Source organism: Carcharodon carcharias, chromosome 13 (genome assembly GCF_017639515.1).
Source record: "Carcharodon carcharias isolate sCarCar2 chromosome 13, sCarCar2.pri, whole genome shotgun sequence".
NCBI lineage: Eukaryota > Metazoa > Chordata > Chondrichthyes > Lamniformes > Lamnidae > Carcharodon > Carcharodon carcharias.
The window spans coordinates 24,863,037-24,935,125 of NC_054479.1; the positions used below are offsets into that span (position 1 = coordinate 24,863,037).

General features: G+C 43.4%; 1 protein-coding gene across 1 annotated transcript; it reads left to right on the plus strand.

Moving 5' to 3' along the window:
- Nucleotides 1-20,491: 20,491 nt before the first annotated feature.
- LOC121285770 (transcriptional activator MN1-like) lies at nucleotides 20,492-49,984 on the plus strand. The gene is made up of 3 exons (XM_041202564.1): nucleotides 20,492-20,869; nucleotides 20,996-24,323; nucleotides 48,371-49,984. The coding sequence occupies exons 1-3, from the start codon at nucleotides 20,609-20,611 to the stop codon at nucleotides 48,550-48,552; spliced, it is 3,771 nt and encodes a 1,256-aa protein (XP_041058498.1). The 5' UTR covers nucleotides 20,492-20,608; the 3' UTR covers nucleotides 48,553-49,984.
- Nucleotides 49,985-72,089: the final 22,105 nt, after the last annotated feature.

Genomic DNA, 72,089 nt, shown 5'->3' on the forward strand with positions numbered 1-72,089 from the left:
ATTGGGTATCTTTGATGTGGGGTTATGCAAAGAAGTTTGTTTGTTTTTTTAAGAGATTAAGCACTTGGGGGAATCTAAAGACTTTGAATGGGCTTTCATGAATGGGAGCTTTCTCAAATATATTGAAGGCTGTAATAGATAATTAGACCTTTATTTTATCTCATCTCAACATGGTTCTTGAGATCTGCCAATGGGACATTAGGTGAGTTGGCATGGGGGCTGTAAGGATCAAGGGTGGTGGGTGAGTTGGCATGAGTTGGCATTGAGTTTGCATGGGGACGAAAGGGGCCCATTGGGTTATGTGGGAGCATGAGTTGGCATGGGGCTTGGGAAGTGGATGGATGGGTGATGGGGTGTGATGGGCAATGGCTAGAGGGCCTAGAATTTAATTAAACAATTGGGATAAAGTCCTAGAGAAAGGTGGACTGGCTAAAAGGCCTGCCTTGTCACTCGGCTGCCCCTGTGGCTGCCTCCCATCTGTTTCCAGGGACGGTGGGCCTGACTCTATCCTGTCCTGCCCCGTGCCTGATGGAGCCCATTCTACCAAGATGGTTTTGCCGAGTTCGGAATTTCTTGACTCGAGCTATCTGCCTCAGTAGTGAAAGTCTGGCCCTACAACTCTATGTTGCCTCTGGTTTCTTTTGTTAATCACTTTCAACCTGTGTCCTTTGGTTGTCAACCCTCCTGCATCTGGAAACAGTTTTCCTCAACTATTTGATCAAAGCTCTTCATGATTTTGAATGTTTCTATCAAATCTTCCCTTAGCCTTCTCTGCTTAAAGGAGATCCACCCCAGTTTCTCTAGTCTCTCTATGTAATTGAAGTATTTCATCCCTTGCACCATTCTAGTAAATCTCCGCTGCACCTTCTCTAAGCCCTTGACATTCTTCCTAAAGTGTGTTATTGAGAATTAGGCCCCAGTGGGGGCCTAACTAGTGTTTTTATAAAAGTTTAGCATAACATCCTTGCTATTGTACTCTATGCCTCTATTTATAAAGACAATGATCCCTTTTGCCCTTTTTAACAGCCTTTGCTTACTGTTGTTGTACACTGAAAAATCTGACATTGGATAATAAACAAAATTACTTTCTGTTTCCTCAGCCTTCCGGGGCTTGGCACTGATATAATGATTCCAATTCAATACAACACCCTGAACTGTCAAGTCTTCAAAATCATGGTATCAGCCCCACTGCTAACCACAGACAATTCTGCTTACCTCAGTGCGACAGTCAGGAGTATACTGATGATGTTAAGGTTAGTTACAATTAGATTACCCTCTTGCTATATGTTGATATTTGCACTGTTTAGGTTATGCAAAACTGCTCCAGGTGTCACTGGCTCTTGTTTTACCTTCAAGCAATTTGGTGACAATCCATTAAAGAGGGCAGAGATCCCCAGCAGAAGAGAGTGAGCAGGGCAGGAGAAATTTGAGATATATGATCCCAATTCTGGTGTAATTGTATGGGCTTCCTGTTTGTTTGCAGGTTAAAGGCTTTATTCTGTATAATAATACAGAATTGTTGCTTATTTAACAGAGTGGGAGTTACTTGCTGTGCAGTTACATGGAGTTGCTGTTTTCGCCTAGAAAAGGTTTACTCACTTGTTATGACACCGCAGTTGATAAAGGCTGAGTTATTTAAAATCCCAGAGGGAAATTTTAAACAAGTGTCATAACCTATGTTTTCAATTGGTTTGTTTTAAGTTCCAGCTCTACATTCAGGAATAAGACCCCCAGTTCTTGAGAGGCTTTTATATCAAATGAAATGAAACATTTATTAGTTTACAACAAATTAAACACATACACATGGCTACAACTTACTACTACTATAACTTTTTAACAAATTCCCAAATTAATTTCCATTAAGGCAACAGTAACCAATGTACTTAAACAAACACCAGGCAAAGCATTTTTCACCTTACAAATTCAAAATGAGATTCCTTTCAATTTGGTTCCTTTGCAGACAATTGTAGGCTTATAGCTACTTAGATATTACACACACAAACTCCTTTCTGTTATGCCCAGCCTTTCGCCTTGAATGTAAATTCTCATTGTATCACCAGGCCCTTTGAACCCCTTTCATAGTACCAATTTTATTAGTAATTTAACATTACTTGGTGTCTCCTAGCTAGGTGTAAGATTTCACTCCCACTCTCGAATGTTCTATTCAACTAAATGCAAACGTACCCTCTACCTTACTGTTTACATTTCAAAGCTACTATACATCAAAGCATCCAGACTAACTGGCTTTAATCCAATTAACACACACACAGACTAAACCTCTATTTTAAAAAAAATAATTTCCAATAACATTATATACATTAATATCTCTTCAGTGACATCACTATGCAACAATAGAATTCTGGTTTATTCAACTAGATAGACAAAGCTTTAATCACCATCTCACTTGCAACATTCCTCTTTATTTAAGGATTACTCACTCTGTAACAGTGTAGAGCTGGGGGTGGAATTTTACAGTCCCTCCCGCCAGCGGGATCTTGCAGTCCCGCTTGAGTCAATGAACTTTTGAATGGCTCGCTGCATTTTACAGCCCCGCGCCCACTGCAACTGGGCCATAAAATTCTGCCCAGCCTGGTTTATTAAACAAGCTAAGGGTTACTCATTGTTTAACTACCAATTTCTTTCTTCAAGCAAAGTCTATTCACTGTGCAACTGTACTGATTATTATTCATTAAGCAAAACAAATTTATATGTAAGTTTAGCTCAGTTGGTGGCAATTTGCACTGGGAGATTCCTTCGGGGTTGTACCTATTGACTGCTGTAGCTCCAGTGGACAATCAACAGACCTCGGTTTTGGGTTTTGGTAGATTCCTTGCTGAAGAACAGACTGTAATTTGTTCAGATAAAGATATGGTAGACAATTATTTTTGAATAGTGAGTGTCAGTCAAGAAAATCCAAACAAACCATGAGAAGTGGTGAAAAGGTATATAAATGGCAGGCTCTGTTTTACAAGCTGAGTTCAATGAATTAAACAGATTGGAATCTTCTCAGGAAAAGATAACATATCTGATTATAAGAAAGAAAAGTACTGGTTATATAGAAAAGCCATTTATAGAAGAACAGCTTAGCATTAGAGAGTGAGACTGAGTAGTTAGATAATATACTTTCTATTGTGCGCATATGACTGTAATAATCATTATTGCATTATTTGCTTGTTTATTATCAATTTAACAGATTTGCTTAATAATTTTAACATAAGGCAAAGCCTGATGTGATGCTCCACCATTTTCAAAGGCTGGGAGAGAGACTAATGGAGGCATTGGATAAAATCTGCGTTTCCTGACAACGTTGTGATGCTCCGAGCATGAGCAATTTGAGCGTGTTGCTCTGTGATGTCATTTGGAGTGCCTGAGTTGGTAATGGCCAGGACCAAAGATGGCGCTGCTGAAATCATCACAGCTGAGTGGTAGCATCCTTTTAATGGGCACTCGGAAAGACATGTGAAACTCTATTAATTTGTACTAATCCATTGTGGGTTATTTAAATTATAACACACATAAAGGAAAGATCCAGGTTTAAGGCATTAGACTACACTCTCTCTGTCATGGATACCAGGATGCTGGAATGAATTACATATGCTTGTAACCAGAATTCATATAGCTAGTTAGCTTGAAAAAAGTGCGTTTTTGCAAAGAATAATTGCAGAGATGCCTGTGGAACAAGGAATGATAGTAAATCGTTGAGTTTCACTGTGAAAACTGTACACTGTCTGCCATCCATAAAGCCTGGAAAAACCATATGGTGGCATGCACTTTATCACAATATCCAAAACATAAGCAAACATTAATTTGTTTGCCCAGGGAGAGAAGGGAGGGGATAGGGGTTTGGAGGAACAGATGTGGACCCCATAAATACTGCTTAACACATGCTATGGATGCCTCGTGCCTACTGATACATTCCCCAGGAACCGCTGGATTTTGAAATACGTGCATGCATGATCCTCCTGACATCACCACACCATGCAGCCCTTAATTGCTTATGTGCAGGCTGCATAGGCTGATACTGGCAGTCTGGGCGCAGTGGAATGACATCAGTAGGTTTCCATGCACCAACCGCCATCTTGTGTTGGCAAGCGACACGGTGCAGGATTAATAACAGTGGCTTAAAAACAATAATTTACCAGGCAGGGTTTTCTGCTCATTATGACTTACGATGGCTTAACTAGACCTCAAGGCTGGAATGTACATAATTGGATACATGAAGAATTGAGGTTTGCCCATGAACGGCAACTAAGATATGAGAGCCAAAATAATTTACAATAAGAATGGGGGAAAATGAAATTTTATACAAGCAGGAACTCCACAATTAGTTAATTCTGAATAAATAGATCACAAAATCACAGAATTGTTACAGTGCAGAAGGAGGCTATTCAGCCCTTTGTGTCTGCACCATCTCTTCGATTGAACAATTCACTTAGTGCCATTCTCCCACCTTCTCTCCTTAAACCTTCTTGCTTTCTTCCTTTTCAGATAACAGCTTAATACCTTTTTGAATGCCTCAATTGAATCTGCCTCCGCCACACGCTCAGGCAATGCATTCCAGAGCTTAACCCTCTAGTTCTCAATCCTTTCATGAGTGGGAACAGTTTCTCCCTATCTACTATGTCCAGGCCTTACATGATTTTGGATATCTCTATCAAATCTCCTCTCAAACTTTGTCTCCCCAAGAAAAATAGTTCCAACTTCTCCAATCTACATTCATACCAGAGATTCATCATCCCTGGAACCACTCTCGTGAATCTTTTCTGCATTCTATTCAATGCCTTCACATCCTTCCTAAAGTGCGGCATCAGAACTGGATGCAATACTCTAGCTGAATGTCTTTTATCATTAGATTATCCTCTCATTTCCATAGTTCTCTAGGTACTATGCAACATAGTTCAGTATTGAGGTGAGACCTTTGGCTCTTCTTTCTGGGTTGTATTTGCATTCATCCATCAGTAAAAAGCATTATTCCACTTTATTGGCTATATCCAGATTCAAGTAACTTATCCCGGTAAATGGCTGGTTTTTAACTGAGTCCAAAACAAGATTGAGCCCTGATGTTTTGTTGTTGACTTCAATGAGAAGCAAAACTGGGTGGCCTTTATCATTGGCTACTTCCTGTTTTATGTCCTTAGCAAAGTTAAACGTTTTTCCCAAAGTGTCTATATCATTGGAAGTGGAAAATTATGGATCGGCATTTTAAAACTGCATTGTGCGGGAACTAGTTTTCTTTTAGCTATTTGTGAACAGTCAATCAGAAATCTTACTATCCAGGCCATAATCAATTGGTCACTGTAACTAGTCCATAATTGGATGTGCTCTACTCAAGCTGAGCCATTGACAAAGTTGTCATCACACCAACACTATTCTGTGGGGTTGTTCAATACATTTTCATGTTTGCAGAAAATCCAGTCATGAGGACAGAAAATGTAGAGTATAAAGGAAACTAGGGGGAGAAAGTCAAATGATAGCAGAAAATAAGTTGGCGGAGGAGAGATGATGGAGGGCAAGGAGGGCAGAGATTTGTTCACATCAATGACCTGGCAGACAGTTCTGGTAGAGCCTGGTAATGGGCATAGAGGTGGGGGGGTGGGGGATGATGTTAGAAATGGAAATCATAATCACAAGTGGACTGCAAAGATGGAAACAGGATATGAAATGCAAAGTTGCAACTAATGCACAGTAAACCATCTGCTTCACATAGCCTTATAAACCAAACTGTGATACCAACAGGCATAGCAATTGTCAAAATAGTTTCCTTCATTATGGGTGTTTTAACATCTATACCTAAGGCATGTTCATTAAATAACATTTAAATCATTTAACATTTTGAATTCCAGATCTTTGTTCATATCTTCAGGGATTTTTTTTTAAGTTAACAAAGGAGGTTTTGTTGTTAGCCAAGGTCTCAGCCGTGCATTTTAAATGAGGTGGAAACCTGATCCTCTGAGGTCGCCTCTCATGCACAAGAACTGTCTGCAATGCACGTTAAAAGAACAATTTTGTCCAGAGCTGGGTCTGCGATCACATGATACTTAAACAGCATTAATTATAAATGACAGAGCAGAGTTAATGGGATCCATTACCATGTATAAAGAGGCTGCTAGCTTTTTATTAGGAGTTGATATATCAGAACAGCATAGTTTAATTTTTAAATATAAGAAAACAGAGAAAGAAGAGGTCCCTTGATGGCCCCGTTTCTGAAACAATGAGAAATTGACCTATATAGTCCAGGAGGGTTCCAGGTTCAACTCACTATCTGTGTTGAACTAGTGGATCTCCACTGGGATAGTAGTAACGGCTACGATTGACCTCAATGTTCCTTGGCTAAGGAAGAGAAAATATCATTCAAAGTTCTTGCTCCTGATTGTGACATGCAGAGATTTTTTTATGTCAGCTCTTCATGCCCCTTTTAAAAGAATTAAAATGAAAGATGTACTTTTTCACCCATATACAATGTGGAGGGCCACAGATGATGCTTTGTCTATGGAAATACATCGAGTGGCTTTATTGAGAAACCAATTAAGTCAAAGTTGTTCTGGTAGCTGGAACAGTTTATTTGAAATGTTAATATATGCAGATTGACAGACAATGGAGTAGAACAACTCTATTCATTTTGAATACTGAACCATTAGAGTAATCCATTATAGAGGCAAAATTCCATCCAGGGGCATTGTATATTGAAGATGGCAAATATCCAGGCATTAATACCTTACCTCGCAACATTTAAGATGTGTTAAACTCCCAGCTTGTTTGTTTACTTGAAAACAAATGGCTGAAACATAAGGATGTCCATTGACACAAGTCAGAGATCAGGCTCTAACTCTGGTCAAGATTTTGAACGACTAAACTGGAATTCAAGTTACCTATGTACATCTTGTCCTAAAAGTATACAAAGAGATTAACCCCATAGCTGTTTCGTCCAAAAGATCTGAATCTTAACAAATCCTGTAAGAACCAACGTTTCAGAAATTTTGATGTTAACCCCTTGAAATCTGATTCTAGATTCAATGTTTTTTTAAATATGGTGATGCTTAGTATCTTGCAAAATATCTTTTGCTTTCATTTAACCAGTAAATAAATCTAAGTGGTTTTATCCTGAATGCACTGGTACGATGATAGTTTCCGTCTTCAAAAATGAGGAGGCAGGGGAGCTTGGTGGACTTCCCATGCTTTAACTAGTGAGCAATTGGGGGTTAATTGTAGAAATTCAGTGCGGTATTCTATAAAAATCCCATAAATGGACATACATGTCCGACCCAATGAGACTCGGTGCTACGAAAACAACCAACTAGCCACGAACACAGGACGAACGTCTTGGGGGGAATAATCTGAACTGTGATTTTGATTATGCTGTGAATCTTGATGGAAATTCAATTCAGATGAGGGCAAGGTTATATGGTGCATCTCATAATGGATATCCTGCTGACACTTGTTGCCCAGGCTCACAAATGGAGAATGGCCACTTAGGCAAAAGGATTGGAGGTGGCTTCAACCCATAGAGTTGCAATCCAGTATGGGTCATGACTTTCAGGAAAAGTGGGAATGAAACAAGGAACAAAATGGTAGAAAACAAAAAAAAAAAATGTAGAGAGCTAGAATTCATGCTGACTGTTACTACCTTACTTGACTTTTTAACAGTAACATGCTGATAGCAATATAAGGTGACAAGCAGAAGTACCTAATGCTAAACAATATCCATTCAAAGCCATATCAGAGCTTACTGCCACCATTCATCTCACAATGGCCTCAAACCACTTTTATCATAACGTAAACCCAGCAGATCTCCGATAAAGATGTTGGTGTGTCAGTCATTGATGTGACAGTCGGTTACACAATGCTGAACAGTACTGTCAGCGAAAACACATTATTTAGCATCAGAATAGTTTAAATACATCATGATGTCAAATCAAAATGATGCATGCTAGTAATTGGATGGTGGACATTTGCGCAAGGTGGGCATTGCTAGAAACTAAATAGAAGGAAACAAAGAAGATGGTGATACAAAGCATGATTGATAAAGTAGTTGCATTGGGTAAGTCTAGGTACAGCAATTACTTGCTTGTAGCCTTTCACATTATGTTGAAAATACTGGGGGAGATGACATAGTACAGATACGAAACAATTTTCTATAATTCTTTGGAAATAAGAAATATACAGATCGGAGAGTTACAAAAACCCTCTGTTCAAGAAAGGAGAAAGGTCTTTGCTTCAAGAGTTCTTGAATGTCACATTTTTGATTCAATAATAATAATTTTGAAAATGGACATTTCCTTGGGCATTACACTAATTTCTGCCATTTGGAGGGTGAGGAAGAGAATGAATCATTTTTATTCAATCATGGGATGTAGGCAATGCTGGCTGGGCCAGCATTTATTGCCGATCCATAATTACCCTTGAGAAAGTGGTGGTGAGCTGCCTTCTTGAACCACTGCAGTTCACATGGTTAAAGTACACCTACTATGTTATTAGGGAGGGAGTTCCAGGATTTTGACCCAAAAACAGTGAAGGAACAGTGATATATTTCCAAGTCGGGATGGTGAGTGGCTTGGTGGGGAACTTCCACATGGTGGTGTTCCCATGTGTCTGCTGCCCTTGTCCTCTTGGATGGTAGCAACTGTGGGTTAGGAAGGTGCTGTTTAAGAAGCCTTGGTGAGTTTCTGCAGTGCATCTTGTAGATGGTACACACTGCTGCCACTGTGCATCGGTGGTGGAGGGAATGAATGTTTGTGGATGGGGTGCCAATGAAGTGGACTGCTTTGTCCTGGATGGTGTTGAGCTTCTTCGAGTGTTGTGGGAGCTGCACTCATCCACGCAAGCGGAGAGTATCTCATCACACTCCTGACTGGTGCCTTGTAGGTGATGTACAGGCTTTGGGATTCAGGAAGTGAGTTACTTGCCGCAGGATTCAGAGCCTCGGACCTGCTTTTGGAGCCATAGTATTTATATAGCTAGTCCAGTTCAGTTTCTGGTCAATGGTAATCCCCAGGATGTTGATAGTGGGGAATTCAGTGAGGGTAATGCTATTGAATATCAAAGGGCGATGGTTAGATTCTCCCTTGTTTGAGATGGCTGTTGCCTGGCACTTGTGTGGCACGGATGTTACTTGTCACTTGTCAGCCCAAGCTGGGATATTGTCCAGGTCTTGCTGCATTTGAACATGGACTGCTTCAGTATCTGAGGAGTTGCGAATGGTGCTGAACATTGTGCAATCATCAGTGAACATTCCCTCTTCTGACCTTATGATGGAAGGAAGGTCATTGATGAAGCAGCTGAAGATGGTTGGGCCTAGGGCACTACCTGAGGAACTCATGCAATGATGTCCTGGAAATGAGATGACTGACCTCCAAACAACCACAACCATCTTCCTTTGTGCTAGGTATGACTCTAACCAATGGAGAGTTTTCCTCCTGATTCCCATTGACTTCAGTTTTGCAAGGGCTCCTTGATGCCACCCTCTGTCAAATGCTGCCTTGATGTCAAGGGCAGTCACTCTCACTTCATCTCAGGAGTTCAGCTCATTTGTCTATGTTTGAACCAAGGCTGTAATGAGATCAGGAGCTGAGTAGTCCTGGCGGAACCCAAACTAAGCGTTAGTGAGTAGGTTATTACTAAGCAAATGCCACTTGATAGCATTGTTGATGATCCCTTCATTACGTTACTGATGATCGAGAGTAGACTGATGGGGCGGTAATTGGCCGGGTTAGATTTGTCCTGCTTCTTGTGTACAGGACATACCTCGGCAATTTTCTACATTGCCGGTTAGATTCCAGTGTTGTAGCTGTACTGGAACAGCTTGGCTAGGGGCATGGCATGTATTCGGGCACAAGTCTTCAGTATTATTGCCAGAATATTGGCAGTGCCTATAGCCTTTACAGTATCCGGTGCCTTCAGCCATTTCTTGTTTTCACATGGAGTGAATTGAATTGGCTGAAAACTGGCATCTGTGATGCTGGGGACCTCTGGAGGAGGCTGAGATGGATCATTCACTTGGCACTTCTGGCTGAAGATTGTAGCAAATGCTTCAGCCTTATCTTTTGCACTGATGTGCTGGGCTCCCCCATTATTGAGGATGGGGATATATGTGGAGCCTCCCCTCCAGTGAGTTGTTTAATTGTCCACCACCATTCATGATGGGACGTGGCAGGACTGAAGTCTATAGTCAGATCAGAATGAACCTGAAGTGGACTGCCTGCATCTGCTCCTACCAAAGACCATAAGATATAGGAGCAGAAATTAGGCCATTCGGCCCATCGAGTCTGCTCCACCATTCAATCATGGCTGATAAGTTTCTCAACCCCATTCTCCTGTTTTCTCCCCGTAACCTTTGATCCCCTTACCAATCAAGAACCTATCTATCTCGGTCTTAAATACACTCAATGACCTGGCCTCCACAGCCTTCTGTGGCAATGAATTCAATAGATTCACCACTCTCTGGCTAAACAAGTTTCTCCTCATCTCTGTTCTAAAAGATCTTCCCTTTACTCTGAGGCTGTGCCCTTGGGTCCTAGTCTCTCTTACTAATGGAAACATCTTCCCCAGGTCCACTCTATCCGGGCCTTTCAGTATTCTGTAAGTTTCAGTCAGACCCCCCCTCATCCTTCTAAACTCCATCGAGTATAGACCCAGAGTCCTCAAACATTCCTCATATATTGAGCCTTTCATTCCTGGGATCATACTCGTGAACCCCCTCGGGACCCTCTCAAGGGTCAACACATCCTTCCTGAGATACGGGGCCCAAAATTGCTCACAATATTCTAAATGTGGTCTGACCAGAGCCTTATAAAGCCTCAGCAGCACATCCCTGCTTTTATATTCGAGTCCTCTCGAAATAAATGCCAACATTGCATTTGCCTTCCTAACTACCGACTCAACCTGCAAGTTGAACTTAAGACATATAACCACTTTGAATGCCAAAAGAAGCTTGCCTTTCAGGCTCTGTTTCACTAGTGAAATGGTGATAAAGGTGTCTCAAAATCTGATTTTCAGCCAATCTCCACCGCAGAGATGGCACTCTCAATCATGGTTATGACCAGCACACCCCTGGACTCCTATGGAGATGGCTCATTCCAAATATCAGCAATACCAATCCGTTTGCATCTCACAGATGTACCAGGCAGACGACTAATGCAATTTTTCACTTTCATGAGCGGTTTCTGTCATTTTCACAGGATAGCTGGATTCTCCAAAGCTTAATTAGTGGAATAATGTGAAGAATTATGTGCTGCTCAGGCAGCAATCATGGTATCTTCATATTAAGGCAATGCATAGTGCTAGGATTATTGAAATGAGAAGATTGGCTTCTAGGTGATTGAGGCACCATCTGCATCTCCATATCTTGACACTATTGAGATAGCTACAACCAGTAGCTCAGTGAAGATATAATGCGGGCATCAGGAGCAATATCAAATATGTTTCTGAGGCCTGAACAGGCTACAATACCATCTGGCTCGGGTCTTTAAGATCATCAAAGTCTTTTGTATGCTCAGCAACTTTGTCATCCAAAGAAGCATCAGAATGAAGCAAGTTGGAGGAAGAAAGCCTCGTTTCAGCTGTGAAACAATGCAAGATGTATACATGCTTACTTCCAGCTCCATAACATTGCCCGACTCCACTCCTGCCTCAGGTTATCTGCTGCTGAAAACTTTAACCACTCCTTTCTTATTTCTAGGCTTGAATATTGCAGGGCTCTCTTTGCCAGCCTCGCATCTTCCATGCTACATAAGCTCGAGCTCAACCAAAACTCTGCTGCCTGTATCCTAACTCACTCTAAGTCCAGATCCCCCATTGCCCTGCGCTTGCTATTCTACGTTAGTTCATGGCCTGACAATGCTATGATGTTAAAATTTTCCTTGTTTCCAAATCCCTTCATCCCTATTTCTGTGAAGTCCTCCAGCCCTACAACCCTCTTAGATATCTGCACTCCCCCAATTCTGCCCTTTTGTGAATCTGCAGTTTTAATTGCTGTACCAATGGCAGCTGCTAATGCATAAACTCTGGAATTCCCTCCCTAAACCTCTCCACTTCCCTCCACCTCATTCTCCTCCTTTAAGATGTGTCTCAAAACGTAAACTCTTTAACCAAGGTTTTGGGCATCTATCCTTATGTCTCCTTAAGTCGTTTGGTGTCAATTTTTATTTCATGACGTTCCTATGACAATGTTGCCTTGGGATGTTTTATTATACTAAAGGTCAGAAGAGATTCCACCAGAATCACTTTTTCAGGCAGTAAGTGCTCCATTCACCCAATGTAGCAGTAGTTTTCTGCATATGTATGATACAATGACCAACACATGAGGCATTTTTTCTTTGTAGAGATTTGGATGACTACATATGGTGAATCTACCCAGTGGTCCTTCTAGGTTTTCCCCAAAGTGATTGAGGTGACCCTCTAGTTACTTGTGCTGGATAATTAGAAGACCCCACAACTGACTCGATTGCATGTGCTACGGTGGCTGTCTGTTCTTCACTTTCTGGCACATCTACTGCAGATCACCTGACGAGGTAAGATTGAGATGCAACAGCCATTCTGTGTCCATTCTAATCAGGTTTCTATTTCTGGACAGCTCCTCACTCCTCTGCGAGCAGACCTCAAGGCAGCAATGAAGGCAGTGAAACCCTGCAATAATTCTTTCTGCATTGAATTGCCCAGCTTCTTGAAATCACACAAGATAGCCTTTGGAGACTGGAATGCAATGTCAGTATTGCACTCTGAGCATTCAGGAGAGATACCATAACTGGGCTCAAGATTTCAGTCACTTGGAGCTTGACTACAGATGGTCCTGGAATTGCCAAATGTTCCATGGTGGGCTACAGTCTTGATAAGCTGTTATCCTCAACTGCACAATGAACTCTTTTACAGTTGCCCTCAAATCTTGTATGGTTCTGGACAAATTCTCTAATGCCTGCAGAAAATATTGTGCTCAGATAACATTTTTCCTTTCAAACCAAGTACTGTGAACTAGATCCTAAGGCTCTGCAGCTGATGAAGCTCATGCTTCAGCTACCAAGTTTTAGTTTCTCTTTCGCTGTCACCGCCTCCCACTGGCCAGGCATGCCCTATGTGATACTCATCTCAAGCTGACTACTTCCCAGGCTGGAGGTACTTGTGTGGTGCTTTCCATGGGCGGAGTCAGTATGCTGAATGTGGTGTGGCTCCGGCTTCATGGATAGCAGTCAAACTTGGGGCAGCTTCTTTAGAAACACACACAGGAACAGAATAAATATTAGAATGGTGACTCCTGAATCAGAGTTTAAAAACGAAGATATGTCATGCTGGTACGTAGCCTCAGTTTAAGAGTCAATCATTTGATGGGTAGGATGATGCATGCACTTGTTCCCTGCGCAGGATTTTGATATGGTGACATTTCCCAGTTTGGGATATTACTTCATGTGGTTCTCTCTCTTTCATTGAGGTTCATACTCAAGGTCATTTTGATCATCCTTAACTCTCTTTTATCCCATAGCTCAGGGCTTCCGGTCACCATTGAACTACACTTTAAGCTTTCCATCAGTTCATCGATCTACAAATGAACCTGATGAAAGGTCATAGACCTGAACAGTTAACTCTGTTTCTCTCTCTGCACATGCTGCTAGACCTGCTGACTATTTCCAGCATTTTCTGTTTTTATTTCAGATTTCCAGTTTCTGCAGTGTTTTGTGTTTTCTGTATAAGTGAACCCATTGCCTATAGTTTCTTTGATTCTGGATTTATTGGTTTATGTTAAGTTAGCTGATATCAGCCAGGGCAGCAGTTACATTACATTTGGCCTGAGTGAACCTGGGCTAAGGATGGGACTAACCAGCTTTTCCTTAATTGTTTTCTATTCATACCTGATTGAAGTTGAGGAAAGGATCAGTCTTGGCTATAATGCCGAGCTCAGGATCAGCCAGGCTGCTGACATGCATTATCAAGGCTCACTTGGGTGAGGACCAGAAGAAAAATATGAAAGTAAATTCCAGGCAGCCATCAGCAACTTCAGGAAAACAAGGGGAGGAAAAAGGAGGGGGTGGGGGGTGGAATTAATCCCAGCAATTTGCTAATGAATTTGGATTTGAGCCTCAGAGCTCAGGGGATTGAAATCCAACACAATACTTATGCCCCTATATTTTTCTATTCCTATGTTTAGCACCTCCACAAAAACTCTGTTTCAAATAGAAAAAATCCAGGATTAACTCTGGAGGTCAGGTGAGCAGGGCCATTGATTTAGTGACCTAGTTATTCAAATTCCATTTTTATTACATAAGATTTTGCAATTTTTACCAGTGATTTTGCTGATTTGAATGCTGTGATTCTGTTCATTTATCCATGAAAATCATAATCCAGTGGGCTTGCTGATGAGTAATCTGGAAGTGGACTGGCTGGAGCAATGAATGGCATCTGCTTAAGAGAGGCGGAATGACGTCAGACACCTGGCACTACATGAGACTTACACAAAGCTCTGGCTCATGTCTTGAATTCCTTGCGCTGTTGGGATTTTGTTTTACTGCCTGATGATTTTTGAGGAACTGTTCTGGATGGCTTCAATTTATTGCTATTTTCCCAGTTGTTCTTTCCAGGGAAAGAAGTGAGCAGCAGTGAAACTGTATGAAACTCAGTGTCTATGACTTCCCAGGCATTCTGCAGCAATATAAGGTGTTGGTGTTAATGCTGCCAGTTCTCTGTGATAAATGTGAGAGACAACGCATTCACGAGGATGGCAGGGTGAGTGATGTGTGTGGTCCCCTCTCACAAGGACAGTAGTGATTCAATGTCACCACTGCAAACTCTCTGTTTTAAGGATTCATTGTCTGTTGTTTTACTTTGTTTCTTTTAAAATACAGACACATTGTGGAGATGACACAGTGGGATCTGGGTGGTGGTGGGGGGTGGGTTGTAATTTATTCATTATTACTGGGATCTGAGCATTCAGGAGTATAACTCACTGCAGGGAATCTAAAAATCATAACTTAATATTATAATTCAATAATAGCACACTGAGTTACTTACCTTTCTGTTGAGACTGTAACTTTCTCTAGCCATCTGGAAGTAAGGAAGAGTGAAAATAGCAAAGTTTCAGTCAAATGTCTCACTTGATAACTCAATGAGTGTATCCAATGAGTTACTGAGTCTCACAGGCCAAGAAAACTCCAGGTTTCATTCTCACTCCCTCCTGAGTTAGCTGACCTCAGCCAGGAGAGTAAAGGATTGCCCTCAATGATCTTTGGCTAGGGAGGGAGAAAAAAAAAGTAGCCAGGGTTCCAATCCCTGGTTACTATTCCATGACTCCAGCTGGCAAGGACAGAAGTTGGCTCAAATATGGTGCATCCCATTGTTGAATAGCCTCTAGACTTATATTGACAAGGAATTAGAATAGCATCTACCATATATGGAACTCTACCCACAACCATTAGCTCCTTTATTTTGTGGATGGAGGAACATTTTGTGTCTGTGACTGAAATAGATGTTAGTCACATCTGTAGCATTGGTAAATTTGAGAAATCATTACACAGGGAAATAAGGTACAGAATCGCACACCTAGCCACTGATAAGAGCTGTTTTTGAATGGCAGATAAACCATTCTATGCATCATTTTTCACTGTGTGACATTCCATCAATGATGAATAAACATTGCCTATGCTATGCTGTATAGGTAAGAGTAGTTTGCAATTGAAATCTCCCAAATAATTACAAGTGAAGAAAGTAATTTATCCATCCAAAGACACCATATTTCCCATCCTAAATGTTGTTTAACTGATTCCAGGTTTGCCTCCACTATTCCATCCCGACACCTATTCTACACATTGATTAAGCTGTGTGAAGGAGAATTTATGATACCAGTCCTGACATGACAGTTTTCCTATCCCATCTCTTTAGCCCTGAAGAAGCCATATGGACTTGAAGTGTTAACTCTGTTTCTCTCTCCACAGATGCTGCCAGACCTGCTGAGTTTTTCCAGCGTTTTCTGTTTTTATTTCAGATTTTCAACATAAGCAGTATTTTGCCTTCATATTATATATATCTTACTAGTTTGAAACTATGATATGAGTTCTCCTGTCATTTAATTTAATGTAATATTCTGGGTTAACTTTCTATACACCCTCAACAAAACTGAACAACTCCCAGATGCCTCCTTTCTAGATAGAAAAGTCTAAGTTTCTCCAATCTTTCGCTGATATTAGGAATCAGTCTCGTGGCTTCCTTGGCAGTGCTTCTGGCACTTAATGTCTTTCCTATTTCTTGATATCCAGAACTTGATGCCATTTAACTTTTGATCATCGGCTGCTCTGATTTATATTCCATTGCATTGATGATACAGTTCAAAATCTATTGGTTTTGCTGAATGTTACTCTGGTTGGACATGTTTAGCATTGAGTAGCAAATCTGCCAACTTTCTAACAGATTCGTCCTTAGCTAGTTCAACACATTTGCATAGCTGGTATAATGCATTTTCCTTTCTCTGTCTAGCACTTTGCATTTAAGGCAGTAACTTTAAAATGTAATCTTCCATTAAGCTTCCCATGTACTTCTTATCCAACTCATTCTGAAGCCTCTGATCTGACTGCTGATTCCATTGCCCCAGCTATTTTTCTATCATCTGCAAATCTGACCATTTGCCATTGAGGTTCTAAATGCAGCAACAGAGGTTCAGTACTAAATTCCGCTCTGACATAACTTGAATTACCTCGAATTACCCTGCCACCACCCCGCCCAACACACAGTTTGAGTTTATGACTAATGGGGAGGATATGATGTGCTGGCTGCTTTCGACCCGGGTTCTAATTGTACAAGTGACCCTCAAATATACTTTGAATAACTGGTTCCATGATTTTACATGCAATGGAAGTATTTACTGTGTAATAGTTAATGCTGTTTTATCAGGGGTTTTGTGAATTTAGGCACCACGTTAACCTGTTTACAGTCTACTGGTCTCTGTGACCTCGGCCCGTGTTCAGTGATAGTCCCATAATGAATGTCAATGCCTCACAAATCTCCTCCCTATAGTTTCTCGGCACTCTGCGATAAATAAGATCTATCCCTGCAAAAATGTTTATTTTGCGTCCATTCAGCCTAGTTTGTTAACCAAATAGTGATGTATCCATGAGGGCCCGACAGAAGGGGGAAAGGTTTTTTTAAATCAGGCACATACAGATCAGTCCGTCAGGTAGTTGAGCTGTTAATATTCCCTGCCCAGCAAGAGGGTAATATCTCTTTAAAAAATCCCTAGGTGTACGTCCGCGCCAAGAATTAAGCAAAGGTGCAAGGAACTCCTAGAATGACACTTTCAACTCGTGGAAATAAAGATGATGAAACATCAACTTATTTTCAACTGCGTTTTTTTTCTCTCTTTTTATTTGCCTTCACGAATTTCCATAGAAAAATAGTGTTTGAACAAACTACATCCGCACTCTTTCCCCGAATTTTTCCAACCAACGCCACAAGATGGCAATGTCCACGTGTGCAAGCCTCAGCATCCTTGTCCAATCCACAAAGAACAAGCGCTTTGTGTGTGTGTGTGTGTGTGTGTGAGAGAGAGGGAGAGATTGGGGTGGAGGGGGAAGAGGGAGGGAGGTAGAGAAAACGGCGTCTGGACTCAGGAACGCATGTATTATGTTCTATAATTGTTTCCCGGCTAAAGATACACAGAAATATACATATTTATGTGCATTACATTTCATGAGCAACATCCCTGACCATGTTCTAGGCACATTAATAGAGACAGGAGGACTTCAGGTAATTGCCGCAAAGCACAAATTAGAATGAATGAGGAATTAAGAACTTTGATCGAGAGGTAGGGATTGTAGTTAAACTTCTCAGACTCGGGGGGTGGGGGGTTGCTTTGCGATTAAAAAATGTACAAAATCTCACTTTAGTGTAGTGCAGTGCGATTGGTATCGGAGTTTACTTGTGGTACACATACACCCAATCTGACTGTTTATTTTTGCATTGCCTTGACAATATATTTACCTACAAATATTATTTCGTGAAATATATTTCTTCGACTTCAGCCTCAAGAATATTTAAGCCATTCTACGCGTTATTAAACTTTAAGCACTAAATATATATGAGGGGAAAAATATGATTCATTCCTGTCTCCTTCGGAAAGATTTCATTCTGTTCTCTTCCTCTCTCCGAGATCACAATGCAAATTCGTTCAAATCTCTCCCAGCCTGTCACATCCTAACTAATAATTTCAGTGTCGAAGTTCATTTCGACGCTGTTACTCAATACCTAAAAACATCACCACGCGGATAGCTCACATGAAAACTAATTACACAGAATCAATATTTAATCACCAGCTCCAGCTCCTTGGATTCCATAACAGCCAGAGCACAGATTCTTTTTTTTTTTAAATTACTGCAATACATTAATCCCCCTCTGCCTCCCGCGCTCGGACAGTTCGAGACGTTTTCACTCCCATTTTCTAAACTTTTAGAAAAATCGCTTTTGTTTTCTAGTTGAGGTGGAGCTGGCTTGGAATTGATACGTATTAATTGTGTGTGTTTATTTAAAAAAAAGACCCCAACGCAGAACAGACCTGGGAGCATTTAAAATCATGACTATTATTATATTAATAGCTGGAATTATTCAATTGGAGCCGATTATTTGCGCCTTGATGTCGGTGTGTGTGTGTGTGCGTGCGTTCCGGATTCCCAGTGAAGCTTCTCTTTCTGTGTGTGTGTGTGTGTCTCTGGGGAGGATTCGGGTTCTCGGTGAGAAAGAGGAGCTCTTTTCTTGTGTCTAATTGCAGGATGAATTTGAACCCCCGCCACTCCGAGCTCAGATCACATAAAGGCTTAAACATTTTAACTAGAGATTATTGGCATAAATATTTCACCAAGTGGAGAGGAGATATTAAATTGCACTATTTATTTTAGCATCACAACAGAATTACATTCGTTAGCCCCCGAAGACTAATTGGGTTGTTTAAGGAGGCTTGGCCGGTGCTCCAGTCGCTTAGCCGTGAATTTAAACCTTTGGGTTTTTTTTTATTTGTTTTGCTTCATGAACAGCCATCAGGATTAAGCCTGGAAAAGACCGGGGAAGGTTTGGGATAACATGAACTAAAAGGCGACAGTAAAGACAGTAAATACACTGCCCAGATAGCCATCTCCCTCCCTCTCAGAGAATACCTTCCTTTTTAATTCCTCGGTGAAAGTTTACAATATTGATGCATTCCGACATGATTTAATTCGCCGCTTTACAACTCCACGGGAAACGCCACATGCAGAACAAAACATAATTTCTGGGGTTGTTTTTTTTTCGCTATGTGGTGCGGTTACAGATGAACTGTTAACAACAGCGGAATATCCGCTACGCGCTGAGCTGCAAGGATCAATCCTTTGCTTTCTCCAAGTAATCTTTAACTTCCTTCGCAAACACATTTCGAAAAATAGTGTTAACTTGACGGGGAGTGAACCCCGGCGTGAATACAGTTGGCAAATCATTGTCTAAATGCAGTTAATTTATAAATGCATAGAGATAAACCCTTGCTTATCAATTAGAGCCGCGGTCAGAGGGGTCTAGATCCTGCATGCACTTTGCAAAGTCCCCCACCTCTCTCTCTCTTCCTTTTTTGTGTTTGCCTCTTTGTCTCTCTTTTTAAGGGGGGGGGGAATACCTCAGTCCACCTTAACTCCAAGCCCCGCCCACTGGCCAGCAGCATGCGCAGCAATGATTGGTAGAGGAATAATGGCTGAAATTGATTGCAGATACCAGTATGCAAACTTGTTGCTGGTTTTCCGGGGGATGAGATCAGACTGTGTTCCTCAAGCTAGCACTAGTGATCGAGAGAGAAAGAGAGAGAGAGAGAGAGACGGGCAGACAGCGAGAGAGAGAGAGAGAGAGAACAGAGGCAGTGCTAACCTCAGACTCACTCACATGTGCTGGATTAAGATTTTGAAAAAAAAGGGGAACGAGAATCGCAACAGAAGTATTCCAGCCAGGATTGTTTGCTCCGGCGATCTCCTGTCGGTGGATGGATGCAAGTTTGGAGCCAGTGTAAGCGGTTAGCGGGTGCAGTGTCCTAGCGCCTCCTTCCAGCTCCCACCACCACCACCCCACTCCCCCACCCCCAAACCAACCCCCACCACCACCTCCCCCCCACCCCCCCGCAATCCCACGCCACAAAACCCCCCAATCCATCGCCTTTCGCTGGGCAGAAGTAACTCAAACCCCCTTTCCTGATCATAACAGCGCTGGGAGATTTCAATTCTCCCACGAAGGGGGAGAGGAGGAGGGGGGTGGGTGGGTGGGGGTGGTGGGGGGTTCAGAGAGGAAATTAAGAATAGATAATAAAACCCGAGAATATTTTTTTTTTAAAAAAGCCAGCCGAACAAAATAATAATAATGAAGATCTGAAGACTTGAATTGACATTGTAGAGAGTGTGGAATCACAATGTGATCTTGGCAGGGTGAGTTTCTCTGCAAAATCCTTATTGTCTTTGAACATTTTTCTTTAAAAAAATATAATTTTTTGGACTTTAACTACTGAAGCAGTCGGATTTTTTTTCCTCTCTCATCGTTTAATTTAAAAAAAAAATTCTCTCTTGTGTCTGCGATTGAGAAGATCGGCTCCAGGGGGTTCCGGCTGTCATGCCGTATTGATCGGGGGCTTTGGGAAGTTATGTTCGGGCTGGATCAATTCAGCAGGTCCGGTGGCCAAGGAGGGGAGAGAAACTTCGGTCAGGTCGCCCTGGGTATGTCGGGTATGTCGGGCCACTATAAAAGCCCAAGCTTCCCCGGCGGGAGCGGCAGTGCCATGGAGGAGCAAGCTATCAACCCCCTGGCAGAGCCCCCAATGCTGGGGATGGGCATGAGCCCGGCTCTGGGCGGCGAGCAGTATGCCTTCCATCCCCGGGGGCACTCGGAGCTGCACGGGGCCGGGGCCATGCAACAGCAGCAGCAGCAGCAACAGCAACAGCAGCCGGCGCCTGCCCAGCCGCAACCCCAGCCTCAGCCTCAGCCGCCGCCGCCGCCTCCTCCTCCTCCTCCCCCTCAACCCCAGCCCCAGCCCCAGCCCCCGCCGGCCCACGGCTACTTCCCCAACGGCCACCACCACCACCCGCACCCGCACCCCCACCCGCACGCCCACCACCACTTCAGCGGCAGCTTCTGCGGAACCGACCCCGGCCCTTCCTGCCTCCACGGTGGACGTCTCCTGGGGACCCCCGGCTACAGCAGCAACCCCTTGAGCGGCCAGCAGCAAGCTTTTGGAGAAAGTTACGACCCGATGGCCGAGAGTCAAGGAGGGGGAGGAGGAGGGGGAGGGGGAGGCGAAGCCTTTGCACAGCAGCAGCCACCCCCGGGGAGATCAGGTAACCTCACGGACTACCACCAACACCACACACCGTCATCGAACCACACACCTTGCCTCCCCCTGGACCAGTCTCCCAATCGAGCTGCCTCTTTCCATGGGCTTCCATCCTCTTCCTCATCCGATGCACACGGACTAGAGCAGAGACGCCTGCAGAACCAGCCAGCAGTGGACTCAATGGAATACAACTACCAGAATGACCCTCCCTCAGGGCCCTTTGACATGCCAGTGTTTTCCCCCTCGGAGTCCAGCGCCCAGCTCCCTCACTATGGCACCAGCAGACACGTGCCCAGCAGTAACTTCCCCACCAACCCGGCCATGCCCAGGGCACCGGGCATGGTGAACCTGGGCAAAGTCCACCCTCAGCAACAGCACGGCGTGTTTTACGAAAGGTTTGGGAATGCTCGGAAGATGTCGGTGGGCATGGAGCCTGGGGTCGCTGCCAGGAATCCTTTAATGCAGCAACAGGCGGGTTTGCTGGCTCGACAAAACTCTTGCCCCCCAGCGATACCTAGGCAACAACAAGCAGAGGCCGGGGCTCCTAACTCCAGTCTGCAGGACAATGGGACAATGCTGCAGAGTCAGCATGCTCCTTTTGAATACCCAATTCAAAGATTAGAGAACAGGAATATGCACCCTTACAGCGAGCCCATGTTCAACATTCAACAGCAGCCCAATCAGAGACTACAGCATTTTGATGCTCCCTATCTCAATGTAGCAAAGCGGCCGAGGTTTGACTTTCCAAATAACCACAATGTGGACAGTTGTGCTACTTGGAGTAGCAACAGTATGCACAATGCAAGTTTGGAAAACCATTTATCACCCTCTGCGTACCCTGGCCTTCCCAATGAGTTTTCACCACCTGGTCCGGAGGGTTTCCCCCCAGGTCCCCCTCTGCAGCATCCGGGGACAGATCAACAGTCCCTGCAACAGCGCCAAAACATGCTGATGATGTTTAAGCAAATGGTATCAAGGAACCAGCGGCACAGAATGAGGCAACCTGATCTCCAGCACCTAGGGCACCATGGAGATGTCAACCAAAACAACATAGTGCACAGCAACCAAGTGGGAAATATGTCGCAGCCAAACTTTGAGAGGGAAAGTGGTGGGAGAATGCCCAGTTTTGATCCTCAGAATCCACAGATAGGCCAAGAAAATGCCTGGTTTCCTGGCCACCACCCACCAGGCGATATGCTTCAGAGGAGGATGGGTGGATCTGCCGTGCCACCTGATGGGAGCCCCCATGAATCAGTCCAGATGAACTTACAGCAGAATGGGTCAAGTATGCTGTTTAGGCCAAGTGGGAATGGACTAGGTATGCAAGAGCCACTGAGAATGCCAGGTGATGGACATGTACAGGGTTTGCACTCTCCTGGGATGCACTCTCAATTTGGCAATAATATGGGCAATGTCACACAGATGCAGTCTCCTAGTGGGGGCATGGGCCTCCCCAACACTGCAACTGATAGAAGACCCGGACCTGATTTCCCAGGTCCCCAAATGGGCGGACAACCGGGCTTTCCATTTGGGGGACCAAACCGACCGGCAAACCCACACAACCCCCCCCCTGGAGTACCTCCGTCTCCTGGTAACTACCCACCCCAGTCTGAATTTCAGCCCAACCAGCGTCCCTCAATGAGTAAGATAGGGTCGCTTTCACTGGGCTCCTTCAGCAAGCCTGGCTCAAAGGACAATACCATTTATGGACAGAGCTGCCTGGCTGCCCTCTCTACGGCCTGTCAGAATATGATCGCAAGCCTAGGGGCTCCAAACCTCAATGTCACATTTAACAAAAAGAACCAGAATGAAGGAAAACGCAAACTGAGTCAAACTGAGCAGGACAACAGCAATGGTGGGCCAAACAATGGAGCTGGAGGTAGTGGTGGGAGTGTTGGTGGTGTCTCCTCTGGCAGCACTGGCAATGGGCCAGAATACTTCCAGAGCAACACTCCTCAAAATAACCCAATGGGGGTCCCTGGCAACGGGAGCGGCAAGCTGACCACATCTGCAGCCCAGAACACCACTCAGGGGCCCAACCAGCCATCCCAACCGGAATGCAACCTCTCCCCAAACTATGCCTTGGAGGCTATCCCAAGTGAAAGCAAAGGACAGACGGGGAGAGGGAGAGGGAGGAGAAAAAGGGACAGTGGCCATGTCAGCCCAGGGAATTTTTTTGACAAATATTCGGCTGAGAATGTGAATCCCGGGGTCAGCCCAGGGCAACAGGGTCAGTCTACACATGCTGGAGATCGAGGTGGGACTCCGCACGATAAATCCCTCACCTCTCCATCGTGGGCAAAAGGGAATGACCTCCTACTCCCTGACCAACCTGACCTCATGTCTTCCCTAGACAGTGGGATTCAAAGTGTGACAAAATCAGATGGCAGCTCGCCTCAAGTTGACTTTTCGGACGATGTCGGCAACAACTATGGGAACGAAGACGAGGTGTCTTCAAGTTCAGACAACAACATATCCAAGCCCAGCCGGTTAGTGACCAGTTCTCCTAAACTGCAGCGAGCTGACCATGGGCTGATGAGCAGCCAGAAACCGATGGGCCACGGCCTGCTCAATGCACACCCTAACAGCAACACTACCTCCAACACGGGGCCTGTCACTGACAGCTTTGGGCTCAGCAGCACCGGCGGTGGGCACCCGGGCACGCCGGGCATGGAGCAGGTTCGCACTCCAACCAGCACGTCGACACAGGATGAGATTCACCCGCTGGAGATCCTACAAGCACAGATTCAGCTACAGCGGCAACAGTTTAGCATATCTGAAGACCAGCCTCTTGCGATGAAGAACAAAAAAGCTGAATGCACCGGCCAGAACGGGGACACAGAGCTGGCCGCTTGTGGCACGGACAATAGTAAAGCTGCCATCAGCACTATAGACATTGAGTCATTGATGGCAGAGCATAACTCTACCTGGTACATGCCCAACGACAAGGCCATGATGGATTCACAGGATGAAGACAAGCAAATGGCACCATGGGAAAAGGCCAAGCCTGCAAGTACCAACAAAGAAGGTAACTTTCTTGTTTCTTTCACTTGAATCTAACATACTACACAATAACATGTTTAGTCAGCACTTTATTTTCTGATGAGAGGTTTTGAGGGTCTGATCATTTTTATTTCACACTTCAAATCAGAAATGAAACTCCTAAAAGGAGCAATTGCGACTCATTTTCCCTTTAGGGAGGTGTTTACAGGACATTTGCATGAGCTCTGCAAGGTAATGGTGCCTGCCCATAAACAGAAAGTGGCAGCGAAGAGGATAAGGACAAGGTTTTATCATGTTAGTGAGGTGTGATCACACTTTCAGCTTGAAAGACAATACTTGTAATAACGTGAAGCCAAGTGTTTTGTACATATAAGTGGGGAAGGTCCTAGCGCTGGTGGATCGACTTCAGTAAGGCTCTTAACTGAGCAACAGTGAAAAGACCATTAGAGAGTTTGTTACAAACTGAATCAATTCCGCCCATTTACGAACAAACAACATTCCTTCACTTTTTCATTAATCCTTTCAAAGCAAATGTTTACAATCAAAAAAGCGAGTTTTCCGCATGAAATGAAATTGAATGAGAATTTGTAAAATGCGAGGAAGCTACTCAGTGTTGCACCCAGGTGGGTTTATGGAGCTCTCAGTCCCCCCAGCTTTCGCTGTGAGCTTTCCACGCACAACATTGATTTAATTAACCCTTCAACAACTACCCTCGTGGTTTTTTGCATCAGTCCCCACGGCCAGAAGAGGACACGGATTTGATTGAGATTGGTGTTGAGTTACCTGATCGATGCCCCTCCACACACCTCCAGACCTCCAGCAATCAGTATTCATTAGACACCCTCAGAATGCTATTGGCGTGGATACGGTGTGAAGGGTGAGGGATGCAGGGGGCTAGCGGGGCTCGAAGGGTTACTGCTAATAAGCTGAGCGCCTAAATTTAACCTGGGCTCAAATGATGTTTATTCTCGCATGAGGCGTACGTTTTAAAACTGTTCACTTAAGTTCAAGACGCATACAGTAAAAAAAAAGATTCATTCAGTCTTTCCCAGGAGTAGTTCCCGTTGGGGCTATTATATTATGACACTTTACTTCACCTTTTAAATATCTCCTGTTAACGGTTTGTTTTCTAATTCGATTTTTGAGAAATAAATATCTCAATTTGGAAACCCAAACTGCATTGGTTCGTTGAAAGCTGATCACCTTGCAGCTTGTCAGAGAAACTACACAACAGGTTCTTGCGGTTCCGTGTCCCATTTGCTTGAATTAGTTTCCAGCTCACATCTTTAGTTTGCCTGCCTGTCTCTTAATACATGGACATAGCGGCCTGATTCGGCTTCTCGTCCAGCTATGAGAGAGGTTGGGGGGAGTGGGGGAGGTGGGGGGGAGGGTGGTGAGCTGTAGAAGTTTGGAACACATAATTTGATAGCCACAGTCCGAATGGCATTCCTGCTTCGTTGTGCGAGTGTAAAGGTAGTCCTGCTGATAGTTCCTTTGTTCTATTTAATACTCAGTCCAACAGGGTTGGAATCCGGAGCTGGCGTGTTTAACATGCAAAGCTTGTATTGGTGAGAAGCGCATCAGCATTCTCAGAGCTTCGCGCCGGCAAGGACATAAATTGGTTTGTTGAGAACCTTCTTTCCATTTTTAAATGTAGTTGCACAGCGTCCTTTCTGGCCCTTCATGTTCGCAACAGTTAAGGCCAACTCGATCAATAGCTAGTTAGCAGAATTCCTGTACAACTGCCTCTTTAGTTTGGCTGAGGAATGTATCTGAAATAAACCTTCATCATATGGACTTACTGACCTGTAACGTTCACTGTTGACGAACTACTTTTGTGTTTTCCCGGTTTAACACACACCGTCGGACGCACTCTTAAATCCTTACATCCACATCCATACACACTCAGACATATTACATATGTACTCAGACACATATTAAGATACATTCAATCACACACTAACAGTTACACATACACACTCATGTACATATACTCACATATTATCTCAGGAACACATACGCTATCAGACACAACTATTGATCCAGACACGCACCCACCTATACACCTTCAAACACCTAGAATGACAATGCACTCAGATGAACACAGACTCACACGCATTCACACTCAGATACACACGAGCATTCACACTCAGATACACACAAGTATTCACAGACACGCATCACACATACACACGCATTCACACTTCAGATATATGCACACATTCACACTCAGGTACACACAATCACACACATGTTCACACTCAGGTACACACAAACACATTCACACTCAGATATACTCACACACACATTCACACTCAGGTACACAAACACATTCACACTCAGGTACACACAAACATATTCACACTCAGATATACTCACACACACATTCACACTCAGGTACACACACATTCACACTCAGATATACTCACACACACATTCACACTCAGGTACACACAAACACATGTTTACACTCATACACCCACACTCAAAAGCTCTTGTACTTCTTCAGTTACCCCTTTTTTAAATCCCACTCCAGATGTTTCGTGCTGTCCAAGCACATACACGTTGAAGCGTTAAAGACATTATTTAAATATTTTAATTTAAGGATTATACTTTCTAATCAATGAAACAAAATTCGAGTGGTTTACCAGAATCAGCGAGAAGATTTTAACAAACGTGAACGCGGGCTTGCATTTTTTCTAAATTGAGGATTTTAATAGAAGAAGAATATGCAGTGAAAAGTTGGCCTAGTAAACTATTTAAATAAAAGTTGATTTCCGAGCTGGAACTCGATGGGCGCACTCGGTGCTCGATGGGTGGCTCAGTCTCAGTTGTTTTTACCTTGCGCTTTGTGAGTGAGGAGCTTTGTATTTTTTATGGGAGAGGGCGATAGATGTTTTCCATTGACATTGTCAGAAAGCAGGCAGAGGACAATACAATCAATAGCACAATATATCATGTGACATTGCCACCAACATCCAAACGGATCCGACTTTATATTAAGGGTTCTGCTGGCCCACTTGTTCAATTGGGAGTCAAAATTCTCCCTTAGACACTTGGAGCACACTCGTACAGAACAAACCAGCCTCTTATCAAAATTCACACAGAAACATACCGGGGACCTGGGGTTACATTAGCAGCAAGTTGCCGTTTCTAACTAGGGTTGGATTTATTGATCCAGTGCTTACCGCATCCCCACACCTGTTTGCGTTAAAGTTGCCCATTGCACTCGCTTCCCAGAACTTTTTTCTAACGTTAACTTGTATTCGAGCTGCAAGGTGTGGAGGCATTTCAATGTTTACCAATCAGAGTGTGAAACCTTTGCAGGAGAGTTGTTACTTGTGTGGGAGGGAGGATTGCTGGGTTGGTCGAACAGACAGCATTATGTATACTTGGCAATAGAATTCGAAATAATTGTGGGGTGGGGGGGGGGCGGTGGTGATGTTTCTGTCTGGATTCTTGCTTTGTGTAGCTTAGGAGCTGTGTTGTGTCTGGATCCTGTATTTGGTACAATAGGAGTGAATGGACGGGCAGTCCGACCCGCTGTGATTCTGTGCTCAGATAGGCTCCGTGTTTATCTGCACTAACTGTATGACTCTGGCATTGTCATTTTCCGTGCAGTTCACTGGGACTGAAAACACACTCACTGTCTGCAAAGGGTGATAGCCACAGTTTGTCAGGTAGCGTAGGATTCAGAGTGTGATAGATGGCACTCATTGAATACTATAATGTGTTATATTCAGTGTCAACCGCAGTGTCAGGTTCAGTAACTTGATTCAGTTTATTTTAAATTTTAGAGTGTCCTAGTCTGGTCTACTATGCGAATTGATGATATTAGGAGTAGACGGCTGTATATTTCAGCCCTCAGAAATCCCGGGTGTGATATTGAGAGCATATTGTCATGTGCTATGGGTTAGGAGTAGGTGAGACCGGCGTACCGAGGGCGAGGTGTGATTTAGGTATTGCAGAATTCAGTGTGATCTTCCAGGTGTGATACTCCGCACCGGTTGGTTTTGTTTCGGCCAATGGAGTGAAGGGAAACACATTTTGTTCCTCAGGAACTGAAACATTCCTGGAGTCCTCCTAGGGGTAACCCTTTCAATACTGCCAGACTTTAACAAAAGCTGCCTCAATGCTAGACAGTATCTGGGGAAGGGCCTCCTGACTAACCTGTAGTAATGAAAGGAGTAAGGAACCAACTGAGCAATGCCAGAGGAGCAAAGAGCAGATTAATTAACAGCGGAATTCATGGTATTAAAACAAAACATTAATTTTTTTAAACAATAGAGTCCTGGTGTTTTGGGTTTTGTGTCGTTGGGTTAGCAAATCCTAGGAAAGAATGCAGATTAAATAATTGGGGGTGTGGGGTATTTTGCAGAACATTTCAGATTTGATATGAATGCCAATCCCCCCTAACAACCAGGACGCGAGAATCGAGACTGAATTCAGCTCCTTCATCAACTTTAGTTATTAAAAGCACGAGAATTCCCCATTGTAACTGCCCGTGAATCTCTTAAAGGTTTCTTTTGGAATAACAGCGTGGATAGGCTATCCTCGAGATACTGATTAAAACCTGACTGGTAACTTATTGAATCTAAAATTCACAAGTTTTACGTAGTTGGTGTAAAGTGATATAATCAGATTAAATATAGATTTAGACAATGGACATGTAGCTTTCAATATTTTGCCCTTTTTTGGTAATTGAATTCAGGGTGTGGGATTTCCTCGGAGTATTTAGTTTCCTGGGCATTGTGTGCGCTGAGGTTGAATGGCGAGCCTTTGAATCAACTTCATATATACAGTAGTTGGAAAACCCGAGGAGTCTTCATAAAACCTGCAAAAAGATCGATGAATTTCTTGTGTTAAACCTGATCCCAGGTTAATGAGAGGAAGACCAATATGAACAAGCTTCCTGCATTTGCTGCGTTCTCGATGTAAAAGGGCAGTAGGAATAGATAAGGGAGTGAGTACTTTCTGTGGGCTCTCGGCTTCCGCACGGAGCAATTGTTCGGATGTAACTGGACTCGGCTGCCTGTCCCGAACTTGTGTGTGTCTCGGCACTTGGGGTAGAGGCCGCCTCTCCCGTGACGCGCTGAGGATTTGATGTGGAAGGGAGCTCAGGGGTCGGGGCTGGATCCGATCAGGAAGCCCGCCTTCTCTTTTACCCAAACCATTGTGGATCGCTGACTAGGAGTGGGAGTCGCTTCTGCTGGTTTAAATGCAAAATGTTAGGGTGTATTCTAAACTAACTCAGCTCCGTCTCTGTAAGGAGATTGTTTGCAATTTGTAACTCTGATCTGAAGACCATTTCTCATATTTCTGCCTGTTATTGGCTGTGTGTGTGTGTGTGTGTGTGTGTTTGTACATGCATGTGTGTGTGTGTGTGTCACAGTGCGATATATGTCCCCAACACATAAACACACATATACAGACAGTTAAACACACAATCCCATTCTTAAACATACACTAACTGTCACCCACCACACTCTTCCTTTATCTCATATACCGACCCACCCACACAACTATCTTTTATGCAGATATTGCTCACTACGAATGCTGGAGTCGGGAATTATTTTATCCCGCCGAAGCGCCCTGTTTCCTTGAGGGGGCTGAAGTGGACATACATTTCATTTCTCCTAGCCGGTTAATCTCACTTTTGCATTCAATCTTCGGTTAATATTTAATCATCTATTTTCCCCCTTGGTTGTGCATTTGAACTTGCTTCAAGCTGTTAATTCGATGCGATTACAAACCTGTACAAACTGCAATGCGATTGAAAAATCTAAGCAGCCTAAATAGCTGAGGCTGGGGAAGAGTGCAAGGAGCAGCAGAATAGCGGCACTGTTTGAGCGGAGGGACTTACATTGGGAAGAAAACCAAGTTTTTTTTTCCCCCCCTGAGCGACGTAAGAATGAAATCTTTAAAGCTCGCTCCACACAATAGTAATCAGTAAATAGAGATGGGAATAAGTGCGTGTTCAGCTTTATATTAAAGACCTTTTCATCTATTGAACGGTTGCTGTAAAGGAGATCCCAAGTAATGGTCTGTGGGGATATTTGATTTTCTCTTCAATAAGGGACTATTCATCTGCAGAAATTGTTTGCAGCCACTCTGGGCTTGATACAGATTTTGCTGATCATTTCTGTCAGTGTGCTCGGCTCCCTGTTACATTTTCTAATTAATTTGGTTCACACCAACAGTCATTTTTAAAACAAAAAAATGTAAAGCTCATGTAATTAAACTCTGTCAATTTTGATATATTGATGTTGCAGACGGCTCATAAAGGCTTCGAATAATTCCATCACTTGTTTACTGCTAACAGAGTGGGGTCATGGATGACATTTATTGAAATAAATAAATACATTGAGAGTGGGATCTGCCTTCTGTGGGGTGTATGAGGTGCGATAGTGAATTGATTCTTTCAGATCTTGAATGAAGTCCTCTCTTTGTCTGTCCCTCTGTTATAATGTGGATATGAAATCACAAACCACATACCTAAAGAAAGTTTGAAAACTTACCATCTCAATTCACACAATTGCATTTTTGTGGAACTCCGTGTACTGTCATTAAGATTCCACAGTTGGAAAATAAACTTTAGTTTAAATAAAATATTACAAAGATGGACATTTTGGTATTAAAATTACACTGCATAAAGATTAGCATCCACATGCTTTGTACATTGATGTGAAGTTCCTTTGTCTGTTGCCTTAGTAAAGGTGTTAAGCCCTTTGAAATAAATTGTAACCCCCTTCAACAAAATAATGCAACAGTGTTACAGGAGTCCAGGGCACATTCATACCCTAATCTTCACATGGCATAACACAAAGTCTGCGTCATTCTATCAGTATGAAATGTAAAGAAAAATTCTGTTGCTTTTAATTGAATCTAAAACCCATTCAGAAATCTCCTCTTCCCTCCAGCCCAATGTGACTTGCCTTCCTGTTTGTCAAATGCACATCACAATCAGACATGATTGGTGGTAAATTGGAGATGGAACAAGGAAATAGTAAACAGGTCCAATAGATCAACCCAACTGCACACTTTTCACCATATTTCTTCAATTCTTTTTTCTGGAAACATATCCAGTTGTTTATCCTACTTGCTTCAGTGCCCTTAATTCATCCTACAGCTTGGGAAAACGTTTTTTTTTGGGGGGGGAGGGAATTTTCTTCTTTTTCCTCAATTTCTCATTTTTTTGATTGCTGCAACAAGAGACATACTTGTCTCTTTTTTAGCGACACTCAAGTTCTGTACTACTAAATTACAATTTTTTTACTTTACTGACTACTTTACCTGGATCACTTCCATCACTTCCCCTTATAACCATAAACCATAGAAGCATAGAATCTTCTAGGGCAGAAGGAAGGCCATCTAAAGTTAACCAATTCATTTCACTCTGTCTGCTCCTTCCCCAGAACCCTTTCTAAGTATTTATCCAATTCCCGTTTGAAAGTGACTTTTGAATCGGCTTCCACCAACCTGTCAGTGAGTGCATTCCAGATCAGAACAATTCACTGCATAAATAAATTCCCCATATCTCCCCCTGCTTCTTTGGTCAGAACTCTGATTCAAGCAACTATGCTGGGCTTTAAAAAAGCTTAACTTTGATTTCACTTCCGCCCCTTCCACCCCCACCTCTCAACCTTGAGATGTTTCTGCTTTTTGCTTCATCTGAATGAGAGTGAGGGCTGCCAGTGTGAGGAACATCCTGTGGTTAAAGGGCAACCCATGCCATGCTGGCTAGCAGTGCAATGCATTCATGCACTGGCATCCTGTGCCACCCTATTCTGATACTTATAATCCTAATTCTGCACTACTGGGAGAACAAGGATCAAGTGGCCTGGTAGAGGGTGGATAGAGTAAGACTGATGATGCAGCTGCGTATCACCTGCAGCTAATGCAAAATAGCACCAGTAGCAAAACTCTCTACATTTTTTTAACCTATAGATTTTTTTTCCGAATTTAAAATGGGTGTGCTGGACTAAATACAATTTCAAATGTCATTCTCGGCATTACTGCTATATTGGTGACTCGGAGCTGATAATGACACCTCTGTTGGGACTGTATTTCTGAGGATGGATATCTTGTTTCAGTCTTGGCTGAGGAAGGCTGCAGTGAAGGTGTTAATTACTCCTGCCATAATTAGCTTGCTTATTACAAACCCAATTAAATTAGTGTTCTATTTGGTATTATCTTGAAGCCAATGCATACTTAGCTTTTTTTTAAATGAAACTCCTGTTCAAAAATATAATAATTAAGAGTTTCCACCTGTTGGTTTCTATGCACTGAGGTCAGACATCATGGAAAGGTGGAATGGGATGGGAGCTGTTGGCAGTTATTTGAGTAGTTTAATGTGTTGAGATTAAATATGGCTTCAAGAGGCTTCATGAAGTCTCAGTGAGTTCATTCTGGGAACTAGCTGAACTGTACGGACCAAGAAGATCCCGGCTTCCATGCCCTCTGTGTTGAGCTAGCTGTAGTTAGCTGGGTTGGTGAGGGGCTAAAATTTGCCTCAGCACCACTGGGTCAGGGCATGGGTTCCTGACTGCAGTTCAACAAATGCATGCAGATGTGATGAGGAGAAGATTGTGAAATATTTTGTGTTTCCTACAGCTGCAGTCAAATAGCCAGCTGAAAGTCACTGCTTCAATCCACATAGGAAGAACAGCCATTGGGTGAGGTGTTTGAAGGGTATTGATGTCATGGGACTGTACCCCACCAAAAGTCAGTGCCTTAAGGAGAGGCGGAAAGAAATTATTTTGGGGGGAAGGAAGCAAAATTAGTCACGTGCCATTCATTAGATTGGGGAAAAAATGTTTAGTTGTGTTCTGAGAGCACAGCTGACATGCATACAGTCTATCTCAAAATGTAGGTCATTTGTATCCCACCATATTGGCAATATGAATGCAGCTGTGAGGGCATCAGCAGGTTCATTTGCTCATTTTCAGGAAATGGTGGATAAGGGTAAATTTAACGGCATTAATATGTTCAGAAATGAGGAACACCACTTGCTTGTGTCCGTCCATCTTGGAGACAACTTAGTTTTGCTACAAGCACTGTCAGCCCTGCTGCAGACTCTGTCAATCCTCTGTCTACCCGGGGGTAATTTTCAACTTCTCTCTTAGGTTAGTAATCCAGCAGAGTGGGTCACCAGCCTGTTTTAAACCTGTCTGATTTTTGTCTGCTTGATTACAATGGAACAGCATTGGGCATTTCTATAAAAGTGTGGCTGATCGGCAATGGCAGATTACTGCCCAGGTTGAAACACTAGCCCTGTAAATCCTGTTAGGGAAATGGTAGTTTAGATTTTCTGGTCAACATTACTTTAACACCTGCTGGACTCAATTTATTTCAATTAACTTCCTAGTGATGTTTTAAGTAACAACTCTTGAAAAGTCTAGGCTTGTCAGTCCTTTAATGAACACAATCAGACCTGTTAAAGACACTGCCAGTCATATTGCGAATACAACTGATCGTTTTACGGACACTGTCCGTCCTGTCACAGGCACTGTAGTCATGTTATGGATACAGTCAGCCCTCTTACAGACACTGTCATTCGTGTCATGAACACCTGTCAGTCATGTTATGAATACAGTCAGCCATCAGTCATATTATGAAAATGGTAAGTTCTCTTACAAATATTGTCAGTCCTGTCATGGACACTTGTCAGTCATATTATGAATACAGTCAGTCTTATTACAGGTGCAACCAGTCATATGACAAATATAGTGGTCCTCTTACAAACAGTCAGTCCTGCCACATACTAATTCCCAGCTGATTATGAACATATATGTAGGATGGGATGATACTTTATTTGACATTGATGTATGTGGTTTTGCTTTCCACAGGCACTGTTGTTACATCATAAATGCTATACTCAAACTGGACTCTGGGCACAACCTAATGCTTGTACTAAGTGGTGTGAGATGCTGTGGAGGAGGTAGTCTCACTCTGCTTCACTATGTGAGCTTTAGCACCTTATTTGTACTTCATAAATTTAATGGCTGTGCTTAGCTGGTACTGCCTGCACATTCCTGAACGTATGGAAGAATTCAGGGATTGAGGTCACATAACTTGTGAACAGAGCAAGGAAAATTAAACCTGCTGGAAGGGAAAATTCTGGCTTTTCAAAGCTGTTCAATAGAGAACTACATTAACTGGTACGGTACTAAACTTACAAATGATGATCCCAGATTCCATCACTGGTCTGTACTGAGTTAACTACCCTCAAAGAGAATGGTGGTATGGGTGTTACAATTAGCCTCAGCTTCTTGGATTAATAAGGGCTTTTTCTCCTTATCGCTATCCAATGACATCAGAAAAGAGTATATCTGGGAAGGTTGCTGGATGACTGGTTTGTGATACCACATGGTCAAAATGCCTGACAACGTTCATTGAGTTCAAACAGGAAACACGATCATTTGGCAAAGCGATGGAGAGTGGCTGGCATCTGGAGAACTAAAGGATCCTCATCTTCAGGAGTGGAGGGACCCCGGTGAGAGTCGGTGCTTTCAGGAGAGGAGAGATCCCAATAAGAATCAACACCTTCAGGAGTGGAGGGACCCGGTTGAGAGTTGGTGCTTTCAGGAGTGGAGCGATCCCAGTAAGAATCAACATCTTCAGGAGAGGGGGGACCATGATGAAATTTGGTGCTTTCAGGAGTGGAAGGACCCACATGAGAGTCAACATCTCCTGGAGAGGATAGACCCCAGTGAGAGTCATTTATTTCAGGAGAGGAGAGGACACAGTGAGATTCAGTGTATCAAGGAGGGAATACGACTCAGTGAGGTTCAGTGTTTTATGGAGAAGAGTGGACCCTTGAGATTCAGTGTTTTAAGGAGAGGGGAGGACTCAATGAGAGTGTTTTAAGGAGAGGGGAGGATTCATTGAGAGTCAGTTTTAATGAAAGGAGAAGATTCAGTGAGAGTCATTGTTTCAAGGAGGGGATACGACTCGGTGAGGTTCGGTGTTTTAAGGAGAGGCGAGGACTCTGAGATTCAGTGTTTTAAGGAGAGGAGACGACACAGTGAGAGTCAGTGTTTTATGAAGATGAGATGACTCAGTGAGAGTCAGTGTTTTAAGGAGAGGAGGGGAGTCAGTGAGAGGCAGTGTTTTTAGGAGAGGACTTTTCACTCTCAGAATCAGTGTTTTAAGGAGAGGAGAAGACTCAGTGGGATTCAGTGTTTTATGAAGATGAGATGATACAGTGGGAGTCAGTGTTTTAAGGAGAGGAGACGACACAGTGAGATTCAATGTGTTAAGGAGTGGAGGGTACTCAGTGAGAGTCAGTGTTGTGCAGAGAGGAGACGACACAGTGAATCAGTGTTTTAAGGAGAGGAGACGACACAGTGAGAGTCAGTATTTTAAGGAGAGGAGACGACACAGTGAGAGTCAATGTTTTAAGGAGAGCAGGGGAGTCAGTGAGAGTCAGTATTTTACGGAGAGGAGACGACTCAGTGAGAGTCAGTGGTTTATGGAGGGGAGAGGGCTCATTGAGATTCAGTGGTTTAAGGAGAGAAGACACAGTGAGATTCATTGTTTTATGCAGAGCAGAGGACTCTGAGATTCAGTGTTTTAAGGAGACAAGAGGACTTAGTGAGATTCAGTGTTTTAAGGAGAGGAGATGACACAGTCAGATTCAATGTTTTGACGAGAGGGGAGGACCCAGTGAGACTCAGTGTTTTAAGGAGAGAAGACACAGTGAGATTCATTGTTTTATGCAGAGTAGAGGACTCAGTGGGAGTCAGTGTTTTGAGGACAGAAGACACAATGAGATTCAGTGTGTTAAGGAGAGGAGGGGAGTCAGTGAGACGCAGTGTTTTATGAAGATGAGATGACACAGTGAGAGACAGTGTTTTAAGGAGAGGAGGGGAGTCAGTGAGAGACAGTGTTTTAAGGAGAGGACAGGAGTCAGTGAGAGTCAGTGTTTTAAGGAGAGGACATGACACAGCCAGAATCAGTATTTTAAGGAGAGAAGAGGACTCAGTGAGAGACAGTGTGTAAGGAGACAAGAGGCTTCGGTGAGATTCACTGTTTTATGAACATGAGTTGAAACAGTGAGAGTCAGTGTTTTAAGGAGAGGTGATGACACAGTGAGAGTCAGCGTTTTTATGAGGGGAGAAGACTCAGTGAGAGGCAGTGTTGTGAGAGGATGCAGCCAGAATCAGTGTTTAAGGAGAGGAGAGAATTCAGTGAGAATCAGTGTGTTAAGGAGAGAAGAGGACTTGGTGAGAGTCACTGTTTAACAGGGTGGTGATGACACCGAGGGACTCAGTGTTTTATGAGAGGAGAGGATTCAGTGAGAGTCAGTGTTCTAAGGAGAATAGAGGAGTCAGTGTTATTTAGTGTCTTAAGGAAAGGAGGTGACTCAGTGAGATTCAGTGTTTTAAGGAGAGGAGAGGACTCAGTGAGTGTCGGTGTCTTAAGGAGAGGAAAGTTCTCAGTGAGAGTCTGTGTTTCAAGGAGGGTAGAGGACCCAGTGAGAATCAGTGTTTTATGAAGATGAGATGACACAGTGAGAGTCAGTGTTTTAAGGACAGGACATGAGGCAGCCAGAATCAGTGTTTTAAGGAGAGGAGCGGGGCTCAGTGAATGTCAGTGTTTTAAGGAGGGGAGGGGACTCAGTGAGTGTCAGTGTTTTAAGGAGAGGAGCGGGGCTCAGTGAGAGTCAGTGTTTGAAGGAGGGGAGGGGACTCAGTGAGTGTCAGTGTTTTACGGAGAAGGTGGGATCAGTGATTTAAGGAGAGGAGAGGATTCAGTGAGAGTCAGTGGCCAGGATTTTACATTCGGCATGCGGGGGTGGACCCGACATTCTGGAACATAAAATGACGCACGATGACGCCGGGGGTGCGTCCTGAAGTCATCGCGCTGTGTCGTGGCACATGCCCGCCGATAACTGAAAGGCCTATTAAGGCTTTTAACTAATTAACTCCAAGTTTATGCTGATGGTCCAACCTAACGGTTAGCGGGCAGGTGAAAGGGCCAAGCGGCCTTTACGTTTTTTTTAAGAAACCTCATCCACGAGCGGGATGAGATTTCCTAGAGCTTTTACAAATTGAACAAGCACTTTTTTTGAAAAATGAAAACATGTCCCATCTCATGTGACACAGTCACACGAGGAGACACATGTTTCACTTTGTTTTTAAATGATTTTAATAATTTCTTTAAAAAGCGCTTCAATCTCCCTGAGGCAGCTCCGCGCTTCGGGAACCGAGATTGAAGCGTTCTTTCGCCCGCGTGTATGAAAGTGCGCTGGACCCGACTTTCCCTCCTCCCCTCGCCTGCATAGGTAGCGCTCGCGATCCACGCTGGGCGGGCTTTAATTGGCTTGCCCGCCTGAAATTGCGGTGCGGAGACAATCGTGGTCAGCTCCACGACCGCCCGCTCCCGCCTGTCGTGGGAAAAATTCAGGCCAGTGTTTTAAGAAGAGAAGATGACACAGTGTGGTTCAGTGTTTTAAGGAGAGGAGACAACCCAGTGAGAGACACTGTTTTAAGGACAGGAGAGAACTCTGAGTGTCTGTACTTCCAGGAGCGGTGAGATGCCTGTGAGAGTCGGTTCTTCTTGGAGAAGACGGGAAAAAAAGGAACTGTCTGAACCCAATGATTTTTTGAAAGAGCTGATGATTTTAGCAGATGGAATGCTACACACCATCTTATAATTCAGTTAAAAAATGCTCCCACTGCAATCACCAGTTTTGTTCAATTTTGTATGTCTATAGTAGCTGTGACTAGCATGTTCAGAATACTATTACAGTTGTGTTTTTGATTTTTAATGGGTGATGAATAACTGCTGAATACAATTATTAATATTGGATTTGATTGGTGCATTTACTGCCAACTCTATGAAACTTTGAATACGATACGTCAGTAATAGTGTGTGTATACATCAGTGTGCCTGTCCATCTGCCTGTGTCTATTGTTCTGTGTCTTTCTTGTTGAATTTGTCCGTCTATCTATGTTCCTTATGTATTTCTGTCTATTTTTGTGTACATTATCCATCGCTTGCACCTCTGTGTTTGTGTTTATCTGTCTTTTGTGTCCTTTTGTTTGTATTGTCCTGTATCAGTCTGTCTTCAATTTTTTTCACATTTGTCTTTTTGGGCCTGTCCACATCTGTGTCCATCTGTGTTGTGACTGTTTCTGTCCATTCATTTGTGCCCGTCTGTCTTTGTTCATCAGTCCATCTTTCTTTGTTCATCTGTCTATGCCCATCCCTCAGTGTGCATTGCATTGGCCTGCTTATGTGTATCCATGTATCTATGATCAACTGTACCTGACTGCCTGTTCCTGTCAATTTGTCTATTTGTGTCAATCTATGTGTCTGTCTGTCTGTCTAACTGTGTGTGTATTTATCTCCATTTAGCCATGACCACCTATCTTTGTGGGTATATATGTGGGCATATATGCCTGTCTTTGTTTGCCTATCTGCTTCTGCTTGCTGTAGTTGTCTCTCTGTCTATCTGTCTTGCTTGGATTTTCTAATTGGTGGTGTCTTAATATTGGCGTTAATCTGTTTAAAATCTACACCTCTGCAATATTTGATCATTTATGTCTGTTGACACTCTGGTGTATTTTATTTGATAGGCTAGTGGATGGAATGATTTTTTTAAGTTTGCTTCCATTAGAGCTGCTTGGTGTGTCCATCAGTTGTGCATTTTGTGCCCCGTTTGATATTCGGCAACTTGCTTTGTGAGTTGCTCAGCTCATATCAGACATGTTTCTGAACCATCCTCATCGACCCACTTTACCGCAGCATTGCAGGAAGGTTTATGTTGTTTTACTGATTCCCAACTAGGCTTATGGCTGCACAATATGATGGTGACTCCTACAGTGTTTCCAAATGTGACCTCTCAAAGAACATTGGCTTTCTTGGTTAAAGAACAAAGCAGTTTCCTTATCTGCAGCGGTGAATAATGTGTGTCTTGTTGCTGAGAGAAAAAAATGATTAAAGTAAATTCTTAGCAGGCAGCACTTGTCACCTATTCTGTTTTGTTGCTTTGACAGCAAATGCGTAGGAACAAGGTGTGAAATACATTTGTTCCCTCATTCTCCACCTCCTGAAGATATTGATTGTAGGCTATCTGAATGGGCAGAACATCACAGCCATCTCAATCCTGTTCTCACCCAATTTCCACCCAGAAATATTCTCCAGATATCAACCAGGAATAGGAGCCCCAGGGCCTATGGGAATAGTTGTGGTGCTCCCATTGCTCACCTGGCTGAGATCATCAAACTGGTGAAGGGCAGGCGATGTTTGGATGATCAATGCCACACAGGGTTGTTCAGTTACAGTGCAGCAATCCTCTACCCGCCTCCTTCTCCACTCTCTCCCATACTCTTTTTCCTGACTGATTGGGCATCCTAGACCTTGGTAAATGCTGCAGCTTTGTACAAAAATCACTTCAGTAGTGAGTAAAGTCCCTGTTCCATTCCCCATTCTCCCACGAGCGTGCTCCCTACTTGCAGGGAACCACATTAGACGTTGACTATCCACTCTCAACTGGTGGCTGTGCCGGTAGAAACTCGGAAATGTTTGTGGAACTCAGGGAATCTCTTCCGTTCATAGATCTGACTGCGATAAGGATCATTGTCTATTTAAAACTTCTGATCTGAGATGCCCAGCACTGGTTCCAAGTTCAGGTAGCCACGTTAACACATGACCTGGTCCCAGCCACACAGCCTTTCTTTCCCCACCTCCAATATTTTTATAACCAATAAACAGAAGAGTTCAAAGAAAATGAAAATACACAATTTATTTGAATGCCACTATGATTTTTCTCCCGAGTTCCTCGTGGCTGTGCCCTTTGAGTAAGGAGAGATCAGGAACCTAGTCTGACAATTAGAAAAGAAGTGGGAGGAGAAAAAGCTCAGCATACAGTGGGGTTTACGAAAGCAAGCTAACATCAATCCTACAGACCTGGCATTGGAGTGGGGTTGCCAACGTTCCAGGGGTGCCCTGGAGCCTCCAGGCACTAAAGATTAAAGGGTACAGCCACCCAGGAGAAAAATCATAGCCGCATTAAAACAAGCTATGTCTGTTCACTTTCTTTGAACACTTCTATTTATTAGCTCTAAAAATATTGGAGTTGGGGGATGGGTTAGGATGGTTGGAAGGGTGAGGTCATGAAAGCTCCAGGAATGCCTTCAGCCAGAGTTGGCAACCCTGTATTGGACTGGGCATTGGGCTTCAAATAGTCATTTTAAAAATGGCGGTGATGAGGAGGGAAGCAAAGCCACTTGAGCTGTGTGATGATTATAAAGTTAAAGAACTTGAAAATATACAGAGCAGCAAAAATTCTTTGCTGGGGGTGCTTTGTGGCTTTTTCATTTGTACAGAGCAAGAAATGGCTGCTGGAGTCTCTTAAACAGCTAAATTCCATCAGGCAAGTTGCTGATTTGAGGTATTGTGTGATTTGAAGGGGGGAAAGAAAGGACTTTTTCTCTCCACTTGCCGCCACGATTGACCCTGGGTTACATCTTCCCATTCAGCCTCGGCTTGCCTGAGATGGGAAAGGAAGAGTAAGGAGGGCAGAGCCTCTTTCAGAGGCAGCCAAGTAGAAAGGCCAGTTTCTGTAGGCTGTTGGTATCCAATCAGCTAGGAATATGTAGCTGGAATGACTAGTTTATTTGTTAAGGGGGGTTGGGGTGGGGGGGGGGGGGGGGGGGGGGGGGGGGTGGTGGGTAGAATTTCAACCCAGATAAAACGAAAGACCCAATTCTTGACTCTTTGATTGTTTAAGTACATGGTGTATTTCCATTTTGTTGCCATTCAAGGCACTAGCTTGGAAAGTGATTGGATTGCACATATTCTGAAAGGGGCAGAGAGAGAGAGAGAGACAGACAGATCAGGATCTCATGCTTGGCTAACCATTGAGAGCGGTCGCCTTCATACAGGGCTCATGCTGTGTTCGGTGGATGGAACTCGGGCAGTCGTGCAGCAGTTGCTTGCAGTTTGTCAGCACGCTCCAGTAGGTGAAAGGGACAAGCCCTAAGGCCACAGCAGATATTCAAACTCTGCCCTGTCACTTAAATTCTCCCAGTTGTGCTTAACCACAGTGTACATCTGATTCTCAGGAGTGACCCACGGCAGATTGCAATTTCAAATAACTTTCCAGCACAGAAGGAAAAGAAACAGTGGCAAAAAAAAACCCACACGCACAGTATCACACAGTAAAACAAACCATGTCTCCCTGAAGTAAAGCCATTACTTATCATTTCTGTTGGACGAGTTCCTGGTTGTGTTTTAAATCCTTGGAGTTTGTTGCTTCTTTTTATGTCCGAATGATACTGTATGAAAGCATTAAAGCATATTTTAAAGTGAGAGGTAAACCCATCTTTTGTTTTTTTGATAAAAGATTGAAGAGTGTGAGGTATTAAGTTTAGATGCAGTCCTGGAGGATTGCCAACGAAGGGACCAAATCTTACATGCTCAATTTCACCGATTGTAACCACCTGATAAGCGAAGATTCTAATGAAATGAATTGAAATATAAAATTGAATAATGTATTGTTGCTCTGCTCTTGCCCAATTTAATTATTTTTATGTAGGGCGGGGATGGGAATTAGATTTCACACTTGACTGTTTTTGCAGCACAGGAATATGTGCATCCAGCATTTAAAATGCCCATTTATTTTTCCTCTTTGTTATATGTGACTCCCCCTCCCCCTTACTTTTCCTAGTGTCTTGAAGGGAAACCAGAATACTTATGCAATTTGACATTGTGCAGCCTGGAATTTTTCATTTGTGTGAAATTTATCTTTCCCAGTTTGTGCTTTCTGCCTGCACTCCTCTCTGCCCACCAACCTCCAACCCACTCAACAAGAGGTACAAATCTCCCTGCCGTGCTCTTCCACAGGCATTAGCTGCCTTCCATCACTTCACCCAAGTGGCCAATTGTAGGTGAGGCTTAGACAACAACTTGCGTTTATATAGCACCTTTAACACAGTGAAACATCTGAAGGTGCTTCACAGAGCCCTTATTCTCCAAGTTTAACACTAAGCCACATTTGGAGATATTAGGACAGGAAACCTAACTCCTGGTCAATGGGGTTGGTTTTAAGCAATGTGTTAAAGGAGGGAAAAGAAGCACAGAGTCTGAGAGGTTTAGGGGGGAATTCCAGAGTTTAGGGCCGAGGCAGCTGAGTGTCCAATGGTGGTGTGGTTAAAAACTGGAATGCACAAGAAACCATAATTGCAGGAGTGCTGAGATCTTGGAGGGTTGTAGGGCTGGAAGAGGGTTACAGAGATAAGGAGAGGCGAGGTTTGAAAAGAAGGTTGAGAGTTTTAAAATTTTAGAGCCAGTGAACAGCAGCATATTGAACTGTGGACTCAAGCTCAGCCATTAGAGAGCTGCAGGGTTTGGAATTTTTTGTTCACTGTCTTGTTTGAAAACGCTTCCATTGTTGCTGGTATTTCAGACTTTTGTTTAAAAGTGCCTTAGTGAATTGACTTTTCAGATGCTAGTCCTCGCTTTCCAATTCCTCCATGGCATACGTCTGACCTCAATGATCTTCTCCAGCTAGATATCCCTGCACTTGCCCTCTGCTCTGACATCGCAGTACTCCTTGTTTCTCAGTCCCTTCTTGCACCAATGGTCGGTGCTCATTCAGTAGTTTCCTTTCTCACCAGTGGAATATTTTATGTTCTGCTTTTTAATAAGCACTATAACTTAATTTGTATTGAAATAAAACCAACTCCTTGGAAAATATCACACATCATTATGATTCTTAATTTACCTAGAAATAGCAACTGTGTGGCTCTTCTGGGCTTTTGTCTCTCCTTCAAAATGGGGAGTTTTGTTGTCTTTACAGAAATTTTACCTGGAATAAATATTTTTATTCTGTTCCTGAAGCTGGTCTGCATGCAGTAAGATGGACACATGATGGCTTTGCAATGGATATGTGCATGGAAGACAATTTATGTGCATACGTCTCGGTGTATAGGCACGGACAGTATGATCTGTACATGTTCACAGTGAATTGTCTGTGCATGAAGTGCAAACCATGCCTTTGCACAGCCCTGTGAATGTGTAAATACAGAATAATCAAGCACAATGGTTGTAGTTTGCGGACGTTAAGGTTCATACATGCACAGCCAAGCAGCAGTTGGTAGTCATAGAATGGAGCTAGAGTGTAACTTTATTGTTTAAATTCTGAATTATTTTAAGAACAGTTTTAAATTGTTCTTGTTTGTCACTTTCTCAGGAGTGCCACAGTATTATTGACAGGAGTCCATGCACCACTAATACCATTGTCTTTTATGATTGTACTTGCCTGTCTAGTCATTCAGCATGTCTGCTCGTGTCCTTGTAGTTGCCCCACAGATTGCGTGGTGCAGAACCTGATGCAGAATTATTAATAATGCTGCTCCTTTTTCTCGGCTAAATTATTTTTCAATCACAAGTATTCATAGGCCAAGAGAAAAGCGCAAGATGTGAAGGCAGTAGGACCGAGGGTACTTGAGGTGAGGGTAATCAGGATGAAGGTAGGGGTATGGGTACTAGGAGTGAGAGTGCTGCAGCTTCCTCAGGTCCACATCCTGGAGTGGTGGAAACATGGGCCTTATTTTGGCTGTGTTGTGGAATTTGGAGGTGAGATGTAGAGGAGAAGAAAGAAATTTAAGGATGGCGTCAAATTGTGTTGCTTATACAGAGCCCTCTAAAACACCTATACATCTGGGAAGGTGAATAACTGCATAATAGATAATGAAAGGTGGAGTGATGTTTTAACGGGTGTGCATTTATCCTATAAACTTCATATATTTCCCAGTTCAATCCTGTGTTGAGTTGGCCAGAATCATGGAATGGTTATAATATTGAATAAGGTCAGTTGGCCCATCCAATCAGTGCCGGTGAGTTGAGATGCTACAACTCGCCCTGGGATCCCTGGGCTAAGGGCAATGTCAACAAATAATCCAGTTATTGTTATTCAGTGACTGCTCTCTGGAAGGTGCACTTGTGTGGATGTTGGGTGAGGTTATGATTAGATTTGGCTATGGTGCCCCCTGGCAGAGAACAGCCTGCCGACAGTCACCATCTAGGGCCACATGGGGTGAGGTTCTACATGGAAGCTGACGCTCGTGGGACTTCATCTCAGAAGATACTGCAATTTCAGAAGATGAAGGGAGGAAATGGTTGGAAGAGAGATTTGACATATTTATGTTGTAGCTGTTAAAGGCTGTGCTGGCTCACGGTTTAATGGCCAGTAATAGAGTGCGCTGCCTTTTTGTTTTGTGGGGTGGCGGGGTTTGGTGTGCTGGGGAGAATGACTAGGAGGAGTATAGCTCTGATGACACGTCTGACTGCCCTCTTTATTTTTTTTAGATGCCGTTCTCCACGAGGACAGCTGACACAATGTTGCGATAAAGCAAACGTGTTACTTGTAGTCTGTAGCTGGGCAGTTGGCGTGCGCATGGGCTGAAAAAAAACGTAAAGCTGTTCGAGGTGTTCAGCGTGACATCGGCGCGCGAGCGCGCGAAAAAAAGCACGGTGCGTATTTCTAACCAGGATGTGTTGTGCTGATATCCGTAGAGCTGAATGTTGAGTAGTCATTTGATTGTGCAGCAGATGACCTAAAGTATCAGGTTGATCAAGCAACTGAATACCACACAGTGGAACTCAGAAATACACGCACTTTGTGAAAACAGCCACCGTTTTGGGTAACAGGACCCTGTTAGCCTGGTGCTTGTAAGCGTTAACATTAGCCTGCAATAATGTACTATCTTATGGGGTAAGGGGATAACATTTTGTCAGAAGTCACAATCCTGATCCACGTCTTGCACAGGATCCACTCTCAAGAATCCTCCAAATGCTTCACAATGTGTGATAGCACCTGGGACTAGTCTGTCACTCACTCATGGGATCTCTGTCATAGCACTGGGGGATAATTGGTAAGTGGGAGCCAGGCACTTTTTCCTAAACCTCCTGTTCCCCAGTGCTTCACAGAATCGAATTAAACCACCACACCAATACCTCTGTAGTTCTATTTTAGAAAGTCTTTTCACTTATATACTGGAATGTGGAATGACCTTGCCGCCTAGTAACATTCGTTTACTTTGTTTTACTGAAGTTCCAGTTTTCAGTTGGGTAGGTTATGAATGGAGGCCCAAAGGCTCATAGAACAGCAATCCAACTGAGGGCTGTCAACGATGGTAGAGTTGCCAACCCTGAATGGACGTGGTCCAGGAGGTTTCATCACAGGAACTCCTGCCTCCAATTACCTTACATGTTCATTCATGCAGTGCACTCCCATCCTCCACCAATTGGAAAGCAAAAAGAAGCTTTGTTAACTGATTGGATGATTCCTGACTGTCAATTAAACAGCATTTTTCTGTATCTCTGATATTCTTCATGCCCCTATAATCTTCATTCTGGATTGCTCATGGCAGTGTCTGGGAGATTAATCTTGAGCTCCTGGAGACTCCAAGCTTTATGACTGAGCAATGGTTTGCATATGGCTCTCTTGCCTTACTAGGAGTCCCAGTGTCCTAATGTTTGCTGTAGTGTACTGTATGTTGTTATTTTGATACATTTTTATATTTACTAAATCAGATGGTATGCTGTCTTTCAAAAGTAGAAATTTTAAATAAAGGATTTCCATCATTAATGCGCTCCAAAGGAGTGATTGTGCAACCTTATTCTCACAGCGAGCATGGGGTCAGTGATAGAGCTACAACATTGTATCTCTGATTCTTCAAGCCACACTCTGCCTGAGTGCAACTTGATGTTTGATGCTGGGAATGTGGAATTGCAGAATCATCATTTGTATACTGCTCCTTCAGTGTTACGGGTGCTTTAGAATAACGGACATTCTTATAGTCCCAGGATGTTCTGACACTTGAGCTTCTCCTGTGATGGAACAATCTGACACAGAAATAAACAGGAGATGGAACTCTTTTTGCCAGACAGTTATCACTATCCCTGTTACTGTACACCTCCTCAAGTTCATGGCTACTAGCTATTAGAGCAGCTGGGTCTGAGTTGAGTCCAGTCATAGTCTGCGTAACTCATAATCTCACTAGTTTATGGTGCTAAATATAAAGCCTCAATACTATTTTAGTATTTTATGCCTTGCTTTGTATCTCCTGGATCCCAGTTATTTGCTCAGGTTGACATCGTTGATATTAACTGTGGAGCTCCCCTGCCCTTCTGAATCCTCTGCACAAAGTGGTGTCGGGAACGAGGAGAGGGATTATATTCTTTGATAGACGAATTGCATTTTTCCAGTTGTTTCAAAATGATGCAAAGGTGAAACATGTGGTTGATTGAAGGAAGTGGTATTTCTTTTTTTTTCTGGTCTGAAATAGATTAGAGTATAATTCTTGTAAATTTTTGCCTTAGTATTTCCAGTTAAAAACTTTCCTGAGGCTCTTTGTAAAATTGGACGAGTCTCACAGTGAATAGTGTCAGTGGTGTCCTAAATGAAGATAGCGATGAGTTTTATCGTTATCACTTGCCGGTCTGCACCTTATTTCATTCCAAATAAGTACTGGATGTTACTGGGTACACTTCCTCAGCAATGGGGGTATTTGGCTACTTTGCTCAAGTGCCATTTTTCATTGTGTGAGCTCAGTGAGTGTCGATTTGACCACAAGGCATCACAACCAAGCCCAATCCTGCCATCGGCCAACAGACACACATGATCAGGAGTGGGGACTTTGGCAGGCTATTGCCCTCCTTAACCCGGGGTGCTTACAACCAACTACAGAACCTTGATTACTGTGGCAGCTGATATTCACTAACTCAGCAAAGACCTGGGATCAAAGTTCTGCACCATTTGCAAGTGGAACAGGCTGATAATTGAACAGAGTTGGATGCATTCTCTGTAACCTTCATAAGAAGAATAATGATTTAAAATTATAAAGCAAAAAAAAAACCTGCAGGAAGTGACCTTATGTAGCTGCTAAGATGATACCATAATGACTTTCCACTTCAAGAGGTGACAGAATCAGAATTTTGTAACTGGATGGTATGCTTGCTATGTCTTGAGGGTCAAGCTCAGTGTACTTTACTGAAGTGGATAGATCGGAGGTGAAATTCATTTTGGGCTGTAGCAATTCAACAGTCTCACTTTTTCGAAGACAGTTAGATGGTGTGTAAACCAGGCAGCCAGTTTGCTCTCGTCCATTCTGTGTTACTGCCCAAGAAGCATTTCACCCCGTTGGTGCCTTTTGTCAGTGTTGAGCAATGGTACTATATGGTGCGAAACAGGCAACAGAGCAAAAAAAAATGAGCTTGCCCTGTTACAAAGTCAAGACCATGTGCCTTTAAGTGAGCAAATCCTTTGATGTCATCATTTAAATCTTTTGGCCAAAGTAAACTCTTTGAAAAAAGGACTTCTTGCTGCATGTTTCTCCTTGCCAGGGCAATTAACCTCATGTGAAGTAAAATAGCAAATGTTAATATCTGACCTTTTTGCTGAAGAGAATTCTAAAATATATTTCTCTTGCCCGAAGCATGCTGTGGGTGGCACCTCTCCCCAAGGGGGGAGTCTGCAATGTCCAAGTGTTCTAGAGTTGCAAGAGGAAAGGACCCAATTGGGCAGAGATGAGGGAACCACCTTCAGAGTGACAACAACAGAATGACAACCCATTGTTTTAAGTAAAAATGTTACAAATTCAGGGTTGGAGGAGAGGATATAAGTCACATCACAGGAAGACATTAAAGGGAACTCTTTCACACTGAGTTGAACCTGATTTACTTGGACACCAATGGATATAATTGATGGGTCATTCACTTCAAGTAAATCCATTTCCCCCCCTAAATTATTCACAACTAACAGATGATGATAATTCCTTACTCAAACAATAATTTTCTAGCTTGTAGTTTCTGGGTTGAATGGTAGTTCCTGCACTGATGATTTCGCATTCTGCTGTTCAACTGTTATCAAACTAGAGCAGCACAGTTCATGCAAAAGGGTGGGCTTGTCGATGGCAGATTAAACTGGGGCTGCAGTTGGATCGAAGATTTTCTTTAGCTCAATGAAATAAGTCAGATTGTTTTTAAAAAAGAGAAAGCAAAAATGATCCTTAATCGAGAAAACTAAAACTTATTCTGTTTATTAACCCTTTCCAGCCCACGAGCTTTCCCAGAACAAGGCTTCATCAGTCCAGACTGGCAGCCATTTGCAGTGCCTGTCAGTTCACTGCACAGACGACCTTACTGACTCTAAAGGCCGGAGCCCCATGCAAACTTGGAGATCTTTGCATTCGGACATCTCTAATCGATTTGGGACATTCGTGGCTGCTTTGACCTGAACAGAGATGAATTTTCATTTGATTTCTTTCTTTTGTTGTTTTCTTCCTCTCGGCTGCTGCAGTGCGACAGACAGACAGAACATCAAACAAATAAAAAGTTATAGTCACGAAAGGATCCAGGCCTCTTGCTGGCACTTTGCCTCAGTACCTGCGACGCTGGCTGGTGGCCTGGAAAGGGTTAATTCCAAGCCTGCGCCTTCCTGGCGTTTTGCTACAGTGGCTTGCCCAATGCCAGGCCTGTTGGATTACTCAAAAGCTACAGAGAACGATCCTAAACTGAGCTGAACAAACTGTTTGTTATTGGAATTGTACAATGCTCTCCTCACTGGATCCCTTGCACTTATATCTGATTTCTCCCCCAGCCCCTCCCGCACTCTCCGGGCACCAGCTTCCCAGGCAACAACCCCGCTGTCAAAAAGCAAGGCACTGTTGGCAATATTTTTTTCAGACCTGTTCACCAGGAATCCAAAGTTTGTTATGTGTAAACCTCAATCAAAACTGACTCGAGTTGGGTTGTCACCTCAACCAATATCAGGTGGGGTGTAGGAGAGCAGCAGGTGAAGGGGTGGGATTGTGGCTGGAATTTGGATGCTTTTCTTTCCGATGTGATCATTTGTTGATAACTTCAGTCACTGACGGCTCCACCTTGCGAGACACACAAGTAAACGTGGGTAAATGAAAACTCAAGTGTTCTGATGCCTGATTCACATTTCATAATTCCTGGACTAAAGAAAAATGGACTGGTGGTTTGAATCAATCTATTCCACCAAGCTGTATACAGTTAGAGTGGTCCTGGGTCAACCAGAGCTCTTTATGTTTGAATTTCTGCAAAAAAACAAAATGCATTGAAAGAAAAACACACACACACACAAAACTTCACTCGTTTCCCGAAACCAATGAATGGCTGTGTTGTTTTTAAAACCACGTTTCTTTCACTTGGAAATGTTTAAAATGCCTCTGTTGAGGTAGCAAGGCATGCAGGGCTTGTGATGAGAACATCAAAACAAAGTTTACAAGGCACAGCAAGAATGAACAATAAGGGTGGAATTTACCCCAAGGTGGATTCGGTTGTCCATGTATCAGTTGCACCTAACCCCTCCACTGTTGACCATCATATTAAGGATATGGGGCAAAGACAGGCATATGGGGTTAGGGACAGGAGTAGTCCATTTAGCATCATCGTTATTTAATGAGATCAGGCCACAGATCAGCACATATAAAGAATTGGAGGATCATCAATAGCAATTGCAGTATTGGGAGTAGGGAAGGGCCATAACCCATGCCAAAAATAAATTGAGGGACCATGACCCTCTTATCTGCCCCCTCAGCTATTCAATTTCCACATTCCTTTACATGTTCTTACATTAGCAAGTGGTCTTTTTTCCAGTAGGGGTCCCATAGTCATCTCTGATTTTTTTTGTTCACTGACTTTAGTGAGCATGACTAGATAAAACCCAGCAACACCTCGATGTGGCTTTGTCCAGAAGCCTTCTCTGTGCCCAGCCAACTGGGCACAGAGAAGGCTTCTGGACAAAGCCACATCGAGGTGTAGCTGGGTTTTATCTATTCATGCTCACTAAAGTCAGTGAACAAAAAAAATACTAAATCCTGGCTGAGTACGTCTGAGGACAGCAAAATGGGGTAGTGCTTATTGCTCTATCCCTCTCAGAAGTGTAGTTGAAAACAGCGAAAAAAATGGGGAAACCATAAATTCAGAAAGATTCACTTGAGAGGGAGACGGTCAACATCTTTCCCTGTTTCACTCTTTCACACATCCGGGAGAGGTTTCCTAAAGCGGCACAAATATGCACAAGACCAATTTTATGTGATATCACAACACAGCAATAATGGGCATGATGCTATAATCTGACAGTTGTGCATGTGTTTGTGTGCACAGAGCCATGACTTGGCTGTGAGCCTGGGATGTTTCAGAGTTCATGGGAACTAAGACTTTTTTGAAGCTGGCATTTAAGGTATGAAGAAGCAAGGGGCTTGATTCTGTTCAAGGTTTGTCTGCTTCATGTTGGTGCATTATTGTGAAAGGAAATTAACCATGGCTGAGTTGAATTCAGCCCTTGTGTGCCATTTGTAATCTTCCAATGTAATTCTGTCTACAGTCAGTCAGACACTAGTGCATTTTCAGGCAAAAACAGGAGCAAGGAATCCACAAGATGGATCTGAGTGTATTGAAATTATGATGGGCTCTGACTCAATGGGTGTACTGAGCCACACAGATCAGGAGGCTCCCAGGGCTCATTTCTTGCCTTTTCTGAATTAGCTGAGCTTAACTAGGGGCATTAGTTGGTATGCTAAATGGGCCTCAGTGCCCTTGGGGATGAGAGCAGGCAAAATCAGCCAGAGTTCCTGCTCCTGAACTCCCCCAGGACTACATGTGTACATGTGTGTATATACGTATATGCCTGTGCACACACTGGATGAGGGCAAGATCAAACTTGGCTGTGATGTTCCCCTTCATGATTTGCTGACATGCACTGGCAAAGTGCATGTATGAGGAATGACCATGCGAGTAAAAGTGCTGGATGGTGGTTGGATGGAACAGAGAAAATAGGAAAAAGACTAAGCTGTCTGATCCTCAAAACATACCTCACATGTTGCACATGTATCTAAAAATACTTTTCAGTGGAAGCATAGGTTGAGGTCAGGAGGGCTGTGTGAGTGTGTGTATGAATGTGTGTGTGTGGTGGGGGTAGGGGGTCTGGGGGGGTGCGGACAGTAGTCTGTGGCTACCTTGCTCCATTAGGATATTCTCCCTTCTTCCATGTGTGCACTATTAGCATTATGTTCTGCAGTATAGTCTACCCATTCCCAGGGTTACGGGCCAGTGCAGAGAAACATTCTGGTGCAAATCAAGGATAAAACACTCAGATTCTGCTTTTATCTGTTAGATAAGTTGGGGGTTGCACAGTGACCTATTCTTCCCATGGCAACTGCTAAACCCACTCTGTATCACTCCACAGAAACGAGGTGATAAATTTGATTGAAGAGTGAACTGCGTGGTTTATATTTACCGTTTATGCGTGCCTCCTTCAGAAGTTGTACCATTAATGATTGATTGTTTATCAACAACAAGTTTTAGAAAATAGTTTGATTTTTTTGGAATCCCTGAACGTATTAACCAATTGATGGCTGGTTCGCCTGGATGGAACAATGTGAATGACAAAGTGGAATTATATTAAAAACATGTCTGGGGTTCCGATTACATAACTCACTTCAATTTCAATAAGTAAGTTGCTCAATTTCTGGTAATTTTTCCCCTCTGATTTTTCATAATTTCCATTTCTATTCCAACAATTTGAACTGTACAATTCTAGTTCACTCTTTGATGCCTCCTTGGAACAATATTGCCATCTTTGAAATGTATAGCAAACTGGGCACAGGGGTTAGGTGAGATGAAGTGAATAAATCAATTAAACTTTATAAACTATTAAAAATAAAGACAAAAAAATCCCAAACCAAATGTTGCCTTTATTTTTATCTTCCTATTTTGAAATGGATGAAGGCACTTACACTTAAACCTATTGTTTTCTGAATTATTTTTCACACTTGGTTTTAAATGAGCGAATTTATCATCGCTGAAACATTGAACAGACTAAATGTTCCCAAGGGCCTGTTAGAGAGGGTGTTTATTTAAAATGCCAAGGAGCACAGCTCCGGCTTTACACCATGTTTTGGTCTCACTGTTCTCAGGAATGTCCTATGATTCTCAAACTATGTTTTGAAGCATTTTGCAATGAGCCTTTATATTGGAGGTGACTTTACACTGAGAACTTCACCTGCTTTAAACTGCTGTCATTAGGGAATACTGACCAGACAAGCAATAAATAAACCATGCGTGGAATGTTTTCTCTATCGTGCTATATGGGCAAAATAGATGGTAGTTTAGCCATGGTGTTGCTGAAGTGATCTGCAGTCCCAGTGCTATTGTGAAAGAGCCAGCTAACCACAGTATTTCTAAGTGAAATCTGTAACATTCTGAATACCTGGTCAAAAATCAATGAAGAAAAACTTGAATCTGGGGAGAATTCTTCTGTCCACTAAATATTATTAACCCGATGAACCCAGTGGGAACATTTCTTATTGCCAATTCCAGCAAAATAATGAATATTTTTCTGTAGAATGCTATTCCAATTTCACTGGAAATTGGGAACAGAGGAAATCTCCCCACTGTGTTTACCAAGATTGCTAATACACAGGAGCAAGTATCAGTAATCCCTTCTGGTTGTTTTGTGGAGCTCACATTCACTCTCCAATTCCACGTAACTTACATTGGTAGTTACTAGTGAGGAGTCGTATTAGCCTCTTAACAGTTAACAAACAGCAGACCGAAACATCTAATTATTCAATTGGCACTAGAGACATCTTAAATATTTGGACCTTTGTTTTGCTGATTAAAAAAAAACTTTTTTTTTCAAATTTGGATTCTTATTCTATGAAACTGGTAAATGGAATGTTGTGCCCTGTGTTGCTCACAGCTTGTGGGGTTTGTTCAGTGTGAAGGAGCTGCAGTCCACAGTGGATTCTATTTTCACTGCCTGTCTTCCTTGCTATTGTGGTTTTGGTGCATATAACGGCAGCAACTCAGTACAGCTTATCACAACGCAAATGGTGACTTATGCCAAGTGTTATGTGTTGCTTGTCATACAATCTGCTTGAAGCACATGCTTCCTCACACCGTTACTCACTCTGTTTAGTGAAGTTCACCCTACACTTGGCACCTTTTGGTGTGGTCCGATTACTGCAGGTTAAAAACAAAATATCTGTCCCACTTGTAGCATCTGAATTCCAAATGCCATAACTCAAGACTTAGAACCTCCCTGCCTGTAGCTTTGTTTGATCTTTCAACTGTGTTACGTGATGTTAAGTTCAGATTCTGCCCAGAGTGCAGTGGTAAAGTTGTGCAACAGGTTTGATGATGACTGGATATTTCACTGCCTTTATGAGCGTTGTACTGGTACTTCGAAATGTTCTGGTAACATGCTCTTGTTCCCACGGTAAAGTGTTGCGTAATCAGTCACAAACCTGCATCCCCATCTGTCATCCACTGGCAGACATTTATTAATTAACTTGCTTTGTGAGGGCAAAATTCTGGATGCTCTTTGATACATCTTTTTTTCAATAAGATTTTCTTTATCTCATTTCCAAATCCCTCTACCCCCCTCACTCCCTATTTCAAGAATCTTGGCATCAACCACATGCCCCAGCCTGCAGCTCCCATGTCTCCTGCTCTGGACTAACAATCAACTTCTCCCCCACTGAACAGCCATCACTCAGTTACCATATAATTTGGCCTTGATACATAATTTTCCTCTTTCAATAACCTTCTAAACCCATCTTGTTTGTATTTCAATAAAACCCTCTTTTAACCAATCCTTTGCTCAGTTTACTCTTCTCCCTCTGTAAACTGTTTTCAGATGTCCCACCACTATCTGAATGCACATAGCTATGTGTTCATGCTCTGGCCCTTTCTAACCAGGAAATCCAAACTTCCTTTCAAAGCTTCACAATTAGTACTTTGGTTTAAGTGTTAAGCACACACTGTTCCACAAATTTGTGTGTGTCAGTGTCTGGCACCATGATTGTTCTGAGCTGCCTCTAATGTAGGGCCCGTAATGGCTGCCATTCTGGACTGGGATTCAAACAATGAATGAAGAGGTGAAAGGACAGTGACTGATACTTTGCAGAGCCATGCCACCATCAGAGAAAGACCTTCACCCTCTCTATCTGGGCTAGCTTCCCATTTGGAGGTCAAAAATCATTGTGCTACCAGTCTTAACCATCCAGTCCCGAAATAAAAAAAAACACTGCTCCATCTGGCCTTGAAATTACTGCGTGAGAGTTAGGATATGATTGATATGTTGATTTTATAATTGTGGCCAACTTTGGGTTTTCTTGAGAGTAGGGGTAAAAAAAATGTATTGGATGGGGTGGGGGGAACAGCCTGTACATTGAAAGATTGCTGTGGCCCTGTCCCCCATGTGGACTCACAATCAGTAGATTAACAAAAAGATCCTTTAAGATATTGGGGCAGGGTGGAAGGTCACCCATTCTGCTCTGTCTGCAGGTTAAAGATAGTTGCCCATGTAACAATATGAGCTAATAACTCCGTTCTGTGTGGTTTGACAAATCCTGTTATTGCCATTTTGAAATTTGAAGTTTTTCTTTGGCTCTGTCTCACACAATGCTGCTTTGGTCCCTGTTGACTGACTGGAGCAGTTCCCACGGTTTTTTGAGTGTTTTGTCTCATTCAGTGCAACAGGACTTAGTTTTGGAAACAGGAAGAAAAACAAAATCTGGACTATGTACTGTAGGTGCATTCGCCTGTACTCATGCCTAATGTATACATATGTTTTAATGAGAACTCAAGAAGATGAATAAAATATAATGCAAGTGATAACTCAAGTCTGCTCTGGGTCCACTCTCTTTTACCTTCTGCCCTTTGGCAACATTCCTCAGCGGAGACTCCTAGTTGATGCTCAATGACTCCAATTTAACTCATTACTAGGTGACGAATTGCTCCTCAAAAAAATGGCAACCTCTCTTGCTCACTGCGTAAATGCGCTATTCAGTGTGATGCTACATAGACCACAGCATCAATCCCTGGTCTGGGCTGCTTGAGCTAATATCAGTGAGAGAAGCAGTGGGGATACTAATCCTGGGATAAGGAGGGTTATGATACAGTGGCCGCTGATAGTGCGTGTTTGCAGGCGTTGGCTGAGGATAGGATCAGGCTGAGCTATGATAAGTGGATCCGTTTAAAATATTCTGTTTCAGTCTATATTGGGATTAGAGCCACTGAGCACCTAACTACTCCACATTCATCTGCAATTGATTATTTTGTCTTGCTGTAAGAGGCCACAGGAGGGAGGTAACCTGCTGGTGCAATTGGGGCCTGTTTGACCAAGAGGGAACAATCCATCAAACCTGCCACCTACCCAATGTAACTCCAGCAAATTCAGGAATCGCACTTCAAACAATTACCCTTGCATTTATATAACCCCTGATTCTGTTAGAATATCTCAAGCATTTTGGACAGTGAATAACAGTGAAGTGAACATCATCCTGTGTCAGCAATGTTTAGTAAAATAGTTCTTGTGGCAGAGACTCTCCTTTTAAATGTGATCAATTTGAAGCTTATTCAGAGTTTCTCTTGTCGGCCTGGGTGAAGGTTCTAATTCACTAGGTCAGGTGGCATTTTGCCTTTTCCACTGGTTCTAAAACTTTCAAGACTGCTGCCAAGTGAAACCTGAAATGTCACTGGCAAACTTACCTTTTGGTGTGTAAGGAGCCATTGTTTAAGTACGGTGGTGTGTTGCTCAGTGGTAGGTGAGAAGGGTGAAGCTAAAAGCCTTGACCCAGAAAATGATTAAATTCAAGACTTGCACATCAAAAAAAAAACAAGGGCTTGAGTTTTTACTAACACACTGCTGTCACACCAAGATGCAGTAATCTTCTGGGATTGCCTCATTCATATAGGCCTTGGGTTGTGTGGGATGTTTGGCAGAGGTAGTCCTTTCTGCAGGAGTTAGCTGCACCCTACTTCATAGCTGGATGGGTAACTGCCCCGGTCCTCGACACTCAACCAGCTCTCACCTGCGGCTCCATGTAGCTGCTCGTGCAGGCAGTCATCACACCTTGGCCACTGCAACCGTTCACAGGTCAAACCGGGTGGGGGTATCATGCGAATAAGTGTCCACATGTGAGGGAGAACTCCTATCTCCAACCACCCTTTGCCAAGTGAACACGAAAAGAAGGCTGCCTTGAATGGGTGTAGCGGAGGAAATGGTTTTCCTTTACTGGCACTGAAAGCATGAGCTGTGTGGAGAGCTGTAAAGTTCACCGGCACAGAAGGAGAAGATGTTGCAGATCACCCACTGCAGTCGACCACACTTCCATCTTGACTTGCCAAGCCCACCAGCAGCAGGTGTACGAGAAGGCAGGGCTGTGCCAAGCGCAATCCATCTCAAGTGTGTTTATTGTGTGCCCACTTTACCCACTCCTGCACACGCCCTGTGACATCCTGAAAAAAAGAAAACGCATTCCTATAGAGCTCACCCACACATGGCAGCATATTGTGGGTGAGACAAAGAGAAGAGGAAATAGGAACTCTACGGGCGGAATTTTCCATACCTGCTGGCGTCGGGCATCACGGTGGGTGTGAGTGGACAATATGGCAGGGAGCCAGTTTGCAATTGTCCACTGCGCCCGTCAGTGGCAGGCCACATCTCCCGTCGCTGCATGTCGGGAACTTCATTTTAATATATCTGCAAATCATTATAAGCCTAGCTGGGCGGAATCATCCCCCCCACCCCCCCCACGCTGGATCATCACAACTGAAAATAAGTGATGTGCACTTGGGGGATAAGTGGCATCAGGCAAGTGAAGAGGCTGCAGGTCTAGGACTGTACTTGGGAAGAGGGGTATCCCAGGCTGTGTGTGGGAGCACATGTTGATCTGTGCAAGTGGCCTCAAGAGGGTGAGGGCTGAGGAGGCAGCCTCCAGAGGAGATAAGGCCAGATGGAGATGTGAGGGTGTGTGTGTGAGAGAGTGAGTGGTGATGTCCCTTGAGCTGGCAGTGAGTGAGATGCCAGTGAATGTGTGATGGGCTTGTGAGTGTGTGAGTTTAGAGTGATGAGATGGTTGCCTTACCCTGGTGGCACAGATGAGATCATTCATCCTCTTTCTGCACTGGATGATGAACCTCTTGTGTGCAGCGTTGGCACTGACCCCCTCTGCCACCGCCTCCCAAGTTGAGTGGTGACACTGATGGGCCTCCTGTGGCCAAAGCAGGGGTAGAGGACATTGCGGCAGGCCCCAGTGGTGTCCGAAAGTCGTCCCAGGGATGCGTCAGTGAAAAGAGGTGAGGTGGGGTAGGTGCAGTCTTCTTGCCTTTCGGGGCCATGTCTTCTGTGCTGCAGTCCTAGGCTGGAAGAAATGAGACATGTGCGTGCAGCTGCATTTTAAATATGGTGCCCTGCATGAGGAAGCAGTGAGGTGACAGTGTGGAGGGCGAATCAGAGGCTACCTACCCGGGAAATGCCGTGTTTCCCAGGAATGCAAGATAGTGAAGCGGGATTGGGATGATACGGCGTGAAAAGCCACCATTGTGGCCTTAGCTTCTTTGAACCTATGAAATCTCTTTGATAAAGACAATAGCTCTCAACCTGGGCACAGAACTGCTCTGGTTGGCAGGGAGCCATCACACAACAATGTTGACATTGCTACTTTAAACCGAATTTGCCTAGAAGAGCAGTGCCAGCTAACAGAGCTATCAACAGGCTACACATTCTTCTGAATAGGCAAGCCAAGGAGTGCGAGGTGAGAGGCAGGTGTTGGGTTGGCTTGGTTATCAAGTCTGACATTGCAAGAAATTTGGACACTCTCCCAATGGGCATAAATGATTGCCTCCTGAATATATGCCTACCTTTTGTGAATGACAAGCGTGCGACAATCATCAGTGCATACGCTCCAACAATGACCACTCCTGAGGACATCAAGGACAAATTCTCTGAGGACTCGGATAGAGCTCTTACAAATTCTCAACAGGAGAACAAGCTCACTGTGATTTGGGACTTCAGTGCAAAGATAGGAGCTGACAATCAGGTTGGGATGGTGTCCTGGGGAACTGAGGTGTGGAGAAATACAACGGCAAAGACATGCTTCTCTCCAGTCCTTGCAACTGCTGGGACACATCAATCTCTAAGCAGAAGGCAAAGTACAAAAACTCTTGGACAGACCCAAGATCTAAACACTGGCATCTGGTTGACTTTATCATTATCCAGCAAAACAACATGAAAGATTTTATAGTCTCCAGGATTATTAGAGTGCAATTCTCTAGACCACAGGGTGCTATGTTCCAAGATGAAATTTACTGGGCTTGAACTTTCGTGGAGTGGCAATCAGAGTCAGATTTCCACTTGGCTCCTAAATTCTTACCTTGAAATGTTTTTGATTCTGACTCGCCAGACCTTCTGAATCAGGCCAGGCGAGAACCGTGCAGGGCAGCAGGCTCCTGCGGCCTTCAGTTGAGCGCTGCTGAATCGGATGGAGTGAGGCCACACCATCTTATTATGGCACTGGCTGTCATAAATCAGGTGGGTATAAAGGGGTAACTATAGACAAGCTTCCCAATGTGAAACCCTTGGCTGTGGAGATTGACAAAGCCATCAGATCCCTACTCTCAAAGAAAGCCGCCGGCTCAGACAGGATCTCAGGAGAAATATACAAATCTGGGGGACCCCAGCTAGCCATCAGACTCACACAATTATATCACAGAACGTGGGATCAATAAAACCTTTCTCAACAGCTCAAGGATGCTATGATTGTTCGCTTGTACGATGGATAAGGACAAAAATCTGTGCGAGACAGGAATCTCACTGCTTGTGAAAGCTGCCAAGATTCTAGCAAAGTTCTACTCAACAAACTGGTAAGCCACATAGCAGAATGTGTACTGCCAGATCAAAGTGGGTTCAGGAAAGATAGAGGCACTTGTGACTTGTGACATGATTTTCATCCTTTGGCTAATAGAAGAAAAAGGGTGCGAACAACAGATGGAAATGTACTGTGCCTTTGTTGACCTGATGAAGGCCTTTGACATAGTAAATAGAGAGGCCTGTGGAAAGCCTTAGCCAAACTTGGATGTCCTGATAGAGTTGCAAATCTGATATAGCAGTTTCACGATGGAATGAGGGCCAGAGTCAGAGGGCTGACTGTGGTGAATACACTGACCCCTGACATGACAAGTGGTGTGAAGCAGGAGTATGTGCTCTTCAGTATGTCCTTTGCTGCCTTGTTTTCTGGGACTTTTGGTGGAATTGTTGATGGAAAATACATCCAATTCAGAATAGATAGCAATCTCTGAGATGACTGAAATCATCAGCTAAGGTATCAGAGATGATGATACAGGAATTGCTGTCTGCTGATGACTGTGCCCTCACATCACTCTGTAAGCATGGCCTTCAAAGGATCATGGACTGTTTTTCAAAAGTAGCTGACAGCTATGGGCTATCTGTTCTGAAGAAGAGTCATACGGACTCGAAACGTTAAATCTGTCTTTCTCTCCACAGATGCTGTCAGACCTGCTGAGCTTTTCCAGCAATTTTTGTTTTTGTTTCAGAATTCCAACATCTGCAGTATTTTGCTTTTAACTATGGGCTATCTGTCGCTTAAGGTGGACAGAAATACTCTACCGACCCCCACAAAATTCTGACTAAATTCTGACTATACCCCACCTAATATAACTAATGACACACCCCTGAAGGCTGTGTACAACTTCACCTATCTTGGGAGCCCAATCACCAGAAATGTCTGCATTGACAGCGAGGAAGCAAATAGAATTGCCAGGACAAGCTCAAAATTTGTCTGCTTATGCAAGAGGCTATGGAGGAAATGAGGTGTCAAACTTACAAAAGTTGATGTGTACAAAGCTGTGGTAATACCTACTCTTCTATATGTCTGTAAGACATGGACTACCGACTTCAAACATATGTGGTTAGACAGCTTCCACATGAGATGCATTCTGAACAGCATAGGCATCAAATGGGAGGACCAAGTGCTCGACACTGAGGTACTTCTAAGAGCAGAAATGTCTGAAATTGAGACAGCTCAGATGGAGTGGACAGGTAACATGTACTGGTGATAAAATCCCCAAGGCGGTCACGTATTCATAACTTAAACTTGGACACTGCCTGTGAGGTAAGCCGAGATTAAGGTTCAAGGATTCTTTGGAGGCGAACATCATGAAATGTGGCATGTCCACCACAGACCAAGGAGAAAAAAAAAACACAAGAAAGAACAACCTGGGGAGCAATTGCTAAGAAGTGCTGTTGTTTTCTTCAAACACCAATGAATACAGGCAGGAAAGAAGAAAAGGCAAGCTGGAAAGACTGGGCAGTCCCAACAAAATCAAACAGTTCATCCTTGTCTGCACTATGGAAAGCTATGCACATCTACAATCGGGCCCTACCACCACGTTAGAACACGCAACAGATGATTTTAAGGACGCAAGAAACATCCATCTTCGATAATGAAGAGAAACTGTCAACAGTTATAAATGGACATTTTCACCTGCAAGCACTGACACATTCCTCTGCTTCAGTTGGAGTTGCTTGTTTTTATTTGGAAGAAAATCAAAGCTTTGTTTTTCTTCTCATAGAGTCATAGAGGTCTACAGCACAGAAAAAGGCCCTTCGGCCCATCGAGTCTGCGCCGGTCAAACAAGTACCTAACTATTCTAATCCCATTTTCCAGCACTAGGCCCATAGCCTTGTATGTCATGGAATCACACATCCAAATACTTCTTAAATGTTATGAGGGTTTCGGCCTCTACCACCCTTTCAGGCAGTGAGTTCCAGATTCCCACCACCGTCTGGGTGAAAAAATTCTTCCTCACATCCCCTCTAAACCTCCTGCCCCTGACGTTAAATCTATGCCCCCTGGTTATTGATCCCTCACTAAGGGGAAAAGTTCCTTCCTGTCTACCCTATCTATGTCCCTCATAATTTTAAAGTCCTCAGTCATGCCCCCCTCAATTTCCTCTGCTCCAGGGAAAATAACCCCAGTCTATCCAATCTCTCCTCATAACTAAAATTCTCCAGCCCAGGCAACATCCTGGTAAATCTCCTCTGCACTCTCTCCAGTGCAATCACATCCTTCCTATAAAGCAGATTCCAGAACTGCATTCAATACTCTAGCTGTGGCCTAACCAGTGTTTTATACAGTTCCAGCAAAACCTCCCTGCTCTTATATTCTATGCCTCAGCTAATAAAGGCAAATATCCCATATGCCTTCTTAACCACCTTATCGACCTGTCCCACTATCTTATGGGACTGGTGGACATGCACACCAAGGTCCCTCTGATCCTCGGTACTTCCCAGGGTCCTACCATTCATCATATATTCCCGTGCCTTGTTTGTCCTGCCCAAGTACATCACCTCACTTATCCGGATTAAATTCCATTTGTCACCGATCAGCTATGTCAGCCCAGAAAAATGGTTATCAGTAGGATATTCTGCAATGTGGGGCATTACTTGTGCTGAATCCTATCCTGACACCATTCAACGCCCACACTTTTCATAAATGCAATGACAGCTAGAGATGGAACAGGGTCCATGGTGATGTTTTTAACACTTTCCTTAGCCAAGGGCACAGAAGCCAATCATTGAATCCAGCACAAAGCAGGCTGTGAATAACTAATTCAGCACTCAAGCTTGATAGACCAATACTACACTGGCTGAATTGAAATTTCCCTATTTTGCTATTCAGAGAACAGATCTAAGTCTTTAAAATAAAAATGAGTACACTCCTGCATATTTGAGTGACTCCAGGCTTTGGCTCAATGTGATTAGGACTGAGTGCAGTCAGTTTTTCCAAAGCTATTTCCACTCTAATAGGAGAACATTCCAAAGGGCTCCTGTACCCTCCAATCTGTAAGAACTGCTCAGCTTTGTATTTAATTGTTTCAAGGGAGAAAATGGTTAAAAATGGTCTCAGCTTTCCTAAATGTTAACAGGCACATTAAAAATACAGAAAAATATTGGGCTTAAGACCCACTCCAGAGGCTTGAGGCGATAATTCAGACTGACACGGCAGTAAGGTCTGAGGGAGTGCTGCAATGTTGGAGTTGTTGTCTTTAGGACGAGATGTTAAACTGAGACCCAACCGGCTCTCATAGGTGGATGTATATACAATTCAAGGAGCGCAGCTCAGTATCTCACTCTCACAACTCTCAGTCACCTGGCTGCATTTATCACTCAACTAACATCAGTAAAACAGACTATATGAAGTGATGTATCCATTATTCATTGTGGGATATTGCTGTGTGCAAATTGGCTACCGCATTTGCCTGCATTAAACAGTACTATACTGAAGTACCTCAATGACTGCAAAATGCTTTGGCATGTTCTGAGAATGTGAAACACAATATACAAGTGCAGATTATTTCTTTAATTCTCTTTGCAACTTTAGACCCTGTCTTACTGCCCAATCAGAGGATAGTTGTGCATTTAACTTGATTGCAGTGGCTCAGCTTATTTCCGAAGTGGTTGAAGGAGATTTGTTGTGCGTGTTCCACACACAGTTTGATCCCATCCTGTGGCTGCTTTCAGTGCTAAGATGGCTTGGACTTTGCACATTGAAGTCAGCTTTCAGTGAAATGGAGACTGGCTGCACCGCAGTTCTTAAACTTTTTATTTTTCCTTTATCAGTTTGTACATTCTTTATTCCTAAATGGCTCATCGAGTTGAAGGAAGTGACAGTGCAGCTTTAGAAAAATATTTTTGGGCCATTCCATTTCAGGGAAGCCTCTGCTGTCTATTCTGTACTGTGTCCTTCACAGGGCTGGGGTAGAGATGAACATGCTTTTTGTTCTCTTTTGTTTTTATTCAAATTTCACAAAGAAAAATTATATTGCCAAGCCAGCCTGCAGACTCCCGTGTATACAAATAAACAAAAGCCAATCTTCTGTAAAACTAATGGCACTCAGGAGACTTCAGAGAAGCACAAGACACATAGGGCTTGGTGTAAAATGCATGTTTCACCTCTGTTGTGATCTGTTGGAGCAGTGAGTGCAAAAACTGATTCCGAGCTTCGTTTGATGTGAACTATTACTGCACTGGGTCCTTCCAGAGTCAGTCAAAGAAATGAAGGCTTATCAATGTGCAATTGTGGTGCTTTCAAAATAGATCTCCACAATCCCTCATCCCCTCCCAATGTGTTAAAAGCACAATGTCTATTCCTCCACCAACGCAATGGGGAAGTGCATCACCCAGTATGGCACTGAGCCATTCAGTCCATGGATGATTTAGGCCTGATCGCTAGCAGAGAGAGTACCACAACTGGCCTCAGTGCACTGAGCAGAGAGGCAGGACAGGGCAGTAGTGGGAAGGGGATGTGGGTGGGTGGTGGTGGGTAGCGGTGGTTGCAGTGGCAAGGTCCATATCCAGTGATTCAGCAAGACTTAACATACGCAGATGTTAGGCAAGGATCAGAGCAGGCTCAACTGCGATGCTGTAAACTGGATTGGTGTCCCTGGAACTGCTTCCCGCAAGATTCTTCAGCAAAGGAGGGGAGATAATTGGGAATAAAAAAACAAAATAGAAAATTGCATCGATTTCTGAGGGCAGGTTAAGTTATCTTCCCCTTCTCCAACCACACCCCCCCAACCCCACTCAATAAATAGCAAATGTTATGTGATGTGTCCAGCTGGTTAACTACTTAATGAACAGATGAAACCTTTACTGCCTATCCCCCACTAGAGGAACAGATACAGTGCAGGTTACAACAGGTTAATGATGTGGTTACAACAACCGTTCTTTATGTAACCACTCAGCACTCAAACCACGGAAGTCAAGATGAGAGTTAGATTGTTTTCTGTGCGAGTATCACAGTGCTGACATTGGGTCTGGCTGAACAGTGACCCAGGTGCCAGGGTTGAGCTCAAGCAGCAGGGGGGCAGCCCAATAGCCTTTTCAGAGGCTAAAGATTTGGGGGATTAAAATCCTGAAAAAGCAGCTTCTCAGCTGTTTGTTAATGAGTCTCCAGCCAGCCAGCAAACAAACCTAATCAATAGTTTATTAAAAAAACACACACACACACACACACACACACACACACAGCCTCAGCATAAGGCTGCCAAAAAAAACCACACCAGGGGCACTGAGAGTAGAGGCCAAATGCCACACACAAAAGGCTTTTCCTCTCAACATTTGTGCTATCTCAACTTTCTCACATATCTCACTCCTCGAATGATGCTTACTTAGGCCGAGGCTCCAATTTCAGGTTGGGTTCCGTAATGGAAACTTGAATCCGCACAGTTGTTCCTCGAGTCCTTTGTGGTGTCACTAAATTTTTTTGTTCTGTTTGAATAGAGTGGTATTGAAAAGTCATTAAGTAATGATAATTGGCCTAATCAGCAGGCCTTAAGCTATGGGCTGAGGTGGGAGGCGGAGAATGTTCGTTCTTGATTTGTGCCCTTCCCCCATCCACTGTTTAGAATTCCCTTTCTTGGAATAGTTGAATGGCAGTTGAGAGGAAGCCACCTTCCTCTCCATCTCTTGAAAGGAAACCAGCTGAAGCCTGCCTGGTGTCACGGCAACACAATAAGCACATCGAGTCTGGGGCTTGGTCTCTCTTCAGGGATGAAATACAGCTTGTGATGGGACAAGTAGCTGTTGCTTTGATAATTAAAGGCATTTTATCTTAATTTGACCTGTTAGAAACTGTCCTTTTCATGATTTATGATGCACAGATTAGGATGGGAGACCCATTGCAGTGGCTGAGCCTAAGAATCTGTCATGATAGACCCCTGTGGACCTATTACACAGTTGAGTCTGCTTGCTCTTACTTTCTTGCCTGTTTGTCGCTTATTGGCAAGTACATATCAAACTCAATGCAGCATCTCCTGTGTGCACTTGTTAGAATCACTGATGTTCTCAACACCTTGTCCCCTTACCCTAACAGCCCTCAGATAAACTGAGATGATGAAGTGTTATATAAATCGCAATCAAAAAATATTATTTTGTGACACACACCCAAACATGGGAATCCCTGCAAATTCAGGGAGGAAATAGATTTTATAGAGTTAATTTGTTTGTTGACTAAAACACAAAAGGTTCCCAGGTTTTCTATTTTTAATTCACGTTGAATGCTTTTACAAGTCAAAGTCACTTCTTACCAACTGAGATTATATAATTGTGGCTCGATGTCAAATTTTGTTTGATAGTTGCTGCTGTAAAGCATCTTGTGATGTTTTACTACATTAAAGGCATCCATCTTGAGTTTGGCGCCAAAATGGACTGGTGTGCATTAGGATGTGGAGGGATTTTCATATCTTAATCCCAGTAAACTCCAAGATTCAAAGGTTACATGAAAGATCAAGTAATTGGGATTAAGTGGCTGGCTCTTTCAATGTGCTGACACAGGCAGTCCTCCTTCTGAACTGTAAAAGTTTATGATTCTGATTGTATCAGGTATGTTACAGATAAAGCGTTAAAATTCAATCTTTAGTCTGGGATAAGAAAGGAAAAAACTTGCATTTATATTGCATTTATATTATGCCTTTTGCATCCTCAGGAGGTCTCAAATGAATTACTTTTGAAGTGTAAAAGCCAATTAAAATAGGGAAAGGACATTATTATAAACATTAATTCTCAAGCATCCATTGATAGCAATTTCTCAAGACATTTTATTCATAAATCTTTGAAGCTATACTCCAATGAAATCTCCACTCCCCCACGTCCCCCCCACTCCAACCCCAGCCAATTCTTGCCTGGCTGAAACCCATCAAATTTGGGCTGTATAATTGGTTCTCATTCTCCCACAGGATAACTATACTCCTTAGGAGAACTGTATTTGAAAATTCAATGTATTTAAAAAATCTTCAGACGTTGCACAATTGCAGTCCACAATGTGTCATGTTTTGGTTGATGCAGAGTGCTGACAAAAAGGGTTTCTGCCAACACAACCTGGACTATATGTTATGCCACAAAGCATGAGATTTGAACAGTTATAGAGTCATAGAGTCATAAACTCTATGTCTCTACAACTGTCCATAGAGCCATAGAGTTATACAGCACAAAAGCAGGCCCTTCGGCCCATCGTGTCTGTGTTGGCCATCAAGCACCTATCTATGCTAATCCCATTTTCCAGCACTTGGCCTATAGCTCTGTTTGCTATGGCGTTTCAAGTGCTCATCTTTGTTATGTCTTAATAGAGTCTGAAACATATAAATTATGGTCTGTGAGGCACACACAGTTATGTCATAGAGTGTTTGAGACATGTACAGTTATGACATAGAAATAACCCTGCCTGCTTTTGGTCCAGGTCATGCGCCTGATGATGCCCTGGTGTTCATCATCCTAAGAAACACTAGGAATGAGAAACTGGCACTCATCCTGTTGAAGCTCATCACTTTAGTACATTAACTCTTATCGTGGTATCTAGTAATTTGAGGAACAGTTGTGTTTTTGGCACTCTTGCCTAGCTTGCTAAATTAAAAGTTTATCAGAGGATATTTGCCTTGTATTGGATTAGAATAAGTTGTCCAAATATTGGAGCTTTGATGGTCTTTCTGATGGTGGTGGAGTGTGAAGTGGAGACATGGCCCCAGACAGCCAGCAGCCAAGCCGAGCTGGGAAGACTCATTTTCCTAAATTGATATTTTCTTGATGGGGTTTGTTCACTGCTTCCTATAACTATAGAAGTGATTAATTATAGGCTGCTGACAGACTTGAGTAGTGCAGATACAATTGCTTTTCTCATGATTTACAACAAAACCATACCTCAGGGATAAGATAACAGAAATCTGTCGGGAGGGGAGTAGGGGAACATTTCAGCCAGAGACTCTCAGTCACATCATAGTGATTGGAATGTTTAATACACCCCCACCTCTCCCTGTAACACTCTTTGATAAACCACACATCCATCACGATAATACACTCTGACATATCTTACAATCTTCCGCACATTCCTGACTGTAACACTGTCTCATATACCACACATCCTTCAATATAATACACTCTGACATGCCTCACAATCTTATGCACAGCCTCAATATAACATTCCCTGATATACCACACATCCTTCATTATAATTCACTCTGACATTCCTCACAATCCTACCCGCACCCCCTCAATGTAACACTCCCTATACCATACATCCTTTATTACAATTTGCTCTGTGATTTCTCACAATCTTACTACATCCTTCATTGTAACACTGTAATGCTACCTGCCAAAAACCTGTGCAGTTTGTCCGCTGACACCAAAGAGGAAACCCACATGGGCCATGTAGGTAGAGTCTGGTGGAGATGTCTGTCCCTGGGGAATGGATGGCTTTGAAGCAGCACTACAGACAAAATTTTAGCCCAAAGTGTCTGAAAGGGATAGAGGAACAGAGGGATAAAACATTAAAAGTAGAAAAGCAGTTAAATAAGGCCATTAAATAAAGCAAAGAGCTGGGCTTCATTCCTAGAGGGATAAAATTGAAAAGCAGAGATGTGATGTTAAATCTGTGTAGAACCTTGGTTGGTCCACAATCGGAGAACTGTGACCAGTTCTGGTCTCCCTATTAGAAAAAGGACATATAGGCAAGGTAGAAGGTGCAAAAAAGATCTATAAGGTGATACTCGAACTGAGAGGACATATTTATCAAGAAAGCTTGAACAGGCTGTGATCTTTAGTTTAGAAAAGAGAAACTTGGTAGCGGTCTTTAAGATTATGAAAGGATTCGATAGGGTAGACATATACTAGACGTTTTCACTTACTGGCGAGGCCAGAACTAGGAACCATAAGACCATAAGATACTCACTAATAAATCCATTTGGAAATTTATTTACGCATGGACTGGTTAGAATGTGGAACTCACTACACTCGGAATTGTTCAGGTGAATAGTATATTTAAAGGGAAATTGGATTAGTACATGGGGGAGAAAGGAACAGAAGGCATTGTTGGAGTTGGATGAAGAAGAGTGGAAGGAGGCTGCTGGGTAGCATAAGCACCAATTTGGACCTTTCAGATCAAATGCTCTGTTAATAACATGTAACTACATTGACTCTAGCTGAACTCTTCCTGTTTTAATCCATTATAGTAACTTTGCTGTACTGAAGATGTTGACATTTTGTTGGTCTGTGGTTCCGCAGGTGCTAGCTACCCTTCAATATCTGGCCAAAGATTTACTCTTGTTAAAGAAAGAAACAATTATGATTAAGTAATTTCTTCTCCCTTTCCTCTTCTCTGTTGAAAGAAATAGACAAGTGTTATGCTACTAGGCTCCTTGAATTGACCATGCACAAGAATAGCATTGATGTGACACAGCCACTGATTCCACCTCCATCTACAACACCTCAGAAGCACCTTATGCAGGCTCAGCATCTTCCTCTGACAGGATGATGTGGGAATCAATATTTGCCATGTTGGGAAGCAATGGTCATTTTAGTAGCTTAGACACCAATTTAATGGTTTCCAGACATTGGTATGTTGTAAATACTCGTGTGTGAGAAACCTTTTCCCTGAAATTTCTATGTTGTGGGATAATATAAGTCTGACAGAAAGCCCAGAATATGGGGGAGGAACCAATTCCCCTGGAATTCAGGCTCAGTAAGATCAGATCTTTAAACTCCAGTTGAGATGTGCATGGGGTTGGAGAGGGGAGGTTGGTGGGATGCGGGCAGGCCTTCCACCTGCCTGCCAATGTCAAGGGGTTGTGTCAGAGGAAGTTCCCAGTAAATTCTTCCCTTTATGCCCTTAATCAGTTTTCATAGAACTTCTGAATTCTGGCGTGAGTCCCTGTGGTGTCCTTCTAAAAGCTCTGAAACATTGTTGGGGATTGACTACTTATCTAACACATAACTTGCTGTACTAATATTGGTGGGGTGGACCCCAGGAATCTCAGGACCTCTTTGAAGAATGCCTTCCTTTTCTTTTAGCCAAAAAAAAACAAGGAGGAAAATATCTATGGCCAGCTTATAAGACACCCAAGGCCAACCGTGGCTGCCCATGTGTGGAGAGTTTGGTTTTGAGTTGCAATGACTGATTCATATGTTGCCATCACTGTGTGCAGCAACAGGAGCCAGAGAGGGGAGCAAACAAGAGGGGAGTGGGAGGTTAGAAGCTGGAGAGAGGTGAGTGGCATGTGATGATTCAGAATAGGGCAGGAGTGGGCCAGGAAATAAGTGAATACGCTCCCCAAAGTGAGTTATAGTATCACTCACCATAATGACCCCTGTATAGGAGGGTCCCACCCCTACCTTCAACCAAAATGCAGCCTAAATTTCTGGCTTTATACGAGAGTACATGCATGAGTAGGATTAGCCTTTGAAGAACTCCCTCACTGTCTGCAGATGAGTGATATATTATTGTTAGGACTTCAGGCCAAGTGGAAAGGGGCTGATGTTACACTAGCCATTTGTCCATCTTTCTGCAGTGGGCTGACACTACGTCTTCCTGCAATCGTCTATCTAGTTGTTCGACTTTAATAGGAAACCCATTGCCTGGTGTGTGTTTTGTTCCTTTAGTGGTCAGGCTAATAAATGAGAAAGAAAGTTGTTGGGGGGGAGGGGGGCAGGGGTAGGGGGTGGTGGTGGTGGAGCGGGTGGAGGGGAGGGACAGACAGAGAAAGAAAGAAAAAAACCATCATCAAATTCACATTCTTTCTCAATGGGAAAAAGGAGTGAACTTTAACCTTGTAGTGAAATCCAATAGAAAGCGTTTGTTCCCTGGCGTTGAGATGAATGAATGAGGGGACCCCTTTCTCCTCAATGGGTCTTTGATACGAGACTTTCTTTTTTGTTTTGTGAGTGGGGAAGTTGCTTTGTTTCTTGCCCTTTAGCAAGAACAGGTTTGTGCTTTTAGAGAGAAGTAAGCTTTCCTGTGTTTCATGGGGCGGTGGGGAGGGTGGGGAGACGGGTTGGGGGTGGGTGGTTGAGAGGGGTATGGAGAACCAAAGATTAATCAGACATTGATTATTTAAACTAATATTGAGTTGGATATTATTCCACAGAGCAGTCTGTTTGCATCTCTGGCACACGTTTGCTAGGTAGTTCCTGTGCCTGCAGGTGGGACACATTAATACAGCTTATATCAACACTATCAGGGCACTATTGCTTTCAGATTGTCTTGTTAATATTTTATGTTTTATTTATAATTCCTGGTGTTTGAGTTACTGCCACTCAGAGTTGGAAGATGAGCATGTCAGTGTGCAATATTCTGAGTCTGTAATTGTGTCAGTGTGCATGCAGGTTAGTGTGTAAGAGTGTGTGAGTCTGTGTTTGTGTGACTCTGCATACGAGTTATTGTGTAAGAGTGTGAATCTGTAATTGTGTGGGTGTGCATGCGAGTTAGTGTGTAAGGTGTGTGAGCCTGTATTTGTGAGTGTGCATGTGAGTTAATGTGTAAGAGTGTGAGTCTGTAATTGTGTGAGTGTGTATATGGGATGGTATGTACAAGCGTGTGAGCCTGTACTTGTGTGGGTGTGCATGCAAGTTGGTGTGTAAGAGTGTGTGAGCCTGTAATTCTATGTACACATGCGAGATGGCTTGTACGAGAGTGTGAGTCTGTATTTTTGTGAGTGTGCATGCGAGTTAGTGTGTAAGAGAGTGTGAGTCTGTAATTGTGTGAGCTTGCATCGGGTTGGTGTGTACGAGTATGTGAGTCTGTAACTGTGTGAGTGTGCTTGCAGGTTAGTTTGTAAGAGTTTGAGAGTGTATTTGTGTGAGTGTGCATGCGAGTGATTGTGTATGAGTGTGTGAGTCTGTAATTGTGTCAGTGTACATGCGAGTTGGTGTGTTTTGTGTGAGTCTGTAGTTGTCTGACTGTGTGTGTTAATATGTAAGAGTGGGAGTCTGTAGTTGTGTCAATGTGCATGCGAGTTAGTGTATAAGAGAGTGTGAGTCTGTATTTCTGTGTGTGTGCATGCAAGTTAGCATGTAAGAGGGTGTAAATCTGCATTTGTGTGGGTTTGCATGTGAGTTATTGAGTGAGGGTGTAAGCCTGTATATGTGTGCTTGCGAGTAGTGTCTAATTCTGTATTCATGTGAGTGTGCATGCAAGTTAGTGTGTAAGAATGTGTGAGCCTATATTTGTGTCAGTGTGCATGAGTTTTTGTATATGAGGGTCTGAGTCTGTATTTGTGTGAGTGTGCAGGGTAAATCACTCTTCTCATCACTCTCAACTCACACACTCACAAACCCATCAGATATTCAAAGGGCCCTCACTCACTGCCAGTTCAAGGGACATCACCATTCACCTCACACACACACCTTCATTGTCCTTATCCTGTCCATGGGACCACTCACCACCCACACAGACCAGGCATACTTATCATCTGGCCTGGCAGTTGTCCTGCTTAAACTCTCTCCATCTCTATTCATGCAGAACAAGCTGGTACACAACAAAAGGGAGAGGTCACAGACTGGTGGAGGAATGCCTGAAATTAAGGTCCTCACAGATTTTGAAAACAGAGCCATCCAGCTGGCTGGCGAGGATCTGGATGGTTCCTGTGCTGACGGTGAGGTCGACGCTGCTTTACCAAGTGAGATCCAACAGTGCAACATCCATCAGACAACCATGCTGTGAGTGATGTGTCCTCTTTCACAGGCCACTGCCGTGCACTAATTATCACTCCTTGCTTTCGCAGGCACATCTGGGAAACTGCCAACTGGGTCCATAACCCAGGAACTCCAATCAAACCTCGAAGAAACCTCTGAAGAGGAATCTGAAGGCACCCTCCCTGAAGTCCCGTCACAGCGCTCACCCACACCCTCCACCAGCGCAGAGACACACACCTCGGTGGGACCTAGCTTTAGAGTAGCCTCATGATCACAATCTGGTGAGCACATCGCACTGTCTGATCCACAGCAGGCGGCGGCAGGGACTTCCCAGGCACCCGGCACTCAGAGGACTGCTGGAGGCCAGAAATTTGCTGAGTCCAAGTCAGACGATGAGCCTCTGGACTTGGTTATACTTCAGTTGCTGGAGCTGCAACAGATGGAGGGGTCCGTCCGCCTTCAGGCTGAGGTGATAGC

Bases quoted from the DNA above. Each gene is read 5' to 3' on its own strand.
- LOC121285770 (XM_041202564.1), top strand. From the start codon at position 20,609: ATGTTCGGGCTGGATCAATTCAGCAGGTCCGGTGGCCAAGGAGGGGAG. The intron at 20,870-20,995 runs GCCATGCAACAG...CCCCAGCCCCAG, and splicing joins CGGAGCTGCACGGGGCCGGG to CCCCAGCCCCCGCCGGCCCA. The intron at 24,324-48,370 runs GTAACTTTCTTG...AACCCTTTCCAG, and splicing joins TGCAAGTACCAACAAAGAAG to CCCACGAGCTTTCCCAGAAC.